The sequence below is a fragment of the Phyllobates terribilis genome, unplaced genomic scaffold (genome assembly GCF_046119375.1).
Source record: "Phyllobates terribilis strain yellow unplaced genomic scaffold, ASM4611937v1 Scaffold_10__3_contigs__length_209671492, whole genome shotgun sequence".
NCBI classification, from domain to species: Eukaryota; Metazoa; Chordata; class Amphibia; order Anura; family Dendrobatidae; genus Phyllobates; species Phyllobates terribilis.
In genome coordinates, this window is record NW_027362770.1 from 168,856,545 (window position 1) to 168,927,641 (window position 71,097).

Consider the following 71,097-nt stretch of genomic DNA (forward strand, 5'->3'; position numbering starts at 1 on the left):
TTTTAGGGGTTAAATTCTGCATCATGGGGTCATCGGTGGTGCCCCCTGCAGGCTAATTTAATTTATGGCCATATTAAGAGCTTACTAGCTCCATCTGCTGTAATGTAATACTCCCTCTGGTGGCCACACTGGTGAACTACATGCATACTAGCTCCACCGAGCATCTGCTATAATGCAATGCTCCCTCTGGTGGCCACACATAGGAGCTCCACCGAGCATTCGCTGTAATGTAATGCTCCCTCTGGTGACCATAATGATGAACTACAAAAACATTAAATTCAGTTCTTTGTTCCCCTATGACAATGGTTCCGGGGCTGAATACGATAAACGAGAAATACAAAACCCCACAAATAAAAAAATAATAATAATACACATTTATATCATCGTCGATACGGAACAAACAGAGAAAATATATTTTTATTGAATGAACTGGGAATATTTCATGATTTTCATTCACTTACAGCAAGCGAAGCAGCCGGATAAAGACAGAAACCAACATGGAGGCCGGAATGAGACAATTATAGGGAGTCCGTATACAGACCGACAGTGGGACTCCCGACCTGGACACATATGAGGCTATAATTTTCGGCTAGGGAGGTTCAGGATATACGCCCGTCTAGACCCAGCCTAATGATTTATGACCTGAACTTTTAAGAGACCGATCCCTACGACACCACAAATCAGTCTCTTAAAGGCATAGAAATTAAAATAAATAAAAAAAAAAAAACTCCTTTAAATATTTCTGCAGTTCCTATACAAATCTATGTGTCTCCATGGTAACAGACTACAAACAAAACCCTGCGTAGTCAGATCCTGTGGTTCACATTGACATCCATCTTGGTCTGATATGATGAGGGTGGTGGACCCCCGTGCTGCACTCACTGCCGGGAATGGGGAGGAAGCTGCGCAAGCGTGACTCTCACAGCTGACTTCTATGGGAGACAGAAATATTGAAATGAATGGAGGGCAGCAGCTCCAACATGATCGGTGGTGCAAGACAAGGACCTTATTTTTAAGATATCTTAAGATTCCCAAGATATCCTGTGAATGTGCGAGAAGGCAAGAACCCCCTTAAAGGGGTGGTCAGTGTTGATCAGCGCACCTTTATACAGTGCTGGCCAAAAGTATTGGCACCCCTGCAATTCTGTCAGATAATACTCAGTTTCTTCCTGAAAATGATTGCAATCACAAATTCTTTGGTCTTATTATCTTCATTTAATTTGCTTGCAAGGAAAAAACACAAAAGAGAATGAAGCAGAAATCAAATCATTGATCATTTCACACAAAACTCCAAAAATGGGCCAGACAAAAGTATTGGCACCCTCAGCCTAATACTTGGTTGCACAACCTTTAGCCAAAATAACTGCGAACAACCGCTTCCGGTAACCATCAATGAGTTTCTTACAATGCTCTGCTGGAATTGTAGACCATTCTTCTTTGGCAAACTGCTCCAGGTCCCTGATATTTGAAGGGTGCCTTCTCCAAACTGCCATTTTGAGATCTCTCCACAGGTGTTCTATGGGATTCAGGTCTGGACTCATTGCTGGCCACCTTAGAAGTCTTCAGTGCTTTCTCTCAAACCATTTTATAGTGCTTTTGGAAGTGTGTTTTGGGTCATTGTCCTGCTGGAAGACCCATGACCTCTGAGGGAGACCCAGCTTTCTCACACTGGGCCCTACATTATGCTGCAAAATTTGTTGGTAGTCTTCAGACTTCATAATGCCATGCACACGGTCAAGCAGTCCAGTGCCAGAGGCAGCAAAGCAGCCCCAAAACATCAGGGAACCTCCGCCATGTTTGACTGTAGGGACCGTGTTCTTTTCTTTGAATGCCTCTTTTTTTTCCTGTACACTCTATGTTGATGCTTTTTCCCAAAAAGCTCTACTTTTGTCTCATCTGACCAGAGAACATTCTTCCAAAACGTTTTAGGCTTTCTCAGGTAAGTTTTGGCAAACTCCAGCCTGGCTTTTTTATGTCTCGGGGTAAGAAGTGGGGTCTTCCTGGGTATCCTACCATACAGTCCCTTTTCATTCAGACGCCGACGGATAGTACGGGTTGACACTGTTGTACCCTCGGACTGCAGGGCAGCTTGAACTTGTTTGAATGTTAGTCGAGGTTCTTTATCAACCATCTGCACAATCTTGCGTTTAAATCTCTCGTCAATTTTTCTTTTCCGTCCACATCTAGGGAGGTTAGCCACAGTGCCATGGGCTTTACACTTCTTGATGACACTGCGCACGGAAGACACAGGAACATTCAGGTCTTTGGAGATGGACTTGTAGCCTTGAGATTGCTCATGCTTCCTCACAATTTGGTTTCTCAAGTCCTCAGACAGTTCTTTGGTCTTCTTTCTTTTCTCCATGCTCAATGTGATACACACAAGGACACAGGACAGAGGTTGAGTCAACTTTAATCCATGTTAACTGGCTGCAAGTGTGATTTAGTTATTGCCAACACCTGTTAGGTGCCACAGATAAGTTACAGGTGCTGTTAATTACACCAATTAGAGAAGCATCACATGATTTTTCAAAGGGTGCCAATACTTTTGTCCACCCCCTTTTTTAGGTTTGGTGTGGAATTATATCCAATTTGGCTTTAGGACAATTCTTTTTGTGTTTTTTCATTGAAGACAAATTAAATGAAGATAATACCAAAGAATTTGTGATTGAAATCATTTTCAGGAAGAAAGCGAGTATTATCTGACAGAATTGCAGGGGTGCCAATACTTTTGGCCAGCACTGTATATATTTAAAAAAAAAAAAAAAAAAAAAAAAAAAAAAAAAAAAGGATCCTCTGCCACCGCAGCTCCAGAAGTGGCAGTGGACGACACTCCCACTGACTTCTACGGGAGAGTGTAGTGAGCATGCGCAGAGAAGGAAGAGGAGCCCCCTGGTAATGTTAGGACTGATGATTCTGAAAATTGACAGGAAGTGTTATCCTATTGTGAATATTTAACAAACAGCGTAAAAATTGTCATTTTTTTTAAGATTTATTTTAATAACAAAAAAGAAGAAGATATATTTTCTGACAACAGATTCCCTTTAACGACACTTCGCCTCTTAGACACATTTATATATTTGAAGCAAACGATAGGAAAAAAAAAAAAAAGCGTAAAAAGATTGTACAAATATGGCCGCCGTATAAATCCGGACACAACGGACATCCGTTTACTGAGGTATAAAGCATGGCGGACAACGACACTATACAATTATAAGAACGGCAGAAGTCGCACATTAACCCTTCCTGGACTAAAGGCTTTTTTTTTCTTTTCGAAAGCATAAAAAAAAACAAAAAAAAAAATCCCCCACAAAATATCATCCCTTGTAGAACAGTAAACAGTGACGGCCGCAGTCCCCCTAGCTGCAAACTACATACCGCCGGCCACAGACGTAGGACATAAAAATGGCCGACAGGTTGGATTTTCACCCGTGTGTGACAGTCTGCAGCTCTACTGGCCAAAGGTACCATGATGTGCAAACGATGACCGGCTTCATGGTGCCCATACATCTCCGCTAGCTGGTGTCCAGACAATGGTTCAGCCGCCGGCTATTTCCCTACCAAACATGCATGCTCGATTGGGTTGAGCGTGCATGTGTTCTCAATGGGGAGGTAGAGATAAGCAGATACTAGACGCCTCTCTCCCCTGAGAATAAAAGGCTCGCTGGTGTTAAAATTCTTCTTTCCGAGGCCTCCCCAGCTGGTCGGCCGGTTTCGCTGAAAGCTTAGGGCTTAGGCAGGGGTATGGGCACCCGAAATCTCCGATCTACAGTCAGTTTTACAGTTTTCAAAAAGGACAACAAGTGCTCATGTAAAACAACGCCTCTTTACACTTTTCCGTTTAGTACAAACACAAAAAAAAGAAAGAAAAAAATTTTACCAAAATTTGCAAATTATAAATGCTACAATTTGTGATGCTCATTTGGGAGGAGATGGGGGGAGGGAGACAGGACACCAAGTGTTCATGTAAAACAACAGCTTTTGACACTTTTCCCAGACACCAAAAAAGAAATAGAGGAAGGAAGAAAAAAAAATAGGAAAAATTTTGCCAAAATTTGCAAATTGTAGATTGTAAATGCTATGGATTGTGATGTACAATGACAAAAAAACAAAGCATGGAAAGGTAAAACTTGGCACAACGATGGTTGTTTTTCCTCCGCCATCACATGCAAATTGAGTTTTGCAGCCGTAGGACAAGTCTTTAGGTCACTTATAGGAGGTCCGATTGACCAATCCAATGTCTCTCCATGCCGGAGGTGAAACGGTTAAAGCATCAGTGAAAGTTTGTTCATTTTGCACCAGAAAATTGTCAGTAAAAAAAAAGGTGAAATATCACAAGGTGCAATTTCCAATTTTGTAACATTCAGAGAAAATGGAAAAAAAAATATATATATATAATTTTTTTTTTTTCTTTTTTCGAACTCACGTGTTCCCCAGGCACAGAATATAGGCGTCCGAGTCTCATGAAAGCAGAAGCAGCTTGGAAATTGTGCTACATGTAGTGTACATAGGTCAAAATAGAAAAAAATAACCACAAAATAATGGACGGGACAATTACATTTTTGACCCATAGATTATAATTCAGCAAAAAAAAAAAAAAAAAAAATTTATAAAGAAATTACATTTTTGAAGAAAGGGTACGGGAAAAAAAATAACATCGATTAAAGGACCAACTAATTTATTTTCTAAACTGAAAATTAAAATTAGATAGATGGATAGATAGATGAAAGAATAATTATATATATATATATATTATTGCAGGTCAGAAAATCAGTAGGTTATTTTTTTTTTTTCCCGTACCCCTTATTCAAAAATGTAATTTCTTTTTTAATAATCCTATTTTTTTATATTATTTATTGATTTAAGATCTGTGGATTAAAAATTGAATAAAGTCAGCAAAAATAGAATTTTTGAAACAAAAAAAAAAAAAGAAAGAAAATATTTCCCCCCTCCTCAATAAAGCATGTTCAGCTATATAGTAACAGACCGGATAATTCAATTTCTGATCCAAAGATCTTAAGAAAGCAACAATAAAAAAAAAAAAAAAAAATTGAACGGCATCAGATCGACAAAAATCCATTTCCAGAAATTGCTTTCCAACCTGCCGAAAATAATCCACAATTTACAGCCCCTTCTGTTTCTCCTTTCTGCGCGTTGTGACGTCACCGTTTCAGCAATGCCTCCGGGCGTCTCTTACGGGTTTTGACATCGGTCATTGGTAGTAATTGTCACCCCGCCAGCCGAGCCGTCCGCCTGTTCCTCGATGCGGGTCTGATCTCTCGGACGATCAGGGGAATGATGAAGAGGATGGTCAGGAAAGTCTGCGAAGAACATAAAGCTTGGGTCAGTCACAGACCAGAACTAGGAAGCCATAGAGGAGCAGACTCCTGCAACCAGGTGGTTTAAAAAGACCCCTAAATCTGTTATATACCCCCTATTCTCATTCCAGACCTACAAAGAGAGTCTCTCTCTGAATGAAGAGAGCAGTGACCTCTCCTCTGTTAACGAAACCGCAACAGAATGCACTGTCAGTGCACGTTGTAAGATAAATGACAGTGCACTCTGTTGCCGTTTCGTTAATACTGATCTGAGCAAAAATGAAAAATTTGCCAGGTAGACGAAAATGGTAGGCTGCAGGGATAAAAAAAAAAAAACAAATATAGAAAGGAAATGGGATAATAAATCCTCCTCTTACCATAAGGATGAAGAAATAGAAAACCCACATCCAGCCCAGTGCGCCCTGTATCACCGACACCAGCACCTGCGGGAGAAAGAGTTAGAACCGGGGCAGTCCAACATGGACGATATGTATCCATCTATCTAGCTATATCCATGCACATCAATCCCGTCACAACGGGCCTTTTACTGTAGAGGAAACTTATAGCCACACATGATTGGGGGCTTAAGAAGACGGACCTGAGCCCATCATTAGACCACCATAACTGGCTTCTTTCTTAAAAGGGAAATTTGTCAGTAAGATCAACCTCCACCATCAAAACTGTACTTGAAATGTAAATTCATTAACTCCATTATATCTTCCATCTGTTGCTGCATTCCTGAGAAATCAGCATTTTTCTTCCTATGCCAATGCAGCAACAGATTAAAGATATAAAGGAGCCGATGGATTTATGAATCCTATATAAACGGCTTGGGGGAGGGTGATCTTACTAAGATTCCCATTCAGTAGGGGACAACCCATACAGAAGGTGAGGGCTTGTCAGTTTTGGATAACCCTTTTCCAAATGCCCCATTGATGCAAGAGAGAATGGGCCCCCTAAACTAGGGCCCCCAAAATAATCAGAGAGATATGCATAACACACACGAATTTCAACAGGTAGTCGTCCCCCCCCCACACACACACCCAATAGTGGCTGTAGCTAATAATTGTGAGAAGTCCAAAATGAATGGGTAGGGTCCAGACGCTGGGCTAAAGGGTTATGTCTGTCTTTATAGATGAATATTGTCTCTGATAGAGCAGGCAAAAACAAGCAATTTTGCAATTTATTGCTTATTAAAATTTTCATCCGTTCTTGAGATATTAATGTTTTTCTTTTGTTTACAGCTCGTTGCCTAGGAGACCGACCACCGTTTTCTAGCTTAGAAGAAAAGTGTTAATATCTCAAGAACGGCTGCAAATTTTAATAAGCAGTAAATTGCAAAATTGCTTGTTTTTACAAATACTAGCCAAAAATATCTAACAATAAAAAAGTGGGAACTGCCCTTTAAATAGTCGCCTTACTTTTTACACACTCCATAGAATTTAACTGACCGGCCTCAGTTTAACCACTATAGACAATATTCATGCACCCCAGGCCGGTAATATCAGCAGCTCATGAACCTACCTGGCCTAAAGCGGCCCCGACGCTGCCTGTACCATCCACGATGCCGGTGACAGTGGCCAGAGCCTCGCTGCTGCCTCTGACCATCTCCTGGCGCCCGAGATCCGCAGAGATTGCAGAACTGATCATGTTGGAGGGACCCCCGATGAAAAACCCTAAGAAACACATTTTCCACTATGGATTAGACCATGGTTTGGCAGTATTGCTGGTCTTCTCTTGTTCCCAACTCCCAGGGGCAGAGATTGGTAAAGGGAGGTGCCACATTTGGGACAAGCTGGCTGCGAGACCATCTAGAAAACTAAGGGCCATGGCAAAACCCAGATATTGTTTCCTGCCTTTCATACTTTTTTACATTTTTTTCCGTAGCAGTCCTTCTCCCGGTACAAAGATTCAGCTTGCTGCACTGATACAGTACCTTAAAGGGGTTGTCCAGTTGAGAATAATTCATTTTCGTCTACCCGAAAAATTTTCATTTTTGCTCAGATCAGTGTGAATGAAACGACAACAGAGCGCACTGTCAGTGCATGTTGTATGATTAATACCCGGCTTGCAAAAACCAGCGCCGCCCCCGCAAGTGACATCACTTGTGGGGGCGGCGCTGGGTTCTGCACGGGTATTAGTCTTACAACATGCACTGCCAGTGCGCTCTGTTGCAGACTCAATACTACTGATCTGAACCAGCGAAAGAGCGCACCGTCCCCCATGCGCCAGCTAAAAAGAGCACCTTCCCCCGTGCGCCAGCAAAAGAGCAAACAGTCACCCGAGGACCAGCAAAAGAGTGCACTGTCACTGTGCACATCGCATATAGAGGTCATACGTTGGATAGGGGTGATTAAAAAAAAAAAAAAAAAAAAAATTGAGCAGAATAGATCGCGGGTGTCCCGGCTTGCAGCCAGCGCCTGTCTCACCCTCTACATGCGCCCAGGGATGTACGAGAATTAGGGAACCATACCTGTGATCGCCATGAGGAGGCCGTTGATCGGCTTACTGTTCGGAGAACCTGGGAAAAGAAAAAATAAGCAATTAACTTCAAGATGACAAGACACTACAGTAAACCCCCAGCGTTCTTATGCGCAATAAGGAGTTAAACCACATCAATCCCTGATCAAGAGAGAAACCACAGAGGCGGCGGTAATAGATATTATCTACTTCCCCATCCTCTGCGAAACACGGATATCACCCAGTATAGTCTGACTGTCCCAGCGTCCTTTGCACTGGGATCACCCCCTCCCCCGACACCACAGCGACTCACGGCTGTATCCAAACAGGGAGCCCACGGCGAGCAGCAGACTGATGGCCAGGACCGGGGACCTCTTCTGCATCAGGTCGGAGATCAATCCTTGGATAGTGCCACCTGAAGGAGGAGGCAGAGCGAAACACTTTATGACCAAGCGATTCCTATGGGAGGCCGAGAATAAATAAATACTCCCTCACCTATGATTCCGCCTATGTCGTACCAGATGGACAGCTGGTCGGCCTCGGCCTCCTTCCAGTGGAAGTTAATGCTCAGGTAGAAGGGCAGCCAGAAGAAGAAGGAATAGTTGACCAACTTCAGACAGGCGTAGGCCAGAGAATACTACACAAGAGAACAGAGATTACACCTATGGAGTCAGAGCAGGCACCTCCAAACACAGCGCTCCCCTTGCCTATAGGCTATGTCTGGTATTGCAGCTAGCTCTCACTGAAGTAAATGGGGCTGAACAGCAATAGCGACTACCAAAAGGCATCCCACAAAGGTTGTCACCCTTAAATCTGACACAGGGGCTGCCGATTTTCAGTTCTGCATCGAGGAAAGCTGGGTGATGACTATTGTGGTGGCCGTAATAATTTGGCAAAGATGTTATGTCAGTCTCATAGGGAGCACAGCCAGCAATACATTCCTGTGAAAAAGCCAAACTGCTGCCACCTACTGGTCGCTGAAAGCATATGCAGGGAAAAGGAATTAGGGGTGCGTGCAGCTCTGGAGTATAATGCAGGATGTAACTCAGGATCAGTAATGTAATGTATGTACACAGTGACTGCACCAGCAGAATAGTGAGTGCAGCTCTGGAGTATAATACAGGATGTAACTCAGGATCAGTAATGTAATGTATGTACACAGTGACTGCACCAGCAGAATAGTGAGTGCAGCTCTGGAGTATAATGCAGGATGTAACTCAGGATCAGTAATGTAATGTATGTACACAGTGACTGCACCAGCACAATAGTGAGTGCAGCTCTGGAGTATAATACAGGATGTAACTCAGGATCAGTAATGTATGTACACAGTGACTGCACCAGCAGAATAGTAAGTGCAGCTCTGGAGTATAATACAGGATGTAACTCAGGATCAGTAATGTAATGTATGTACACAGTGACTGCACCAGCAGAATAGTGAGTGCAGCTCTGGAGTTGAGCACACCACTATATAAAACAAGACTGGCGCTCACCAGTAATACTCCGGGTAAGCAGCAGGCCTGTACAAAGCCGATCGCTTTGGTTTGACTGACAGCAGCGTTAGGAGCCTGAATGGAATAACTGGACTCGCTGTCGCCCTCGTCCTCATCCATGAGGGGTCGGTTGGCCTCTTCCTCCTGTGCTGCGCTCTCCTCCTCCCCAGCGTCGGGCAGACCTGTGAATATAATAGTGGACACTATGGACTTCACAGCACAGCGATACAGATTCCTATGGTTGGGGCACCATCACCAACTTACCCAGCTCTTTCGGAGAGGTCACCAGCCCGAAGAAAATAACCAACCCTCCGGCAAACTGCACCGAAGCCGTCACCAAGAAGGCATACTGGGGAGACAGACACCACCAATGAAGTTTCCGGGTCGTAGGCCCACAGCCAGCCCCTCCCAGGCGTCGTAGGCCCACAGCCAGCCCCTCCCAGGCGTCGTAGGCCCACAGCCAGCCCCTCCCAGGCGTCGTAGGCCCACAGCCAGCCCCTCCCAGGCCCACAGCCAGCCCCTCCCAGGCGTCGCAGGCCCACAGCCAGCCCTTCCCAGGCCCACAGCCAGCCCCTGACCACATATAAATTGGAGTCTACAGAGTATATAGCTGAGTACCTCGTATCCATACTGGAGTACCGATGATGCCAGGAAGGCCCCCAAAATATTCCCAACAGAAGCGCAGGCACTCCACAGTCCAAACACCACTCCTCGCCTGTCCAGGAAGAAAGAACAGAAAGCAGACGTCACCTCCTCACCTGGCACACAGCTGCATGACCCAATCAGCAATTAAAGGGGGGTCCAGCCATGCACCTACCGGGACCCCCTCTAATTTCTAAAATAAAGGGACTGAGCAGCACTGCGGCTCCTCAAGAAATCCTCCCTGTACATCGTCACTACCATACTGGCTACTGACATTATTTTACCATATAAAGTACTGAAAATAGGAAGAAAAAAAAATATTCCATGCTCTGTGGGAAAAAATAAAAAATAAAGTACAAATCGTACATTTTTTAGGGGTTTTATAACGTAAATATATGTCACGGAGGGGGTTAATATTTTAGTGCTTACATAAAAAAACCCTCAAAAAACAGAATAAAAATTTGAAACAATAATAGAAGAAAGACAGGTGTAAACCCAAAATATGAGGACAGCGGCGATACTGCTACTTAAAGGGGTTGTTCAATAAAATCAGCCATAGAATTCAGATGGGGTGTGTGGGGGGTTGTCCCTCTGTTCAGGATCTTTATCTCTGAAGGACCCATCTTGTCCTGGGTTCATTGATCTGAATGGACAGGGTGTAATACCTAGTTTCTCCAGTGGTGTCACTGCAGGGAAATTTACCACTTGCTGCCAGGTTTACCCACTGATCGCTCGCTGATTTTTCACAGCAGAGAAAATTGGAAATAAGTTATTAAAAAGATGATTAAAACAAAAGCGTACCCCGATTTCCCGAACCAGTTCCCCATGACGGCCACCACGCAGGGCCACCCTGTCGATTGCAGAAGCCCGTTAATCACCCACATGAAGCAGTAGAAGACCTTGTTGTAGAAGTGCAGCCATTCGGTGACTGTGCCGAACACGAACATCTGAAATAGCCAAAGGGGAGGGGACTGAGTCACATGGCAGGAAAGAGGCGGCCATCGTACCATTCCCTAATGAAACAGATACATTGGCCTCTACCTTGTGCTCCACCTTAAAGCAGATTTAAGCTTTCTGCGGAGACGAAGAGCCACAGATTTAGCAACGAGTTGTGAAACCTCGCGGCGAAGCGGAACCTTCTCTTTTCTACCGGAAACAGGCACCTAACAGACACCTATGGCCGCCCCACACCATAAACCCTCAGGTGTGGAGGCTTCCAAGTGTCTCATTTGGTTCAAGGGGTTGTGCAATATCAGAAAGTGTCAACTCCCTGCCAGAAACAGCGCCACTTATGTCCAGTGGCAGTAATTGGTATTCCATGTTAGTCTCATTTAAAGGGAAACAAAACTAAAAAGTTATCCAATTATTACCCAAATAAAAATTTACTAAAATCACTACTATACTTCCACTCTGAATACTGTTTTTTTTTCTGGCCAAGATACAACATCACCGCTGCAGCCAAACAGAAGTTGACAATTGGCTGCAACAGTCACCCTTCCACTAATATAGAAAGGTGGTGGGGGGCGGGGGCAGCGGTCTGGCAGGATTTTTCATTTATTTATTTATTTTTTAATATTAGTATCTTTCAATGTGAATTGAAAGCTGCGGTACCAGACATGGCCACTAAAGAAAAGTGGCGCTGTTTCTAGGTAAAGTAAATCTGCTGTTATGGGACATCTAGTGGCGAGTTCCTGGAACAGGTGATTACAGGCACAACCATTACTTACCGTTACTGCAGACGAGCACATGCCAAAAGTAAGGACATAGCGCATGTTCAACCGATCCCCGATGATCCCGCTGATAAAGAGACCCTGCAACCATAACAAAAAATATGGCACATAAAGGATCCCTCATTTAGGAGGAGGAATGAGCAGCTACACTGGAGGACCCAACACACATTGTGCAATGCTGCATATCCCCTGTGGGGGAGCTGCAGGAATACTGCCCACCTGCTACTACATTCAGAAAGGTGTAAAATTGTACATATTGCGATACTGATCCTGTGCTAATGCTTCCCAGAGCCCCCACTGGTCTCTGCACTTCCTGCCCTACCAAATGGACATGTGACTGCTGCAGGCAATCACTGGCCACAGCGGTCCAAAATATAAATACTGATACAAACGTTTAAGGGGTCGTTGTTTGTTTGTTTTTTTAAATCCTAAGAGGCCCCTTTAAGGTGTGGCATAGTAACCAAATGCTCAGGTCATCTGAGAAGAACTACAACTCCCAGCATGTCCTGGAACCAGGTGCTGGCTCAGCCTCCGAACCTCACAGATCAGACCTGTAGGACTGAGGGTCGTCTGCCCATAGACAGCAATGATCAATGACAATGTCAGGATTTCTGTTGCCTTCTACAGTTTGACCACTGGATGCCGCTATTGTTCACTTTGATAATTGTGCTATAATCCCACTCCTTACCACTGGAGGCTGGTGTGTTCAGCAATTGCCCTTTACCAAAATGGCAGGTTCTGAATCTATGGAATACATCTTGATGCCTGTTTGGGCCTACTTAAAGCCGCATGGATCTCTCACTCACTGCTTGAGTATTGTGTCTAGCTGTTAGCCTAGTTTCAGTCTCCAGCTCCTGAACATTCTTACCCAGACTGTTCTAAATTCATCTACAGATTGTTTCTTACAACTCCTTGCTAACTTCAAGAACTTCTACTACCGCTTGCTCTTCCCGCTTGTGCTCCTTCTGCCATTGGTTTCCAGCAGTATTACGCCAGTATCGTAACATAATCAAGTGGTCGGGGCGAGTTTAAAGGCACGGGACCATCCTTAGTACAGAGCGATCTACCGATCAGCCTTGGGAGATCAAAAGATCGTTTAAAAGGGGCAGCGACTTACCATTGCATACGCGAAGAGGAAGATGGTGTCCAGTAGCCCCAGGAAGATGGTGGCAGACTTGTCATTGGGAAAGAGATGATTGCCATTCCAGGTCTGAAAGAGTTAAAAAGATTTTACACCCCCACCCCAGTCTCACCGCAGGAGCCGGCGGATTATCAGTGGATCGGGGGCTCACCGTGTTGGGGTCCACATTATAGACGGAGACGTTCAGGTCGGTTGGGGTCCACTGGTTGCTGATGCTGACCTTCACGTTACTGAAAGCCTTCCTGGACGCGTGGAGCAGAGCGTAGCTGCGGAGGGAAGAGACAATCAGCCGCAGCCGGGAAACATGCCGGATTATCGGACGGCCATATACAGGTGCATCTCTCTAAATTAGAATATCATCAAAGAGTTAATTTATTTCAGCTCTTCCATACAAAAAGTGAAGCTCATATTATATAGAGTCATTACACACAGAGGGATCTATTATATAGAGTCATTACACACAGAGTGATCTATTTCAAGTGTTTATTTCTGTTAATGTTGATGATTATGGCTTACAGCCAATGAAAGCACAAAAGTCATTATCTCAGTAAATTAGAATACTTTATAACAGCTTGAAAAATGGTTTTAAAATCCGAGATGTCCTACTGAAATGTCTGTTCAGTAAATGCCCTGAATACTTGGTCGGGCTCCTTTTGCATCAATTACTGCATCAATGCGGCAATGTGGCATGGAGGCGATCAGCCTGTGGCTGCTGAGGGGTTATGGAAACCCAGGTGGCTTTGATAGCAGCCTTCAGCTCGTCTGCATTGTTGGGTCTGGTGTCTCTCATCTTCCTCTTGACAATACCCCATAGATTCTCTATAATAGATTCTCTATGGGGTTAAGGTCAGGTGAGTTTGCTGCCAATCAAGCACAGTGATACTGTTGTGTGTAAACCAGGTATTGGTACTTTTGGCCGTGTGGACAGGGGCCAAGTCCTGCTGGAGAATGACATTTCCATCTCCAAAAAGCTTGTCGGCAGAGGGAAGCATGAAGTGCTCTAAAATGTCCTGGTAGACGGCTGCGCTGACTTTGGTCTTGATAAAACACAGTGGACCTACACCAGCAGATGACATGGCTCCCCAAACCATCACTGATTGTGGAAACTTCACACTAGACCTCCAGCAGCTTGGATTGTGGCCTCTCCACTCTTCCTCCAGACTCTGGGACCTTGTGTAGTGCGTCAATGACTGCCTTCTGGACATGTGTCAAGTCAGCAGTCTTCCCCATGATTGTGGAGCCTACTGAAACAGACTAAGGGACCTTTTTAAAACACGTAGGAAGCCTTTGCAGGTGTTTTTTGTTAATTATTCTAATTTATTGAGATAATGACTTGTGTTTTCATTGGCTGTAAGCCATAATCATCAACATTAACAGAAATAAACATGTGAAATAGATCACTGTCTGTAATGACTCTATATAATAGATCACTCTGCTTGTAATGACTCTATATAATATAGGAGCTTCACTTTTTGTATTGAAGAACTGAAATAAATTAACTTTTTGATGATATTCTAATTTAGTGAGATGCACCTGTATCTATGGATGTCTCCGTTCACTGACAGCAGACTCTGATGTATCCCATTGATCTCAGCGGCCTCTGATCAGGTGATCGCATCCTGGACGTCCCGACACGTTCACCTGGAATTCAGGTCAGACCGAAAGAGTCTGGGACGCCGGCCAAGTGACGTCCTGAGATTACAGCACAGGAGAAAGGACAATGTGCTCCGCCCAGCAAAGACGTGTGCAAGAGGAAAGAGAGGATCCAATAGTGTGGAATTCTGGTAATCTGGCATCAAGTAATCCAGAAAATCCCATAATGCAGCATCTGATGCTAGAGTAAGGGAAAGTTCACATCTTACTTCTGTGCTGTGCAGTGCAGAGGTAACAGAGTCCCCTCCAGGCTGAAAACATACAGGCGCTAGAGGACCCCCAATTTGAGAAAGGCACAGGCGTCAGAGGACCCCCCCCCCCCACTCCCCCAGGTAGACAAAGGCACGGGCGCCAGAGGACCCCCCACCCCCCCCAGGTAGAGAACGGCAGGGGACCAGAGGACCCCCCACCCCTCCAGGTAGAGAACGGCACGGGCGCCAGAGGATCCCCCCACCCCCAGGTAGAGAAAGGCAAGGGCGCCAGAGGACCCCCAATTTGAGAAACACAGGCGCAACAAGAGCCCACAGGCCGAGAAGCGCATGGGCGCCAGAGGTGCGGGCAGAAGGAAGCGCAGGTGCTAGAACTCCAGGCGGAGGGAATCATTCCTGCTTGAGACGTATTAATAACTGGCCGGCTGTGTCACTATTCCTCCGGTCACTGGCGGACCCCTGAGCATGACTACTGCCCCATCGTGCACTGGGACAGGTAGGAAAACCGTATCGCCGGCTGTCACATGACCCACAGGTTCCCAGGAGGAATAACAGAGGAGCAGAACCACACACGTCCATATAAGGCAGCCTGAGTCACCCACCTGAAAAATGTGAGAAGGAAAACCGCCAGGTGGTGATGTGTGTACTGTGCACAGAGCCCTCTGCGGGGAGCCGCTCTGCGGGGTGACACCGGGAACTCCATGGCTGCGGCTCGTCCCTCACACCGGACTCCTCATCAGGGCAGTCTGCCAGAGCTGGTATTAAAGGAGCAAAAAAAAAAAAAAAAGTTATTATTAAAGTGGTCCCCTGACAGACGCCTTAAAGGGATGCCCATCCTTAGCTCCATCCACCTCCATATTATCCATGCAGTGGGTTAGTTTGGGTGTATCGCTTTAAAAACTCCCATGAATCCGCACTGAGCCCTTATAACAGTATTCACACTTGTGTCGCCTGTGTCCGCATCTATAAGCCGCCTCCTACCTGGCCGCAGCATCCCCCGCTCCTCCGGCCGCGCTCAGCTCCGCTCCTTCCTCCCAGGTTCCGCTCATCTGGCAGCAGCAGACCCGGCAGATGACGACGTCAACACAGCGAAAGCCCCATCACGTGATTCTCCTCCCAGCGCGGGGCACGCCGGGAGCTGTAGTCTTCAAATTGCAAGTGGGAGGGGTTTGAAGTCCTCACTGTATGGTAAGCGGTGGTGACCAAACTAGTAATAAACGCAAAAAAAAGAAGTCACATATTTCTATAACTAATGAGGTGAGAACCAGAGACTGAGACTACGGAACAACAGCGCCCCGGTCATGTACTGATACTGGGGAGGAGAATAATTCAGGGAAATGGAACCTTGTAGAGGGAATAAATTCTATATATTTAGATTTTAATTTATTATAATTTTTTGTTATTATTGTCTGATACAGAGCTCCACATCCTCTGTAGAGACATGTAGGAAACGGAGAATATTCTGTAAGTCTCCTGCCACCACCAGGGGGAGCTGCACTGGGCAGATATCAGTGCGGTGCAGGACCTGAGTCTGCAGGGACATTATAGGTGCGTCCTATGCAGGGTGTATGGATGTATACACTACCCACTGGGGGCTAAACACCTGCCCCAGACCACCAAGGATACTAACGTTAGCCCCTTACTCCCCTAGACCACCAAGGATACTAACGTTAGCCCCTTACTCCACCAGACCACCAGGGTTACTGACGTTAGCCCCTTACTCCCCCAGACCACCAGGGATACTAACGTTAGCCCCTTACTCCCCCAGACCACCAGGGTTACTGACGTTAGCCCCTTACTCCCCTAGACCACCAAGGATACTAACGATAGCCCCTTACTCCCCCAGACCACCAGGGTTACTGATGTTAGCCCCTTACTCCCCCAGACCACCAGGGATACTAACGTTAGCCCCTTACTCCCCTAGACCACCAAGGATACTAACGTTAGCCCCTTACTCCCCTAGACCACCAAGGATACTAACGTTAGCCCCTTACTCCACCAGACCACCAGGGTTACTGACGTTAGCCCCTTACTCCCCCAGACCACCAGGGTTACTGATGTTAGCCCCTTACTCCCCCAGACCACCAGGGATACTAACGTTAGCCCCTTACTCCCCTAGACCACCAAGGATACTAACGTTAGCCCCTTACTCCACCAGACCACCAGGGATACTAACGTTAGCCCCTTACTCCCCTAGACCACCAGGGATACTAACGTTAGCCCCTTACTCCCCCAGACCACCAAGGATACTAACTTTAGCCCCTTACTCCCCCAGACCACCAGGGTTACTGACGTTAGCCCCTTATGCCCCCAGACCACCAGGGATACTAACATTAACCCCATTATGCCCCAGACCACCAGGGACACCGACATTACCCCGCTTACTGGCCCAGACACCAGGAATAATGACATGAATTGCCTTATAAGGCTAGACCACCAAGGATACTGACATTAACCCCTTAATGCCCCAGACCACCAAGGATACTAACAAACTCTGTAATGCCCCAGACCACCAGGGACACTGACATTAGTCGCCTTATAACTGAGGACCACCAGGGATAATGACATTAACCCCTTAATGCCCCAGACGGTAGACCACTAGGGATACTAACATTAACCCCTTAATGTTCCAGACCGCAAGAGATACTAAAATTAGCCTCAATCAGGAAAAATACAGGTGATTTAGCGGAAAAAAAGGGGCTTAGATACAAAAATACAAAGCTTAGCTTTTATTAGTCGTTAAAATAACGCTCCAAAGACATTTTGGCAATAGTGCAATATAAAGATTAGGACCTATGAGTTTCCACAAAAAGTCTTCCTCGTGGTCTGGATCGCCTGTATTTTCCTGGTTCCTCTTCAGATGCTCTGACCTGATCCATGCTCCTCTGTGGCACCAAAATCGGTGATTGGTCACGGCCGATATTTAAATTTGGCGCCCAAATCAGTGATTGGTCGCGGGCAGCGTCCGCGACCAATCAGCACAGTAGTGTTTAACTTTTGCGCCAAGATCAGTGATTGGTCATGGGCCAAGACCGCGACCAATCATCGAATCGTCTTGGTGAGGACCGGCGCTGCCTGTCCGGGTACTTCCGCAGCGAGAACCCGGGACATGAGCGGGCGCTCGCAGCAGAAGTATCCCGACCCGCATCGCCGCTCCCCGGTCCTCCCTTCCGCATGGAGGTCAACGACGCCGGCGGTCGGGGTCCTTCCGCTGCTACCGGCCGGTCATCTCCCGGCTGCATCTCCGTCCCGCAGATGGGTCCGGCGGTCGAGGTCCTTCTGCTGGTACCAGCCGGGAGATGAGCGCCTCGTGCCGGTCATCTCCCGGCTGCACCGCCGCTGAGCTCCGTCCCGCAGATGAGCCGCTAACGGCCGCCATCTTTTTTCAGAAATCCCGCGGCGCTGATTGGCCGCTGCCGGATTTCCTGGACAGACAGACAGACGGGATAAGACAATTATATATATAGATGAGTGAAGAAACATAACTTAAAAAAACAACTTAGAATTTTCAGCGCTCCATATGTAAATTACCTGCGAAGAGTCATTTGGGCGGAGCTACGATCCAGAAGAGTCTGACAACAATTCCCTAAACCCTCTCATAAAGGCCAGATTGATGCCCCCTATCCCATACAAAGTCTTGATAGCAAAGTTGGTGTGATCCTGAACTCTTCTCTGGGGGAGTGTCTTCATGAGGACCACACCCTTTTGGATAACAAGACTATATTTCCATTCTAGGAAGAAGGGGCCATATCTCAGGAATGGAGGTGAGCAGGAATCAAGCTGAACAGTTTTGGCCACCACCAATACTAGGAACACCTGATCGGGGGGGGGCTGCTTGATGTCACACACCCACCGATTAGGCATTGATGGTCTATCCTAAGGATTGGCAATCAATGATAAAGTCCCGGTCAACCCCTTTAACAATACAAACAGTATACATTATTAAATAGTTCTCTTCGACCTGATGAGGCTGTTTTACTTACTCCAAAAATCCATATCAGAATCACTTTTTAAATACTGATATTAGGATGAGCTAAAGTCGGACTTATAAAACGCTAAATTTAACTTAAGGGGGATAATAAAAAAAAAAAAAAAAAAAAAAAATGGATTATACAATCATTCTATCCTGGATTTTTTTTTTCCTCAAAGCAAGAACACCAGCCTCATCCGGTCTAAGATATTTATTTAATAATCTAGACCGTTTTCAAATATGAAATCTGGTGTTTGATTCCCTTTAAAGGTTACTTGATGATTATTATTGCAGCTATGGCTCTAGAAAGGTGTGGGGAGAATGATTTTGATCTGATGAGGCTGTTGTGCTTACTCCAAAAATTAATATCCGAATCACTTTTAAAATACTGATATTAGGATGAGCTAAAGTCGGACTTATAAAACGCCTGGATTTTTTTTTTTCAAAGCAAGAATACCAGACTCATCAGGTCTAAGATATTTAAAATAATCAAAAAAAAAATAAATAAAAAAAATAAATATGAAATCTGGTGATTGTGCCCCTTTAAAGGTTACTTGATTATTATTATTGCAGCTTCGGCTCTAGAAAGGGGACGGGATGATTTTGCCTCTGTTAGAATAGACTCCTCTATAATACCAACTATAGCCACATGGCGGCGATATAGAACTTGATGGGCAGAATGATCAGCGCTCTCTGTATACTTGCTGCTTGCAGCGCCACCTCTGTCCATAGGTTGTGGGCGGTATTGCACCTCCATTGGATTAACCAGCTGGACAGGGGACCAATTTTTTTTTATTTTAAAGGGAAATATTAAAATGTAATTGTCCCCTATAAGAACGTAGAAATGAGATGTGGAACAGAGGCGGCAGCGAGAGAGGAGGCCGGCGTCCACTGTATCCCATTATACTAATGACAATGGGGTCATTGTGATCCCAGCTGTGTATTGTAACCGTGTCACTCAGTACGGGACGGCCAGCACAAAGCCAGACGCCTGGATCCGGTATCAGGTTTTTTTTTTTTCCAGCTCCTGTGCCAACGAGAGGTTAATTTCCTCCAGTCTCACCAATCCTCCACCTCTTGCACAAAACCAAAGGACATAATAAGGTTGTTTGTCTCCTTGGGTGCTGTGCGCTTCCTTATTGCTGCTGCTTCTCAGACTACATCTCCCACAATGCACCGCGGCGGAGGCAGCAGGCTTACCTGCTCATCCAGGTGAGGGGCAGACACAGGAAGGTGTGTGACAGGTGAGCAGGTCCTGGCAGTCGAGGCGACAGGTGAGAGATCTTATCGTGCTCTAGAATAAAAAGACAAAAGACGGCGGAATTCTGAGCAGATTCCGAATGTCCTTTGTGTCCAGAAACTTCTGTATCCGAGACGGAGAATAAGAATTATAATATTCTGGGGCAAAGACGCTAGAAAGGAAGATCTGCCCTGTACAGATGTGCTGCCGGCAATGTGCTAGTCTATGGGGGCAGAAAGGAGATTCTTCCGGTTTTGTGTTTTCCTTCCTTCCAAGAGCCATAACTTTTTAATTTTATTCTCCCATCCTGGTGTGTATGTCCCCCATACTGGTGTATATATATATCTTCCATCCTGGGACCCATCTTGGTATATACATCTCCCATCGTGGTGTGTATGTCCCCCATACTGGTATATATATCTTCCAACCTGGGACCCATCTTGGTATATATATCTCCCATCCTGGTGTGTATGTCCCCCATACTGGTGTATATATATATCTTCCATCCTGGGACCCATCTTGGTATATACATCTCCCATCGTGGTGTGTATGTCCCCCATACTGGTATATATATCTTCCATCCTGGGACCCATCTTGGTATATATATCTCCCATCCTGGTGTGTATGTCCCCCATACTGGTATATATATCTTCCATCCTGGGACCCATCTTGGTATATACATCTCCCATCGTGGTGTGTATGTCCCCCATACTGGTATATATATCTTCCATCCTGGGACCCATCTTGGTATATACATCTCCCATCGTGGTGTGTATGTCCCCCATACTGGTATATATATCTTCCATCCTGGGACCCATCTTGGTATATATATCTCCCATCCTGGTGTGTATGTCCCCCATACTGGTATATATATCTTCCATCCTGGGACCCATCTTGGTATATACATCTCCCATCGTGGTGTGTATGTCCCCCATACTGGTATATATATCTTCCAACCTGGGACCCATCTTGGTATATATATCTCACATCCTGGTATATGTCCCTTATCCTGGGCCCCATCCTGCTATATATATCCCCCATCCTGGTATATATATGTCCCCTGTTCTGTATAAACCATTATACTCCCCTTCCCTCAGCTCCCTCACCATGCGGCGTCCTCTTCTGAAGCCGGCAGCTGACTTAAGCATGCAAGCGACGGGAGCGCGTGATGTCACTGCCATGCGCCCCCAGTCATGTGCACGCTGACATCAGCTGCTGACCTCTGATTGGCCGGCAGTGTGTATTGCAGCACACAGACTCGACGGGTCTCTGCGCCGCAATACACTTCAACTCAATGTACGTCCACGGGCCCCTCACCAGCACATGCCCGATCGTGGTCATATCCTCTGTGACCACGGTCGTTATGCCCCCGGTGAAAATCATGGATTCGTGTTTGCAGACCAGATTCGGCCATACATGTCAAAGGGGCTCAGCGAAACACGGATACAAATCGGATAAAAAGTGACCTTCCAGGGTATTTTTATTTGCTTTTATTGGCTTGGAAAAACAGAAGCAACTAGGATGACACCTGAGGAATAAAATTGTTCCGTTTCTCTAGGATGGTAACACTTCCATGAAAGTGTGAATGACGCCTTAACTTGCCATAAACACACACTGGGCATTGTTTCTCAATGGCAACCAATCAGAGCGCAGCTTTCATTTCATAAACTGCTGAGGTAAAATGAAAGCTGTGCTGTGATTGGTTGCTATGGGCAATCAAGAGGTTTTTCTGCTGGACAGCTTTCACAAATATGCCCCAAAAATGCAAAATTTGAAACCACCCTAAAAGCATTCCCTCAATGAGTTTTTTATTTTGCAGTATTTAGGCACCAATTAAGTAAATTATGTTACTTGGTGTTCTTTCTTTCATTGCGTTTCTTTATTTTTTACATGCATTTTTAACGCTGTGTTTTTTGTCATTTCATATTTTTAAATAAAGCTGCTTTATTTTTGATACTTCCTGGTATCCTGGGGTCACATGACTGCCATTCCCGGCGCCGACAGCCGAGAATCCCCACAGTGCGCGATGTGAGAATTTACAAGTCTGCAGTCACATAGACTGACTGCAGACTTGTCATTTTAGGATGGACAACCCCTTTAAGATACTGCATTGCATGAGGAAAATATGCAGCGTCAAATACTCATCATGGGAACTTAAAGGGGTATTCCCATGTCCAAGATCCTATCCTAATATGTAGTAGGTGTAATAATATTCACAAATACCTCCAATTAGAAATGTAGTATAGTTCTTCTGGTTAGCTACGTTGCTTACTCCATGTGCAGGGCATTGCTGTAACTTAAATATCCATGGTTACGACCATTAATGGGTAACTAACTGTCACTATGTCAGTGATTGTAACTATGGATACCTAAGCTACTGCAATGCCCTGCACATGGGGTAAGTGGCATAGCTAATTAGAAGAACTATACTACATTTCTAATTGCAGGGATTTGTTAATATTATTACACCTACTACATCTTGGGATAGGATATTGGAGATGGGAATACCCCTTTATCCTAATGAAGTATTTTATGGAAAATGATCCTCTACTTCCTCGGTAGAACTAAAAGTCTCATCATGGTCTGTTATTACCAGTAATTCTTGTTCTTCCACTTCAGAGAACCATATATTGACTATATATACAGCTGACATTTGTCTCGGTATGTGAACTTTACAGATAGACCTGTATGGTGAGAAGCATTTATGGAAATTCTGCTTATGGCGACTCGACATCTATGAAAATGCCGACCCTAGATTGAGAGGCGCTTGTGAGATGTCATACAGAAATGTGACGGGACGACATTTGGTGTCGTTTGTAGGACACACAAAAATGCTCCCCAAAAATTAGCTGCCAAGTGCTCCACCAAATATCATCTATCATAGGTTTCCCGCCATGTAATTACAGTCACAGGTGCCTTTAAATGTAAAGCGGGCCAATCAGAACCAAGGTTTCTTATTCCAAACTGCTGTTAAAAAATGAAACGTGGGCTGTGATTGGTTGCTGTGGGCAAATACTTTGCCTAAAGCAATTCAAATACACAAGGCCTAATCATGTTTTTCCGGCCTGTCTTGCTCTTGCGTAGATTGATGGCAGCCAATTTATGTAATGGAGACTTGTATTAAGTAACTGTCAGATGAATCACACACTGACTATACAGATGAGAATGGGTGACAATCAATATGGCTGCCATGATGGACAATCTGAAATTCTGCTCCAGATTCAGATCCAAAAATGCTGCCGACAGTCCTGAATTTCCTGCTCGGAAAGTCTAGTGGGGGAGGGGTTTAGAAGAAAAAAAAAAACATTCCCGAATTATGTGGTTTGAGCCTTTTCTTGGCTGCTCCTCGGGGGCGGGACTTGTCTATTTTTTTTTTATCTATGTTGGTAATTATGAAGCTAACATGCAATATGGATCTTAAGGAGGTCGAATTTCCATTAAGCCATTTGTGTTCTCGGTCTTTCCTTTACCCCAGATTTGCAGTATGTCTCGTGGCCCCTAATTTGCATATCCTCAGACTTCTCTTGAGATATCGCCCACGCCCACGAGCAGCATGCCTGGATCCGAATGTGCAGAGGACGATCCTTTTGATTTTTTATTTAAAATTATTTTGATTGGTGACTCCAATGTGGGCAAGACTTGTGTGGTTCAGAGGTTCCAGTCTGGAGTCTTCAGCGACAAGCACCAGAACACTATCGGGGTGGACTTTACGGTCAAATCACTGAACATCGAAGGCAAAAAAGTCAAGGTAATAATTTCTACAGCTTGTTTCTCTTCTAGACAGAATATTCATGTAGATCTTCCATGACATGTTCTTGCTACTTCAGTCATCAAACAAGCCTGTGCAGCATAAAGAAGCAGTCTACTTGTCACGGGTTTGTCAGGTGTGACAGACACTCGTCCTGGATCCATCTGTAGAAGGTCATTGGGCTTGGCTCTGCAGGAACTTTCTTGATCTTTTCATCTCTGTAGTGTAGTGGTATCCTTGTCCCTCTAGGACCTAGCAGTGACCTCCACCTTCTGCTGCTAATTGACGCACCCTTGCTGGATGTTTAAATACCTTCAGTCTCTCCAGAGAGTCACTGGTGATAGCTCTATTTTCCTCTGTCCTGTCCTGAAGTACTAGTAGTCAGCTAGTGTCTTCTTGGAGTTCCCTTTGAGGATAGTTGGAGTGATCTCTCTGGTATCTTCTCAAGCTAAGCGTATTTCCTTGTCTGTTTACCTGTTTGTCTTTAGTTGCAGTGGGGGCTGAACAGTGCTCACCCTGTCCCCTCCCTAACTAGGGCCTATCGCTAGGGGCAGTCAGCGATTAGGTTTCCTGCTCGGCGATAGGTGCAGAACCTATTTAGAGACGTGAGAGCAGTCAGGGTGTTGTCAGATCCGCCTAGGGTCTCCACTCCCCCTTTCCCTAGTGTTTGGGCTTCCTCCCCCTCTTCCTGTCGTTGTGCACTTAGTCTTTCTCTCACCTTGCGTGATGCTACTATAGAGCAGTCAGAACTTACTGTGAATACTCGTCTTTGTAACTAATACTATAATTATTAATGATTGCCCATCTCTCTTAGGTACAAGTTTGGGACACAGCTGGCCAGGAGAGATTTCGGACCATCACGCAGAGTTATTACCGTAGTGCACATGGAGCCATTATTGCCTATGACATCACCCAACGCCAGACATTCGACTCTGTTCCCCATTGGATCCATGAAGTGGAAAAATATGGAGCTGCCAACCTTATGATGATGCTAATCGGTAGGTCTACTGTGTAAAATTAATACACTGAGCTACGATTTTTTTTTTTTTAAAGGGGTTTTTGGCATTGACAACATTTTTACAGCCCTCCATCAATCCAGGCACATCTAATTTTACAACAAAAAGCTGTTTTTCCTGTTTTTGTGTTTAATTAAATTAGTGATATGTGCAAAGTAAACTGTACTAATCCTAACTGCCATTCTCAGGTGAGGACAACAAGACATTATGTTTTAAACTGGGGAAAATCACAAAAATAAATGTGTTTCACATACTGCTGGACCTGCTTTTTTTTTTCCTCACAAAAAAAATGCAGCAAAACCCTATACCTGCGTTTATGCACTTACCTATTGCTTTATATGGGTGAAAAAACGCTGCAAAAACACTGAAAGTGACATGCTGCAGTTTTTAAAAAACGCAGCAGTTTTCCAATTCACTCAGGAAAAAAAACTAATGTGTGTGCATGAGATTTCTGAAGTCTCATAGCTTTTGGCGATACTGTATAACGCAGCTTTTTAATTAGCAAAAAAAAAAGCAGCAAAAACGCAACTTGTGAACATAGACTTAGAGAGCTTTCCAAGACTCCTGAATGGGAAATTTGCTTAATTTATAGGTGGTATTCGGCATATGGTAGCAGAACATCTCTCACTCTTTATCTTATCTGTGTTTGAAGGCAACAAATCCGACATGGTGGAGAAAAGGCAGATCCTGTTTGAAGAGGCTTGTACTTTGGCCGAGAAGCATGGACTGCTGGCGGTCTTAGAAACCTCAGCAAAAGAGTCCCGTAACATTGAAGAAGTTTTCCTCCTGATGACCAAGGTGCTAATTGACCGCAATACTCCTCACTTTCACAAGGAGAGTCCACGGAACAGCTTTGTGCTGGACTCTCGGCCTATTCTGGACACAAAGGAGCCAGATAAAAACAACAACTGTCTTTGCGGGTAGACATGAAGAAGTGGACATTTGAAGCTTGCACTGGATGAGCTACGTTCACTAAGGCCACTGGAGCATGAAGCAAGATGGATGGTTTAGAGAAAGCTCCCAAGGACGTGGTTGGACCTTTCCCATTTGATGGTGTCTAACTCCTTCCCTACAGAAGGTGTCTACTTGCAACTCAAGTCTTCTTCTACAAGGGTTATGGAGACTCAAACCCAGGCTAACCTACCCCTAGAAGAGACGTTTTAAGAAGAAGGTCCTCTATCTATAGCGTCAAAGGAACCCCCTCTCGAAAATCAAGACCTCTTCTTCTGTAGGATAAGCCTGAAGACCAACATATTGATGTCGTCTTGCCCTGGTCGCCCACAAGGCACTGACAGTGGTCTACTGTAGACTTTAAGATGTTATCTGAGATTCTTTTAGGAGGAAACCTAGTTTACTGTTCTGTAATATTTTATACTTGTCTACTATAACTAAAAAATAGCTGAGACAGGAGGTGGCACAACCATGGTCACATCTCGGAAACACATAGTAGTATTCCTTTATTTGGGCATTTGATAATATACCTCCAGGGTATGTTCAGTTTTTTTTTTTTTACTTGGATTTTTCCTGGCTGAAAATTCTCGTTTAAAGAATAAATAGTTTTATAAATCAATTTTGTGTTTTTTTTTGCTTTTTTTTTAAGCAAATTTTGTGCACAAGAAGAATTTTTTTTTTTACCTCAATTGATTCAGAGACCACATTTTGGAGCATTTTTGTTTTAAGCAGAAATGGCTCAAATTGATTTTTTTTTCCCCCCATGTGGAAAAAAAAAAAAATCAGCACCTAATGTACAACAGCAAATGAATAAAAAAAAGTTAGTTCAAAGAGTATTTGGAGCGTTTTTTTCCATGTGGAATTTTGGAGAGGAATCTGCTCCAAATGCACGTAAAAAAAACAGTGATTGCATTTCATATATGTTCAGCTTGTGGATTTTTCTGGCTGAAAAATGAACATCCCAAAAACCACATGGGGGGGGGGGGGGGGGGGGGCTTTTTTTTGGGTGTAGTTTTTTCATTTCAATGGGTGCAGCTTTTTTTTTCCCAAGCAAAAACACCTCAATTATTGACATGTTGCTTCATTTTAGATTAAAGAGGTATTCCCATCTCCAAGATCCTATTCCAATATGTATTAGGTGTAATATTAGCAAATGCCTCCAATTAGAAATGTAGTATAGTTCTTCTGATTTGCTATGTCGCTTACCCGATGTGTAGGGTATTGCAGCTGCTTAGGTATCCATGGTTACGACCACTGATATAGCAAGTTAGTTGTCATACCCATGGATACAGTTTCCTCCCACATTCCAAAGACCTACTGATAGAGAATATAGATTGTGAGCCCCAATGAGGACAGTGCCCATAATGTCTGTAAAGCGCTGTGGAATTAATGGCGCTATATAAGTGAGTAAAATAAATAAATACCTAAGCTACTGCAATGCCCTGCACATGAGGTAAGCAACGTAGCTAATCAGAATAACACTACTACATTTCTAATTGGACGTATTTGCTAATATGATTCTTACACCTAGTACCTATTTGTAGAGGATCTTGGAGATGGGAATTCACCTTTAAGAATTTTTTTTTTTTTGCCATAGTTTAGAAAAACTGATCTACTTCAAAAACTGTTTGAATGAGCGACTTATTACTGTAATGTGCATGGGGCTGTTTTTTTCCACATGAAAAAAAAAAAACAACCTTAAACATGTCAGATATTCTTTGGTATGGGTCAATTTAAAAATCCACAGAAAAAAAAGTAGCATGTCACCAAACGTGACACTGAAGTCAATAGTGTGCAAAAAAAATAGTGTGCAAAAAAAAAAAAAAAAAAAACTTGTAAAAAGAACAAACTAGCGCCTTGTAAAATGGATTTTGACTTGGATTTCTCTTGAAAACCCATCAGATTTTTCCATCAAAGAAAAAAAAAAAAAATTCTTGTGAACTTAAGCTTAGACTGTATTGCCATATGGAACGAGTTGTACGCTGTATGGCAAAGTGTGCATGTATGGGCTGACCGCAAACAAAGTGACTGTCTCGTAAACACGATTCTATCCGATCATGCTAATTGTATGTATGACACACGTCACAGAAATTGTATATGAATTTATAGATGGATGCCAGTGTGCTACGTACGGGATAAACTGGTTTGACAACATTGAGGTCATTCCATAGGTTCTACGGTCACCTACATAGTAAGGTTTATAACCCTGCCCACTCGGTGTTATGGAAAAGAGGCCCACCGTATGAAAAATGACCCTCCTCCCTGAAACAAGAGACAATATATGACCCATTTAATAATGGTGTTCGGTGTTATCAGGGTGGAGATAAGGTGCACAGTATAAACAGAAAATATAGCACACGATTTGTATCCTTTATTGCCCCTGCCTGACACTGAGCTGAACAAAGGTCGCCTCGTCTCATGGCGCAGTGACAGGTGCGGCAGCCTTTGATGAACAGACATTACAGCCATCTACTTATCACCATGTAGTGAACACAAGGGAAGCAATTCAATAATGTCAGGGTTTCACAGAGACGACACCGGAAAGATCACACAATATCTCACCGCTGCCATCACTCTGTCAGGATTTTGTCAGGGATTCGCAAGCACACAATCCAGACTACTCACTGCGCAGCTATCGGCAAGCGAGCAGAAAGCGTATGGCGTCACACCTCCGGATTCCAACGCATGGAATATGTGTACACGCCCCGTACGGTTACTGCCAGCTTCACGATAGCCCAATTATTATTATTCGCTGCAACCACCGGCCGAGTTTGAAATATAATACAGGCCTGGTCGGACGCCTGCGTTCTGGTAGCGTATGGCTTCAGGGGAGGGAACAATTACAGAGCAAAAGAAACAGAACTATTAAATTTTATATTTAATCCAAAAGGGAGGCAGTGTTTAGGAAAACAATACAAGATTCTACAAAAGGGGACAATTACAGTACAGAATATAGTTACAAAATAAAACAGGATTAAAGAAGACTTACCATAGAGATCGCTGAGACGATTCAGTATAGGTGGAGGGAAGCACACCACTTCTGGCCGTTGTCGAACGGGACCCGTGCTACATATAAATATGTACTTTCAACATGAGTCCTGATCCTTCCTTCGTGGATTCTTTTATGTCTAAGGGGAGACCTGCCCACACATCCCCCGTGATGACATCACGGGGACTGGTCTTCAGCCTTCATATTTTTATTAGATATGTTTTTTTTGCGGTAACTTATCGTGGGTTGATCGTAGAGGCCCGAAAGGGATACCATATTTTCCATTATGATTTTACCTTTCTCCAGAGACCACACACGGTATAGCTGTTGTCAGCTATTTTGTTACTTCTGCGCCACAGCTCCCCGAAGGGGCTTACAGTGATGGGAAAATATCCATATTGTTCCCTAGCTGACCCTGTCTCTAAAACATAGGTCCCATTATTATCGGAATTATGGAATTTACAATATTCAATATTGTGTCGGTGCCCAAAAGTCTGCCAGACCTCTGTTAAATTCCCTTTGACGTCCTGGGAATAGAACTTCCTCAGCTACATGTGAATTGTTGCAAGCTAGTGTCTAATTATCCCCAGCCTCGTCCAGGGGGAAATACCCTCGCGTTTTAATTGGGTTGTAGCACCTCTTGGCTGGCATTTGTTTACAAGTCACTACTGCTGTGTGTCTCAATTTGCATAGGAGCAGATGGTCTAAGTGTTAGCTCTTGGTCCTTTGTCAATTACTATAGGGGGGGGGGATGAGGGGTTTGGGAGAAATTGTTAATACTTAATACCTCCATGACATCTCTCCCTCTTTGAGGTGGTGTAGGGACCGATTTACAGATCATCCCTTAAGCCCACTTCCTGACCCACCCTTCCTGCTGGTCCGACAAGCAGTGGACCCAACTCGCCCACTACTCTGACCGACTGGGGATCCAGCTTTCCGATCACCCTGACCGGTTCGGGATACACTTTTCCCACACCTCTGACAGGCTATGGGTACCTTCCTCCCATACTCCTGACAGACAGGGGGACACACACCTTTATTTTGCCCGGTTGTGGGGCCTACCTTAGGAGCCGTGCTCACTATGGGGGAGCTATGACCGGCCGTGTCACAGTTCGTCGTGACATTGTTCGGCGGCACGGGACCACTTTCCCTATGATCCCCGTGTTCCCTCCCCCACCCTTGCTCATCACCTCCGGAGCCATGCTAGTCATGGGGCAGCTACCACTGACCATGTCACTATCTGGCGTGACATTGTTCACCTGCACGGGACAACCTACTTCCTGGTGACGTGGCTGAGTTCCCCTTTACCACAGCAGACACTTTTATTATACCTCACATTGACATTATTGACAGTGGCATTATATGGCATATCAGATCTGGGAGGGTTGTCAGGAATTTATTGGGCAACCAACCGTCCCAGATCCATTCCCAACAGCACATTAGTGGGGAGATTTTTCGACACCCCCACTTCCCTCAACCCCCTCCCTGCACCCCAGTCCAGGAAAAGTCGGGCCATTGGTATGGGACGGCGCGCACCCCCAAACCCAATGACAGTCAGGGTGTTCCCAGGAATGAGTTCCTCTGGTAACACGAACTCAGGGAGGATGACGGTACGTTCTGCGCCAGTGTCCTTAAGGCCAACAGTAACGGTGTTGCCCACAGTAACCAGTTGTAAATTCTCACGGGCCCGGCCAACCACCCCACCCACAAAAAGAATGGCTGCAGTGGGCCCTGGGGCCTCAGGTGGGGTGTTCATCTTCTGCCTCTCCGGGGAGACAAGGCTGACGTGACCCGTTTGGTCACAAATATAACACTTATGGGAGTCAAATGCAGGCCATTTGCCAGAAGATGGAGTAGAACCCACTGAGGGCCGGCTGGAACACTGGGGGTGGTCGTCGGCTTACCCCCTTATAGCTGGCGGCTCCTGACTTCTGCACCTCTGGTGTGCGCTTGGCCACATAGGCATCTGCGATCTGGGCTGATTTGGTGGATTCTTTTAGGCTCCCGGTCATGCACACACTGTCGCACTTCCACTGTGTAAAGACGAAGAAACTGATCATTCACCATCAGATCCTTCACGTCCTCAAAGGTGGTGATGGACAGTCCTCGGACCCACTGCTCAAAGTTGGTTCTGAGCCCATGCACCACATCACTATCATGTGGTCCACATTGGAGGGCTCTGAACTTTTTCCGGTAAACCTCCGGAGTCAGCTGGTACTTTTATCAGGGCCTGTTTGACCGCCTCATAATCTCCATCTTGGGCTCGAGGGAGAGAGGCAAACACCTCCAGAGCTCTTCCTCTGAGCCCTGGAGTTAAATACCTGGCCCACTGGGCTTCAGGCAGCTGATACTATCTGCAGGCTTTTTCAAACCCTCGCAGAAATATGTCCAAGTCTCCGTCTTTCTCCATTACAGGAAAATGGTCAGTACGGCGTTTAAATCAATTAGCACTGTTGGTACTTACGGGTCTGTGTGGGAGATGGCTCCTTTTGAATTTGGGCTTGCTCCAGCTGGTACAGTCGCTCCTGCTCAGCGGCCTCTTGGTCAGCTTGGGCCTGTCGCTCAGCAGCCTCAGCCCGAGCCTGTTGCTTCTCTCGGTCAGCTTGGGCTCGTTGCTCCGCAGCCTCTCGGTCAGATTGGGCCCGTTGCTCTGCTCGCTCTTGGAATTTCAGGATCAGCTTCAGTCGTCCGTCACGATCACCTGCGGCAAGCTGCTCCAAGGCTATCTGCAGGTGGGGGTCCACACTACCCTGGCTGCGGGTCTGGCTGGTAATCACAGGTGAGACCCCTGCAGCAGAGCCATCCGGGATTTGGCTGGCCGCCCCATCATCAGGGCTTTGCTGTCAGACTGGCTCTGCGGCACGCATTGCAACAGTTCAGCAATCATTTGGGCCTTTTTTCTGCCCGTGGGGTCAATCTGTCTTAGCTCATAGAGGGCAGTGAGAGTGACCTTCAACTGCTGGGTATACCATGGCTCTCCATGCGTAGCCATCATTGCCAAATAAAAGATTGGACAGAAAAACAAGAGAAGGGGGGGCATGCAACTGCTACGCGTAATGTCCCAGATAAAGAATATTAGAACAGTCTGTTTTCTTAAAACGCTGCACAGAATTCTCGCAAGAACCATGCAAGTTTTCAGTGACAGGAATGATTGCTCAGTCCAGCCACTGATGTTCTGTAATATACCACCGCCCCGTTTCACAGAGATGACACCGGAGAGATCACACAATATCTCACCGCTGCAGTCATTCTGTCAGGATTTCGTGAGCACACGATCCAGACTACTCACTGCGCAGCTATCGGCAAGCGAGCAGAAAGCGTATGGCGTCACACCTCCGGATTCTAATGCATGGAATATGTGTACACGCCCCGTACGGTTACTGCCGACTTCACGTTAGCCCAATTATTATTCACTAGCACCACCGACCGAGTTTGAAATAGAGTACAGGGCCGGCCGGACGCCTGAGTTCTGGTAGCGTATGGCTTCGGGGGAGGGAACGATTACAGAGCAAAAGAAACAGAACTATTACATTTTATATTTAATCCAAAAGGGAGGCAGTGTTTAGGAAAAACAAGATTTTACAAAAGGGGACAATTACAGTACAGAATATACAGTTACACAAAATAAAACAGGATTAAAGAAAACTTACTATAGAGATCGCTGAGACGATTCAGTATAGGTGGAGGGAAGCACTCTTGCCGTTGTCGAACCGGACCCGTGCTACATATATATACATCCAACATGAGTCCTGATCCACCCGCCGTGGATTCTTTTAGGTCTAAGGGGAGACCTGCCCACACAGCCCTTGTGATGATATCACAAGGGCTGATTTCCAGCTTTCATATTTTTATTTGATATCTGTTTCTTGTGATTAACTTATCGTGGGCTGATCGTAGAGGCCCGAAAGTGATACCATATTTTCTGTTATGATTTTACCTTTCTCCAGAGACCACACACAGTATAGCTGCCGTCTGCTATTTTGTTCCTTTTGCGCCACAGCTCCCCGGAGGGGCTTACAGCGACGGGAAAATATCCATAATGTTCCCTAGCTGTCACTAAAAATATAGGTCGCATTATTATCGGAATTATGGAATTTACAATATTCAATATTTTGCGTCTGTGCCCAAAATTCTGCCAGACCTCTGTTAAATTCCCTTTGACGTCCTGGGAATAGAACTTCCTCAGCTACATGTAAATTGTTGCAAGCTAGTGTCTAATTATCCCATGCTGCAACCAGGGTGAAATACCCTTGAGTTTTAATTGGGTTATAGCACATCTTGGTTTACAAGTCACTACTGCTGTGTGTGTGTGTGAATTTGCATAGGAGCAGATGGTCCAAGTGTTAGCTCTTGGTCCTTTGACAGTTACTATAGGGGAGGGGGAATGAGGGGTTTGGGAGAAATTGTTAATACTTTTCTTAATATCTCCATGACATAACTTAAAGGGTGTTAATACTTTTAAAACAATTTTTTTTACCTTCTATGGATCAGAAATTCTAAAGGAGTCTTGATGAAATATTATGAAGTTGTGTCTCCATGGTAACAGACTACAAAGGAACCTTGTGTAGTCTGATCCTGTAGTCACAGTGCCTTCCTACCATTTGCCCTCTCTTCTTACGGTCTATGGATAAGAGAGTAGCAAACAACAAGAACAGACTACAAGGGGTGTTATCTGTAACCAAGGAGGCGCATAGGAGCTGTATACACGAAACAGTGGGCGACTTGCTTCAAGTTTTATTTCAGATCCCCAGAGTAAGAAAATGTGTTGAATAAGTCTACACAATATTAAAGGGTTATTTTTTTTTACCTTTGCAAAATTATCACATTTCCTCAGGTGATCACTGGTGGTGACCAACTTAAGGAGTGAATGGTTTACCAATCCAAATGTCAAACACATTTGCGTTAGAAACACCCACATCTAGGTCCGCCAACGATACGATCATTTTTCACCAGTACCCAACATGTCAGCCAAATTACAATGGGTCGTGTGTAGTGCTTTTCTTCTGGGGGGGGGGGGGGGGGCACTGTAGGGAAATCTAACAGTTGCTGCCAGTTCCATTACAGCAGTCAGACACCCCTAATATCAAAAGACTATAGCCGGTCAGGGCATACTGGGAGCTGTAATTTCCCAGCAGCTTGAGAGGCACGGCTCACAGACAATTGACCTGATTGGTTAACAATTATGTGCCCCCGTTAAATTGGAGGCTTTCTTACATAAGACAGCTTGTGCCACTTAGTGCTGCAAACTTGTTTGACTGGATAACAATCCAATGGGACATTTCCGCTTCTTGAGCCTGGCACTAGGCCACCTACCTCCGGGCTGGTCATAAACCTGACATCATATAGGATTAGCAAAATTCCAATAAACTTAGACGCTTGTCACCTGCTATGATTAGGGAATGAGTCTACAGCATGTAAGTCTTCGGGAACTACAACACCCAGGATGGTGGGGAGTTTGTTTCCTAACAGCTGAAGATCACAGCTTTCATGCTTTACACTAATGTAGTCTATCGACAAAGCAGGACTGTAAAGCTGTGGATGGTGCTAGTAGGGACCAAGCCACAAAAAGGACCAATAATGAAAGTGCTAATACACTTATAACAGGCATCTCCAGCAGCACTCACTGCAAGTGGTGCCGACGACACTGCAACCTGGCAGGCACCCGTCCACGCAACATCATTAGCCCCTCATGATTGCAGCAGTGAGCAAATTGCAAAGAAACACTAAAGGGGCTATCGGGAACTTTATTTTTTCCTATGGGGCCAAGCTCATATTGGCAGGTAGCTGCTAACTGCCTGCCTCTTCTGTCGTGGGACGCTATCTCCCAGCGGCAATTTTCCTGCTTCCCATGACATCTCTTCCAGTCTGCTTTCTCGATGGGGCATCACTGCTGCCATCATGTTGAATGACAACCAGCTCCCCACTGCCTAACTGCGGGGAGCTGGCTATCAACATGTCATCTGTGATGCCCTGTCAACACAGCAGACCGGAAGAGAAGGAACTGCTGTCGATGTCACAGGAAGCAGGAAAATCACAGCAAGGAGCGGGTCCGTGACCACTCTAAGCTGGGGGAAAACCATCGTATGGCAAAACATAGGGGGGGTCCCAGATAACCCAATTTAAAATAATAAAAAATAAAAATAAACGCTCGCTTCACTCTACTCTCCTTCGGACAATATCCGGATGAAGCGAGCGCTCCTCACTTCCTTCGGATGGCAATTACTCCCATAAGAGAAGAGAGTGAAGTCAATCGCTGAGTGGCCACGGGATTGCATGACATAAAAGTGTCACAGGAGCCCCAGTGTCGGCACTGGAGGGGAGTACAGGCGTTATTACTTTACTGGGAGGAAACATAGGGATTCAGAAGTGGTTGTCAGTCATGAACAACCCTTTTAAGCACATAGACAGTTTACAAGAGGTCAGCTTAACACTTCTGCCCCTCTGCTCTAGCTACTGTTAGGTGGCTAAGTGCTAGGACCACACATTGATCAGAACTTCTAATATGTCTGTCTCTATGCAAAGTCAAGTTAATAAACCCAAAAACTAAACTTTCCAAACAATTTTGATACAACAAATTCATTTTACATATTCAGCACTGATGCAGAACTAGGGACGTCCACGATTTCAAACTGATCCTACTAACTTAGGCTTCGATTCATCATTGCCTACGTGACCATTTTCTTTGTAAGTCATTTTATGTGCGCTCGTCTATTATCTTAGTAGTTTTCCGCTCTGTGGGCAGAGTATAGCAATTCTAGATGTTTTAGCCTTGATTCGTCAATTGCGTCTTTCTTTTTTAAAAGGAACAAGATTTGCCGCAACTGCACTCCGGTCCATGACCGTGGTGCAATTTTTTATTTTTATTTTTAGTCCATTTGGTGCAATTTTTGAAACTTAGGACAAGTTTTGACTTTGCACAAAACTCATGAATCACTTGCACAGTTTTGATGAATTTGGTGCCAAAAAATGGCAACTAATACAACAAGACAAAAAAAGAGGGATTTTTGGTACTCACCGTAAAAATCTCTTTCTTGGAGCCTTCATTGGGGGACACAGGACCATGGGTGTATGCTGCTGTTGCTAGGAGGTTGAAACTAGGCAAAAAAAAAGGAAAATAGCTCCTCCTCCGCAGTATGCACCCACCTACAGGCACCAAGCTCACCAGTTAGTGGCTAGAGCAGTAGGAGAAGCATAAAATAACCAACAATGCAATGCCCAACGGGACACAACAGTGAAAACTAAATGAGATATCCAACAGGGCCAACTGGACATATGTCCAAAAACAGGGAGGGTGCCGTGTCCCCCAATGAAGGCTCCAAGAAAGAGATTTTACGAGGAGTACCAAAAATCCCTCTTTCGCTATCGCTTCATTGGGGGACACAGGACCATGGGACGTCCCAAAGCAGTCCCCTGGGTGGGAGAACACTAGATAGTCACAGACTAGGTCAGACTGCGGCAACTGCCGCCTGCAGGACCTTCCGTCTAAGACTGGCATCAGCCGAAGAATAAGTGTGGACCTTGTAAAACCTTGAAAAGGTGTGAAGAGAAGACCACGTTGCGGCCTTACAGATTTGAGAGGCCGAAGCCTGATGGCGGACCGCCCAAGAGGCCCCCACCGCCCTGGTGGAGTGAGCCCTTACTCCGGGAGGGGGAGGTTTGCCCGAGATGCGATGTGCCTCCAAGATGGTCGAACGTATCCAACGGGCGATGGTTGACTTGGAAGCAGGGAGACCCTTGCGATGCCCCTCAGGGATGACAAAAAGGGCATCAGAGCGCCGAAGGGAGGGCGTTCTGGAAAGGTACACACGTAGAGCTCTGACCAGGTCCAGTTTGTGCAGTCATTTCTCCCGTGGATGCACTGGAGCAGGGCAAAAGGAAGGCAAAAACAATGTCCTCATTAATGTGAAAAGCGGAAACCACCTTTGGCAAAAAGGAAGGCACCGGCCTGAGCACTACTTTGTCTTGATGGAATACCAGAAAAGGCGACCGACAAGAGAGGGCTGCGAGTTCTGCGACCCTTCTAATAGAGGTAACAGCCACCAGAAAAGCCACCTTCCAGGAAAGGAGAGAGGCTGGAATGTCCTGAATGGGTTCAAACGGAGGCTGTTGTAGGACGCTTAGGACCATATTAAGGTCCCATGGTTCCACTGGAGGGCGATAGGGGGGCACCAGGTGGGCCACCCCTTGTAGAAACGTCCTGACCCGAGGACGGCTAGCTAAGTTACGTTGGAATACAATGGACAAGGCCGAAACTTGGCCCTTGAGAGTGCTAAGAAAGAGTCCCGCCTCTAGGCCAGACTGAAGAAAAGTAAAAATGACTGGCAAAGAAAAAGACATAGGAGTCAGCTGATCCTGTTCGCAGTGACGAAAAAAGGCTCTCCAAGTTCTGTGGTATATGCGCGAGGTAGCGGGTTTTCTGGCGTTAATTAGGGTCTGAATGACATTGTCAGTAAAGCCCGCCATCTTCAACACCGCGGCCTCAACGGCCATACCATTAAATTCAGAGAACAAGAACTCTGATGAAGAATAGGACCCTGAGAGAGGAGGTCCGGACGGTCTGGTAGTCTCCAGGGGGAGTCGACAAGCAGATTTACCAGATCTGCATACCAGACGCGTCTGGGCCAATCTGGGGCTACTAGGAGAACTGGTACTCCCTCTGTCTTGACCTTTTTAATGACTCCAGGGATGAAAGGTAGAGGTGGAAAGAGATAGGGCAGTTGGAACTGTGACCATGATATCACTAGCGCGTCCTGGGCGATTGCTAGCGGATTGAGGAACTGAGCTACAAAGGACGGAACCTTGTGGTTTAACCGGGACGCCATGAGGTCGACGTCCGGCGTGCCCCACCGTAAGCAGATTTGGTGAAACACCATCGGGATGGAGAGACCATTCTCCTGAGACGAGGCCCTGCCGACTGAGGAAGTTGGCAGCCCAATTGTCGACCCCTGGAATGTGGACTGCTGAGATTGCCGGGACCGTCTTCTCGGCCCAAAGTAGCACTCTTGCCACCTCTTTTAAAACGGGCTTGCTGCGCATTCCTCCCTGATGGTTTATGTATGCCATGGCCGTGGCATTGTCCGATTGTACACGGACTGGGAACCCTGCCAGGATCTTCTGCCAGTGACGAACGCCAGGTAAATCGCCCTCATCTCCAGAATGTTGATGGGAAGGGAGACTTCGTGGGGACTCCACCGACCCTGGACCGTGTGTTGTAGAAAAACTGCCCCCCAACCGATGAGACTGGCATCGGTCGTGACCACCTGCCAGCAAAGCGGAAGGAATTATCTCCCGGGTCTGAAGGAAGAAGGGCGGGACCACCAGGTTAGCGACCGTCTTACTTGACGAGGTAACTTGATGCGTCGATCTAGAGATGACGGATTCTTGTCCCAAGCTGAGACAAGGGCTAGACGAAGAGACCGGGTATGGAACTGCCTCCATGGCTGCTACCATCTTTCCCAGGACACTCATGCATAGGCGAAGGGAGTGTGGACTTGGGTCGGAGAGGATGTGGATTCCTTGTCATAGAGAGTTTCTTTTCCCTCGGAAGGAGGACCCGGGCAAGGGTCGTGTCGAACTGCATCCCTAGGAAGGTTAAGCGTTGGGATGGAACCAGGGAGGATTTGTCTGTGTTAATCAGCTAGCCTAACCGGGAGAGTGTGTTCAAGGTGATCTGGAGACTGAACGTGGGGCCTTTGATTAACAGGTCGTCGAGGTAGGGGAGGATTACAATTCCCCTTTTTCGAAGGATGGCCATAACTGTCGCTATCACCTTCGGAAAAATCCTCGGGGCTATGGCGAGGCCGAAGGGGAGGGCAGTGAACTGGTAATGCACGTTCTTGAAGGAAAAGCAAAGGAACTTCTGATGTGACGCGCAGATTGGGATGTGAAGGTATGCATCCTGAATGTCCACTGAACATAGATATTCCCCGGCCTCCATCGAGGCGATTACCGACCTGAGGGACTCCATCCTGAACTGTCGGATGCATACATGTCGGTTTAGCTGTTTGAGGTCCAGAATCGGACGCAGTGAGCCATACTTTTTTGGGACAACGAAGAGATTTGAGTAAAATACGAAAACCTTTCCTGAACGGGAACCGGGACTATGACTCCTGAGCGCAGAAGAGAAGTGATGGCTTGGAGGAAACCGGGAAGCAGAGATGGTTGTGGGGGGCGGGACCTGAGAAAGCGTGATCGTGGGCTGGAGTCGAACTCTATTTTGTAGCCGGAAGTCACAATTTCTTTGACCCAGGCATCTTCTATTGCCAGGAGCCAAGAATTTGTGAACAGAAGGAGACGGCCACCCACCCAGGTGGGAGAGACCCGTCATGCTGAGGAAAACCTGTTGGATCGTGATCCAGAGGACTTGGAGGAGCGACTCTTTGGGTGCCAGTTAGGCGTGGGCCTAAAGGAGGGCTTACGACTGTCCCGCTGTGCTGGAGTACGGTCCTGTGAGAGGAGGGGGTTCGGTTGAGCGAACTGACGAAAGGACCGGAACTGAAGGGGGAGTCTCCTAGGAAAAGGGCGTTTGGGCTGGGGGAGAGAGGTGCTCTTACCCCCAGTAGCATTAGAGATGATCTGGTCTAGCTTGGATCCAAACAGCCAGGAACCTTGAAAAGGAAGATTAGTTAGAGATCTTTTGGAAGCCGGGTCGGCGTTCCAGGCTTTAACGGAAGCGTCACTATGCTCCTCGGCCCTGGTTGGTCAAATAGGAGGGGGCGTATAGCCGTCGGAGCGGGACCGCCCACCGGACACGCCCCCCGATGGAGAAAAGCGCGGCAGATTCGCCGCGAATAATGAAGAGGGAGGGAGTGGCCCAGGGAAGGACTGATAAGCGCCATGTTTGGTGAGGGGGGGGAGGAGGAAGGCAGGCAACGCCGGGGGACCGGGACCTACAGCTGAAAGACAGGGAAGTACCTGTCTTAGCGAGTACGGGAATCGTCACTTCTTCTCTCCTTCTGAGGATGGTCTCAGGATGCCTTCCTGGATAGGGGAGGGGATCCTGGCTTTTCCTCCTTCCTGCACTGTCCGGTCCTGGACAGTGCAGGAGACGGTGTCAACCCCAGAAAACTGGGGGAAGGTCACCCGCAGGGACCACAGTCTCCCTCCCAGGCCGCTCCGAGGAGGGGGCTAGGGTGGGGGTAACAGGCTAGGACTGGCCACCGAAATCACCCCGAGACACCCTAAGGTGACAGGGGATAAGTCCTGCCCAGCGGGTCCAAGAGTGGGCGATGTGGGGGTAGCAACATTGCTCTCTCGGTCGCTAGTGGGTTAACAGGGGACGCAGTGTGCCCTGTTAGCCAGAAGAGCTGTATCTGAAAGAGAAAAAACAAGGATTAATAAACACAACAAGGTTGGATCGGTGAAGATCCAGGTCTACCTCCTACAGACACGAAGCTTAAACTGGTGAGCTTGGTGCCTGTAGGCGGGTGTATACTGCGGAGGAGGAGCTATTTTCATTTTTTTGCCTAGTGTCAACCTCCTAGCGTCAGCAGCATACACCCATGGTCCTGTGTCCCCCAATGAAGCGATAGAGAAAGGAAAGTGCTTTACAAAAAACGGTAAGAGGTGAATTGGGGCCTCAGTACTTCCCACTACGACTCCATTTACATTCAGGAAGGAGATCAAATGGAACAGATAGATCTGCAGACGCAATGGTATCCTGACTACACAGGGTGTTTTTGTAGTCTGTAACCATAGAAACATAAATTTTTTAAAAAGGCAACTAAACAAGCAAGTTTGGCTGATGTAGAGGGGAAATCGGAGAGAAGGCCGATAAACTTATTGCCATCTTATGGTGGATAGTGAAAACTTGGAACAAAAATCACTTGCAACTCTAATGGATCAGCGCCCTCTACTGGTGCAGTGCTATGGAGCTTGCCTGGAGGTACAAAATCCATATAGAACCAAGCGCAGACTGGTTTATATTTTATACTTTTGTGTATTGTTTTTTTTTTATTCATTTCACTTTTTTTATACCTTGAAACAGAGAAACAAACACTCTGGGGGAGGAAAAAGGAGAGGGGAAAAAAGACAGACATTAGGATAAAAATTATTACAACAGCACCTGGAATTGATAGGCCTGCCTAGGAGAAACACAGGCACTGCCACAACACCACAGGAAATAGCTACTGTCTGGAGCTGCCCAGACAGTCCAAACTCCTTATTTTGTGACTGGCGCTATAGGTCCAGGTCATAAAAATCGTCCAGATCCTCATGGAACAAGTCCCACTCGTCCTCCGAGTCTGTTAGGTCTTCGTCGGCGCCCGCTGCCAACAGCATAAGAAGCATTTCGCCGAGTTCAAAGGTCATTACTTCGTCATCGAAAGGGTCGCTGCCCTCGCGCTCCTCGAAGTCCCAAAATCTGTTCCTACGCTGGGCCTAGAAATATGGAGATATTTACAAAAAAAAAAATTATTATTTTTTAAATATATATCAAAAAAGTGAGAAGTAGTGTAAACTTTAAACTTAAGGATTATAATAATTTTATTAGCATGTTCATATGCTGAAATACTCTGTGCAGCTGTGAGAACCTGTTTTAAAACAATCTTGGCGTGCAAGCCACAACTTATTCCTGTGCAGCCCCTTCATCACAAGTGAGGTGGTCACTGCCTCCTACAAGATCAGCACACTACTCCTCCGCTGCCACCTTGATAACTCTGTTATGGATTGTTCCTTTTCAGTTTCTCTCAAAATTAATTGACTGCTGGAGCCACAGGACAGGTGATAACTACATGACAAATTGAGGTCCAGCTATATGGACACCCAGAAATTGGTGCAATGGAAACCTCTTAGAACCCGAAACCTGTCCAGGTTTATAAAACTGGGTGTAAACAAGGTTTCATTTCACTGACCTATATATTTAAGAAATGGCTTATACTGCGTTATTAAGCAGACAACTGATTACAAAAGGAAAACACGGTTAATATGAATCTATTGTATCCGGCACCGAAGCTCAGCTCCATTGGAGCTGAAGGAGTCTGACATGCACTACCAGACACAACCTATAGATAGGGGTGGCACCATATTTACTTATTTATTTTTTTGAAGATGTACTGACTCCGAAAGTAACAAGTAGTGAACACTTACTCTGTATCTACTAGTCATCGCTCCTTTCGGTCGAGGCTGTGGGTCTTCTATACGGCCATCGGGGTATGCGTGTTTGTAGAAACAGTTGCCACCGAATGGGCAGGTGCCACGTCCCTCATCAAAATACCGACAAGATTTGTTGCTAGAGGAGAAACAGAATAAAATTAATGAGGTGTGTGTATGTGTATATATATATATACACACACACACACACACACACACACACACTAGATGGTGGCCCGATTCTAATGCATCGGGTATTCTAGAATATGTATGCGGCCGACAGAACGCAAGCAGCAGAGCGGTGTTTAAATTTGGCGCAAAAAAAAAAAAAAAAAAAAAATAAATCGCTGATTGGTCACGGCTGGAGTCTGCGACCAATCATCACAGTAGTGTTTAAATGTGGCGGCAAGATCGGTGATTGGTCACGGCCGCTATTTAAATGTGGCGCCCAAATCGGTGATTGGTCGCGGCCGCTGCCCGCGACCAATCAGCAGAGCGGTGTTTAACTTTAGCGCCAAGATCACTGATTGGTCGCGCTCTCCGCACGCGACCAATCAGCAAATCTTATTGGTGAGGACCGGGGAGCGCCGCTGCCTGTGCGGCTACTTCTGCTGCGAGAAGCCAGGAGATGAGCGACTGCTCGCAGCAGAAGTATTCCGACCCGCAGCGCCGCTCCCCGGTCCTCCCTTCACACCCTAGCCGCTGATGTCCCCACAGTATCCGCATTGTGTTACTAAGGTCCGGACATTGTGTTAAAAATCGATGATTGGTCGCGGGCAGCACCGCGACCAATCACCGATTTGGGCGCCAAATTTAAATATCGGACGCGACAAATCACAGATCTTGGCTCCACATTTAAACACCGCTGTACTGATTTAAATAGCGTCGGCAACCAATCAGCACAGCGGCGTTTAAATTTGCCGCCCATCTCGCTGATTGGTCGCGGTGCCCGGCCGCGACCAATCAGCGTCGTATTAGTGTGGGCCCTGGAGCGGCGCTGCTTGTGCGGTTCCGTATTAGCAAGGACCGGGGAGAGGCGCTGCCTGTGCGGCTCCTTCTGCTGCGAGAAGCCGGGAGATGAGCGGCTACTCGCAGCAGAAGCATCCCGACCGGCGGCGCCGCTCCCCGGTCCTCCGTTCACACTTGCTGTCAGGAGATCAGCGGGCCAAGCCGCTGATCTTCCGACGTTAACCGCATGGAGGTCAGCGGCGCCGGTCGGGGTAGTTGTGCTGCTAGCGCCGCTCATCTCCCCGCTGCATCGCCGCTGACCTCCGACCGCCAGATGAGCCGCTAACGGCCACCATCTTTTTTCAGAAATCCCGCGGCGCTGATTGGCCGCTGCCAGACCAATGAGCGACGCGGGATTTCCAGGACAGATAGACGGGATAAGACAATTGTATGTATGTATGTATGTATGTATGTATACACACACATTTATTGTGTGTTATATTATCAAAACACACTCAAAAGGAGTGGTTCTGCAGGTAGGGACAACAGACCAACCATGTTGGTTGTGCTTTCACACTCATGGTAGCATGAGACGAACTCTACAACCCACAGAAGTTGCACAGGTAGTGCAGCTCATCCAGGATGGCACATCAATGCGAGCTGTGGCAAGAAGGTTTGCTGTGTCTGTCAGCGTAGTGTCCAGAGGCTGGAGGCGCTACCAGGAGACAGGCCAGTACACCAGGAGACGAGGAGGGGGCCATAGGAGGGCAACAACCCAGCAGCAGGACCGCTACCTCCGCCTTTGTGCAAGGAGGAACAGGAGCACTGCCAGAGCCCTGCAAAATGACCTCCAGCAGACCACAAATGTGCATGTGTCTGCACAAACTGTTAGAAACCGACTCCATGAGGGTGGTATGAGGGCCCGACGTCCACAGATGGGGGTTGTGCTCACAGCCCAACACCGTGCAGGAAGCTTGGCATTTGCCACAGAACACCAAGATTGGCAAAGTCTCCACTGGCACCCCGTGCTCTTCACAGATGAAAGCAGGTTCACACTGAGCACATGTGACAGAGTCTGGAGACGCTGTGGAGAGCGATCTGCTGCCTGTAACATCCTTCAGCATGACCGGTTTGGCAGTGGGTCAGTAATGGTGTTCGGTGGCATTTTTTTTGGAGGGCCGCACAGCCCTTCATGTGCTCGCCAGAGGTAGCCTGACTGCCATTAGGTACCGAGATGAGATCCTCAGACCCCTTGTGAGACCATATGCTGGTGCTGTTGGCCCTGGGTTCCTCCTAATGCAGGACAATGCCAGACCTCATGTGGCTGGTGTGTGTCAGCAGTTCCTGCAAGATGAAGGCATTGAAGCTATGGACTGGCCCGCCCGTTCCCCAGACCTGAATCCGATTGAGCACATCTGGGACATCATGTCTCGCTCCATCCACCAACGTCACGTTGCACCACAGACTGTCCAGGAGTTGGCGGATGCTTTAGTTCAGGTCTGGGAGGAGATCCCACAGGAGACCATCCGCAACCTCATCAGGAGCATGCCCAGGCGTTGTAGGGAGGTCATACAGGCACGTGGAGGCCACACACAATACTCAGCCTCATTTTGACTTGTTTTAAGGACATTACATCAAAGTTGGATCAGCCTGTAGTGTGTTTCTCCACTTTAATTTTGGGGGTGACTCCAAATCCAGGCCTCCATTGGTTAATAAATTTGATTTCCATTGATGATTTGTGCGCTTTTGTTGTCAGCACATTCAATTTTGTACAGAACAAAGAATTCAATGAGAATATTTCATTCATTCAGATCTAGGATGCGTTATTTGAGTGTTCCCTTTATTTTTTTTGAGATGTATGTATGTATGTATGTATGTGTGTATGTATGTATACACACCAAGTCCCCATTAAAAGGGGACTATTTGTCTAGTCCTAGGATATGCAGTTTCCAAGAAAAATAAATAAATCTGACCTCGGGAACCCCTGCCGATCCTCAAACATTTTTTTTTCTTGCATAGCAGCATCCTGGACCCCAACTGTATGGAGGGAGGAACTACTGCACCGATCCATACAAATCTATAGGACTGGCCGCACAGACATAGCCGGAAGCGCCTCAGCAGCACTAAAAAACCTCTCTGCCTTTTATTCGCAGGGTGGACGAGGGTCACAGAGATCAGACCCACCATGAATTATGAAGTCATGGAATAACCTAGCAATATACTGTCATGTAGTAATCTGCAGATACTACCTCATGGCCTCTTTGTACTTCTGGATCAGCTTCTGCTTGTCCTCTTTCTCCTCCACCCAGTATTCGCTTGGAATGACGAAATTTGAGGTGATGCGGCATTCAGGACACGATCTGTGAACATGCAAAACAGGATAATATCAGTCAGTAATTCCTCATTACTGTAAATCTAAAGCCATCAGTCTGGGCAAACAGGACCCCACCCGGTCAGACGTTTACAGGATGCAAGATTTAAAAGGGACGATTCCAGCTCCGGTCACCCGAGGTGGCAGGATCTCCCAACGTGTAGCCGGATTAATAGGACAGGTCAGGTTAGGTTAATGCGATTGCTTGTTCTTCTTAATGGCGGAGAGGAATTATTTCAGCGGAAGTTTCCCTTCTAATTGGCTTTTCTTGACAAGTCACATTACGTTGCAAGTTGATCTGAGCAGATTCTTCTGTGGAGGAGTTTACAAATGTCTAAAAGGGTGTTAATAATGGGGAGGTTGAAGTTGCGTGTTCCTGTGGATCGGTGACTAAATTTATACTGTGGGAGGTAAAAATCAATGGGGTCCACCAGGACCAGATTGGGTATGCAACACTGGCCCAATGATTCACATCCAAAAGGTACTGCCTAGGAGAAGGTGGTCAGAAATTGAAAAGCCCAGCATACTTGTAAAGAGTGAATACAGAAGTGCAGCAATTGCAGCGCTGTCTTAGAGGGCTATTCGGCCTTTGAGTACAAGTGTGCAGTCACACAATGTGACTGTAGACTTATGAATCCTCACAGAACCCGCACTGACGATTCTCTGGTGCCGGGAGCGGGCAGGCGTGCGAGCAAGTATTTGCATACATGCGGTCACGTGCCGACTAGACGTGTGTGGTCTTGCTAAAGTCTAGTCAGAATGTGGCTGGTAGTATGAAATTCGCATACTTGTGGTCACATGACCGTCCGCTCACAGCGCTGACACTGAAGAATCCTCACAGTGCTGGACAAACGCTTTAGTTTAGGGCATAATGAGGCCCCAATTACGATGGCATTTTTTTAAAAAGAGGGATATAGCAAATATATAAGTGTCATATTATACATGACCAGGAATAATAAGACTAAGCCAAAAGGACAAAGGCTACTGTACATGACTTCTAGTCGTTCCTTCAATCACCAGCCATATAGGTAATGCACCCTCACTTAATGATCTTGCTCTCGAACTGCTTGGCGCTCCTCCACCGGCGGATGCACTTGAGGCAGTACGAGTGACTGCAGTTGGACAGGATACCGAAACGTCTCTCGCTTGGGTTTGTTTTCTCGTAAACCACCTCCATGCAAATCCCACACACGATGTCTTTACTGCGCTGGATGGCAAATGACAGTTCCATGTCTTTCTCGTGAGCTTCAATGCAAGACTGAAAAGGGAGAGAACACACAAGAAAAAAAACAAAAAAAAAAAAAAAACTCATCGATTGTTTTTGCAGGAGATAAGCAGCATTAGGTGCATGGAACTCGCTTATTTCTGTAAGCACACAGGACGAAACACAATCAGCTTGTTTACCTTAATATGTTGCGACCTTTGTGAAGTGTCCGTGGGATGAAGCACCTGTAGACCGCACATATCACAGGGGTCTCCGTGCAGATACACGCAGTTTTCCCCGTAGCGACACTCCCCCATCGTGGCGTATGGACAAAGCTGCTTCTTCAGCTCCGGGTCGGCCGGTTGCTCCTTGTTTTCCTCTTGTGGTGCAGTTTCCTGAGTGCCAGGGTCCTGGCCGGACGGTGCTGCAGGTAAAATACACAATCAGTCGGATCTCACTAAAGATGCCTCAGACTAAACCTGATCTCAATAGTCAGCAAAAGCTGTGGATTTCGACCATTTCGGCTGACCGTCATTTGGGAATTCTACACGAAACGTCGCGACGGACAATTGTTTGCAATATGGTGGCAGAAACAGGACGGCCCGGCTAATATTTTGGCCAATAGTAGCCTGAAGAGGCCCCCCAAACATCACGCCATGTAACATGAAGATCAAAACAGAAAACTAATCTGCAAGGCCGACCCCACGTTCCTCACATTTTTTTTTAATGTATTTCAGCCCACATTATTCCAGAAGGGTCAATTCTGAAAGATGAAGACAACTTTTTTTTCTTTTTTTTTTTTTTTTTTAAATTAAAGAAAAGAGTAAAAAAAATGAATTAATTCTCCAGGGCCTGAGTGAAAACCAACATGATTACCTCTCTGTTTTTTTTTACCAAGCTTTCCTAGAACCCTGAGTGGCACAACAAGTGTCTAGTAAAGATGGACCCTATTGGAATGTAAAGACTAACAAAAACTAAATAAAAAGCCTAATGATAAAAACTGAGTCCTTGTATAAAGCGTTAGTCACCAAAATGTCTTATATCCTACTTATGGAGTGTTTGGTACCTTGAAGAGACCCCAAGATGGAGCCTCTATCTGTTTATTCAGTTCTGCAACGATGGGGGAGGGGTAAGTGGTTATAACTATGACACCGAGACACCAGGGAAACGAATGCGAGTCCACGGTCTCCTCCCTGGGGGGGTTTTCACATACCCAGCAATAGACATGGTCCCACCTCCTCACTGCTCCCAGGACGACTCGCTCATTCTACTTTCAATGAGTAAAGTCACACCTTGCACCTCTCTCGTCACCTTTCGTTCAGACCTCAATCTAAACTTCTATAGCTAAATTAAAAGGGTTGTCAGGTCTAGAAATGGAGCTCTGGAGGACCCCAGAAGGTTTGCGTGTGATACATGGATAGTTTTTTCATACACCTCATTAGAAAGCAATTGGTGTATGGACAACATACTTTATTTTACCAAAGTTGGCGTTGCTAGAAACCAAATATCTTCTGCCATGTTTCCTCACAGATTACAATCACTTTTTTAGGGTTACCGTTCTCCTTTTTAAAGCAATGCATAGGATTAGGTAATGCCATCACTTTATGGCGAAGGTGTGACCTCCGGCCAGTCAGTTGGGCAGGAAGCACTGAAAGGGATGCAGTATTCCTTCCCCTCTTGTTTTTAGGATTGATGGAACTTCCAGAGAAACTCCACCGATCATAAAGTTAGAGGTTTTCTTCTTTAACAAAAGTGGCCCCCCCACTACTTTTATTAATGTAAAACAAACGACAGACAGTACTCGAAGGCCCCAGGTACAGTGCTTCTCCAGTCTGCGTATTAACTGAAGTGCCCATCGCCGCTGCAGCCGATTACTGAGCTCCGTCGACAGTGATGTGCACTGTAGTAGCGTCGTCCCCGTAGAGCCACCACTTTTGTTAAAGGTGTAATACCAGTTTACAGCACATCCTAGCGATAAGCCATTACTTTATAAGATAACATTTGAGGATTTTCTGCAAACTCCAGGACAAATCCATTGCTGTATCCCATTAAGCTAATATTTTACGAGGCATGATTCTTTATGGTCCCCCTGCACCTTTCATTGCCTGCTCTCATCCGATTGGGTCCTAAGCTTCTGCATGGAGCCATAATATTCTTAAGAGACCCAGGTGATAAATATGAAATGTTTGCCACATGTAAATGTGCCCTCTTACATTTCATTTTGGTCTAAGCTATCCCAATAAATTAAAAACAACTAATGGGGGTAAAATAAAGAAAGTTCCCTCCCCAGCAATTACCCCGTCCGCAGTAGAGTTGCCCCGGCACAAACTCCACGGCATTGACCCAGTCTTCAGCTTGGGAGACCCCAGCTGCCACCTCGCTAGCTGCCTTCTTACTGTTAATGTTGCTGCTGGTTTCCGGGAGGGATTCTAGTAGACTGCTCCTCACCCCAGAGGCGTCTCCGATTACTTCTTGCTTTAGTGGTTTTGTATGTTCATATCTATAAAAAAATAGAGAATACAGAACAGGGGTGAGAAAGATTTAATCTCACTTGAGCCTTTATGGCTGACGAGGACAGAAGCGCTCGATCAGCAGTGTCCCCCACCTGCAGTGGGCTCCGTAAGCGCAGCACCCGTGTTGATAGTATCTGCAGATCATAGCTGAGTGGCTGGTGGACAGATCGTGGGAATAGCGGCAGTTGTTTCCTTCTTTGCAGAGTCCGTGAATGAAATATCTGCAACGACAAGTCCAACAACAGACAATAAAATACCAAACATAGCACTTAGGCCTTTAAAAAAGGACCTGCCATTTTCCCTTAACCTGGCCTAAATGCCGCTGTTCTCCTCAATCCGGCGAGGTTTTTCTTTTCTTCCTGCGCTTCTTCATTCCCGAGATATGGCCTCATCTTCTCTGTATGTGAATCAAATCTTTGTTTGCCAATTGGGAGTGGTCCTCAATTCTTCTCTGAAGAGGTCTTCTTGAGGACTACACCCACTTGACTAACAAGACTGGACTGAAATACAAGGAAGAAAAGGGGCCATATCTCAGGAACAAAGAGGCTCAGGAAGTAAAGAAAGACATCGCCGGAATCATAACAGAAAAATGTTTACCTGGGGTAAATGCTGGTATTTTCATGGCAAGAGACATGTCCTCTTTACGACTGTCATATTGAGAAGTATTGTTAATAGCTATCTTTTGAACACCACTGACTCCATGGTGCTGTACATGAGAAGGGGGTGACATACTAAACACAAATATAAATTACAATGAATAAACTAACAATGACAGACAGGTACAGAAGGAAGAGGGCCCTGCCCTTGTGGACTTCCATTATACAGGAGAATGGGGAAAGAGACAGTAGGTTGGAGGGGGATCTTCGTTGCAGCAACTTCAGTGGTGGTGAGGTGGCACCGGGGTCAGTGGAGGCTCTAAGCTTTCTTTAAGATCTCGTTTTCAAGTTCTTCCTGAAAGTTCCAAACCTGGCGGATAATTGGACATGTTGGAGGCAGAGAATTCCAGAGTAGGCAGTTAGGTGAGGAACGCATAAGTGTGGAGGAGAGAAGGAGGTCTTGAAAGGACCGGAGATTAGTTTCGAGATATACGGAGGAGGACTAATTTGTAGGTACGTGTTAGCAGTTTGAACTGGGTACATTGGGGAATTGTGAGCCAGTGAAGGAATTTGCAGACACGAGAGATGGATTAGTCGGGCGGCAGAGCTAAGGACGGACTGGAAAGGTGCAAGAGTGTTAGCAGGGAGGCCACGGAGGATATTGCAGTAATCAAGGCAGGGGATGATAAGGGCATGCACTAATATTTTAGTACTTTCATGGTTGAGGAAAGGACGGATCCTGGAAATATTTTTGAGCTGGAAAGAGCTTGGATGTGCTGTTTGAAGGACAGGGCAGAGTTGAGGGTTACTCCGAGACAGCGGACATGCGAAAGTGTGGTATCATTTATTGTGATGGAAAGATCAGGTAGGGGAGTTAGGCAAGATTGAGGAAAGCTTAGGAAGAATAATAAGAAGGAGAATAAGGCTGATAGACACTGGGATTCTGGACAGCAGTGGTGATGTCTGGGCCAGAGAGGTAGCTCCAAGTATCATCAGTGTATAGATGGTACTGGAAGCCATAGGACTTTGAGTTACCCCAGGCCAAAAAAGGTGTAGATTGAGAAGAGTAGGAGTCCTAGAATAGAGCCTTGAGAGATGCCAACAGAGAGACAGCTGGAAGAGACGGTAGCATGGGAGACACTAAATGTGCGGTTGGAGAGGTATGAGGAGATCCAAGAGAGGGTGAGGTCTCTGACACCAAGAGAAGAAAGGATTTATAGTAGGAGGGAGTGGTTGACTGTGCATAGAGAATTGTCTGTTAGCTTTGGCTGCAAGTTGTTACTAATTTTGGTCAGGGCAGTTTCGGTGGAATAGTAGAGATTGAAGCCAGATTTTAGGTCATCAAAAAGGGAGTTAGATGAGAGATGGGAGGAAAGTTCAGCATGGACATGCTGTCCGAGGAGTTTGGAGGCAAATGGGATCAGCGATATGGGGCCATAGCTGGAGCTAGAGGTCGGGTCGAGGGATGGCTTTTTCAGGACAGATGTGATTGTGGCATGTTTGAAAGGAGAAGGGGAGGTACCAGAGTTTAGCGATAGGTTGAAAAGCTGGGCTAGGGCTGGGATAAGCGTGGTGGTGAGGTTGGAGAGGAGGTGCGATTTGGAGTGGAGATCAGCGAGTTCTCCTTCAGTGATTGTGTCGAGGAAGTTTATGGAGGAGGGACAGTGGTTATACATAGGGGTTGTGGTGAATGGACAATAAAGACTTTTCTTGTTTGGCCAATCAGTGAATGTGAATAGCGGTATCAGAGCGCCAATAACAGGGCAAAAATTAATTTAAATGACTGATTTATTATTACACACAAAGCGTTTCGGTGGACAAGGCCACCTTGTCCACCGAAACGCGCTGTGTGTAATAATAGATCAGTCATTTTAATTAATTTTTGCCCTGTTATTGGCGCTCTGATACCGCTATTCACATTCACTGATTGTCTTTCTCCCCCTGCTGGGGTGCGGTAGAGCTGCCTTTATTTACTTGTTCAACCACCTGTGGGATGAAGTTAACTAAGAGTTACTACCCTGGTTTCCAAGCTGCGCTGCCCTAACCCCCCGGAACGCTGCCGGGACTGTTGGTGAAGCTGGGCGTCCATCTTGGCAGTATGCGCAACTGACCTGATCACGTGACCCACCACCGTGAAATCGGGATCTGTGAACACCGCTAAAAGCAGATGACAGCCACCAACAGAGCGGAGCTTTACACTGGGGTTGTGCAGAGGTGCACAATTCCATAAGGTTAGTAGCCATTCCCACACCCCTCTACAAATTGCATTACTGAGTCACCCATTGCGCCCTGTTCTCTCTTTTTTTTTTTACATTTTCTTGTTTGGCCGACCTTATTTTTGAAATGTGGCGAAGCTATCTGCAGAAATGAGGGAGGTTGGAGGGGGCAGAGGAGGGCGGAGTTGGGAGTTAAAAGTTTTGAATAACTGTTTGGGGTTGTGGGATGAAGATACAAGAGTTGTGAAGTAGGCCTGTTTAGCAGAGGTGAAGGCCGATTTGAATGTGAAAGTTGCCGTTTTGAATGCGGTGAAGTCTTCTTGCGAGTGGGTTTCCTTCCAGCACAGCTCCGCAACCCTGGACACTTGCTGAAGCTTTTTAGTGAGGTTATTGTGCCAGGGTTGTCTATTGATTCGTTGAACTCTGACATGCATGCAATAGTCAGAGCATGTGAATATTTAGGTAGCGAGGTTTCTGTGAGAGTGTGCTAGTTTCTGAACATGGGGGGGCAGGTGAGGAGGACAACGATGAGAAAGTGAGATGTTGGTCAGATAGGGAGAAGAAGTGAGGTTAGCTAGGGAGCAGTGGCAGGTAAAGATCTAATGCATCTCTGTCTGTGTGGGTGGCTGCAGAGGACCACTGGGTAAGACCAAGGAATGAAGATAGTGACAAGAGTTTGAAGGCTGCTGACTGGCAGGTGTCAGTGAGGATGTTGAAGTCACCCATGATGATGGTGGGGCTCATAGCTGTCTTGAAGCTCCGTGCATTAGTACCAGATCTAGCCAACAGCTATGAAGAGCAGGAATCCAGATGGTGACTTTTGTGAGAAGCCCTGCACAGAGGAGCAGATCTGAATGCACCTATACTGGCGGGGAAGAAAGAGGAGGCTATAGGATGATACTGCCAGTTAGAAGGGGTGCTTGAAACTGGATACGACAATGCGGTAAGTATGCTTGATGCCAGAAAATTAAGTGGGGTTAGAGTAGGCACAAGGTCTTGGTGTGCTTTTTGTAGGGAAGCTTAGTTTTTATGCAGGTTCCCCGTGACACTAATGTGGGGGAGGGGAAAGCCGAATGTGGCTTGCGACCATCTGAGTGGAATGTGGGTGTTACTGTAAGAAAGGTTTGGGGACCAAAGCCTTAGACTAATGGCGGCCAAACCCGCAGATGTTGGTTGTCTTGGTCCTCAAGCCCCCGACAGACCATATCAGAAGATAAATATCGGGAATGTCCGATTTCAGACTACTGATCCATTTTATAAACCACCACTAGAGTCTGAGCGCTCGGCAGACAGGGCACTCCAGTGTACAGAGGGAGATATCGATGGCTGTCGTCTTTCAGCCAGCAGCTTGCTTATAGGGCCCCTTATGGGACGTACTAAAGAATTATAAAAAGGAATAAACAAAAAGAATGAACATAACTTATTGGTCCAAAACTACTGTTGCATATTATTATTGCATAGGTGAGGAAACGTGGGAATTTCTGGTAAAGAGGAAAAGAAAAAACAGCTTCAAAAATAGCAAAATTTATTGAAATGAATCCACGCAGTTAAAAAAAAGTTCATGTCATATCGGGAAATCTCACATAAAAAAAAAAAAAAAAAGGCAACGCATTTCAAATACAATCCTGTGTTTGTCAAAGCTGACAAAGAACACAGGATTGTATTTGAAACGCGTTACTTTTTTTTTTTTTTTTATGCGAGATTCCCCGATATGACATGAACTTTTTTTTTTTTTTTTTTAAACTGCGTGGATTCATTTCAATAAATTTTGCTATTTTTGAAGCGTTTTTTTCTTTTCCTTTTTTCTACTTAAACACGTGAGGCCGCACGTTTCCTTGCTTCCCTGCACCAAGAGCCTACAGCAATCAGGTGAGCTGATTACTCTTTTTCCTTTTGTGTCACTTTAAAGGGGAATTTCTGGTGCCTCAATAATAATTCCATTACCTGTGCAATACGAAGAAAATCCTGAAAACGTGATGAGTTGGGGCCATGAGGACTGGAGATTGGGAAACACTGGACTAATGGATACCCATTCATATAAAAAGAGCAAGACACACACTGCTGATCTACTATGGTCCTGTTCCAGATCATCAAGATTCTGGGATGACCAGCACCATATACGAGATTTCAATTGATCTGACCCGTTATGTCTAACTACTTAGATACGAGGACGATATTACGACCTCTAAACCAATAAAACGAGCAAAAGCCAGAATATTGCCCGTGGCTAGAAAGCTCATAGCCCACTTGTCTATATGGAATGTGTGTTCAATCCCCTATTACCAAAATATCAAACAGAAAAACAGGTGTAACTAACAAATTAAAGCAGGACTCTTAATGCTATGGAATGGAAACATGGAAATATCAGATTGGAATTGCATCTCTAGAAAATACGTTAAAACGAAGATACTTAGCGCATAAATTGGCCAATTCATGTATGCCCAAAAGCCAACGCCGAGCAGATCCTTTTTGCTAGGAACCTAAACTAAAATACGATACCGCTCCTGGGCTGAAAGCCTACAATTATATGGGTAGGTAGGATCGAGCTGTGATTAAAAACGCCATATGCTGATGAGTGGAGTGCTCGGTCAGAAAACCTGTGTATAAAAATATCAAAAGACTGATCGTCACTTCCAAACAGAAAAACAGGTGTGAACGGGTTCAAGATAAGAGTAGCTACCTCCATATATAACTAACAAATTTATATGGTTTTTCACAACCTGTGTTGCTCTGCAGCTATTGCTAAACTACAGCCTTCATCATCCCAAGCTGTCAAAGCCAGGGCTGTGGAGTTGGTAAGCTAAACCTCCGACGCCTCAATTTCTCTGACTCCCGACTGACTCACTACTGAGCATGTAACATAAAGTGCAGCACAAAATCATCTTAACTAAAAGCCTAGATAAGGAATAGAAAATTTCATAACTTTCCCAAATGCTCATAAAAACATTTACAGTACTGAACTACTGTACCAGATTTATTATACAATTTTAGGAGTCGGTCCGACTCCACAGCCCTGACTCCAAGCATGATGGAAATTGTAGTTTTGCAACATATACAGGGCCACTTTGACAGGTGGCCCTGCAGTGGAATTTAAATAAGGAGGCTCATACAAGTTGTGATCACAGAAGCTGGGGAGAAGGTGGCGCATGATCAGCAAAATAGCGCCAGTGGCTGCGCATGCGCAGATTTGGATTAGAGATAAGCGGTGTTCGACTCGAACTGTTCGCCAATCTCAAATTCGAGCTGTTTTGGGCGGTGTTCGAGTCGTTCGACGAACGCGAACGATCTGCAAAAAATTTGGCTGTTCGAGGTTATGTTCGATAACTGTTCGTGCACCAAAAGCGTAACTGGATTTTTTTCACATCATGCAGGGATTGTCTGCCACTCACTGTAATGCCACAGCCTTGGTGGTTGTGGTATTACAGTGGTTGCCCAAATCGATGGGAACAGTGCTCACAGTGAAACATGAAAAGCCGGCAATTCAGCAGCGGCATACACCGGTACCCGACAATTTAGAACAGAAAGAATAGAGCATTAGGCTATGTGCCCACGCTGTGGAAATGAAGCAGAAATTTTGTGCTTCATTTCTGCATGTCCTCTCCCGGATAAACGCATGCGGAATTCCGCACGCGTTTATCGCACAATTTCCACATGGGGAATTGCCTTGCGTTTTTTACTGCACTGCAAAGGCAATTCCGCTTGCGGAAATGCAAAATTAATGAACATGCTGCGGATTTTTCCCCGCAGCAAAAACGCTGCGGAAAAATCCGCAGCACGGGCATGAACTTGTGTAATCACATTGGGGACCATGGGGGGCGGATAACATAGCGTTTCACAAGCGTTTACGCTGCGGAATATCCGCTTGAAAAACGCTACGTGGGCACATACCCTCACACATCGATTAGATAGATAGAAACATGTCAGTCACATATATAAGAAGTACAGTGACAGTGTTGGTTACTGTACTTGTCATATAGTGTTAAAGGATTTATTAAAAAAAATAATAGTGTTTTCATGCACTGTCTCTTTAAAAAAATAAACCAACATCATCCTTACCTTTCCATGGTTCCCAGGATGGCTCCAGCTCTGCTACATTCACATGACAGGCTGGATCGCAGCCGAAAGCTGCCATCCAGCTTGCCATGCCGAAGACACTGAGAAGCGCAGGAATGCTTGCTCTCCTCAGTGTCTGGCTGTGACGGCATAAAGATGAGCCGAGGTCATGTCCAATGAACTCAGCTCACCTCATGCACGTCACTGACAGCGTGGGAGAATTTTCCTGCGCTCACGGCAAGCCCAAGAGAATTTTCCCACGCTGTCAGTGACGTGCATGAGGTGAGCTGAGTTCATTGGACATGAACTTGACTCATCTGGATGCCGTCACAGCCAGACACTGAGGAGCGCAAGCATGCCTGCGCTTCTCAGTGTCTGCGACATGGCAAGCTGAGGCGATGCTATGGATGCGCCATTTCTGGGGCGGCTGACAGCTGGGGTTTCTAGCCTGGGAGGGGGCCAATATTCATGGCACCCTTCCTGGGCTATTAATATCAGCCCCAGCTGTCTGCCTAGCCTTTGCTAGCTATTAAAATAGGGGGGACCCCACGTCATTTTTTTGGAGGGTCCCCCATTTTACTAGCTAATAAAGGCTAGGTATTCAGCTGGGGGCTGATATTAGTAGCCCGGGAAGCTCCGTGGGTATTACCCCCTTCCCAGGCTTCAAACATCTGGCCCAGCCGCTTGCTTAACCTCCGCTAGAGACTAAAATTACGGGGAACCCCACGCCAATTTTTTTTTTAATAAATCCTTTATTTTAACACTAAATGACAAGTACAGTAATCAATACTGTCACTTTACTTATTATATATGTGACTAACATTTTCTATCTATCTAATCTATGTGTGATGCTCTATTCTTTCTATTCTAAATTGTCGGGTACCGCTGCTGAATTGCAGGCCGGCTTTTTTAAAGAGAGTCTTCTGAGCAGTTTGTCAGCTTTTGGACACCTTCGAAGGTGTTTTCTATGTGTTTTTATTTGCCCGCCATTGGTTTTAAACGGTGTTCGACAGTGCTCTAAGGTGTTCGACGAACAGTTCCACGAACATCCCGGTGTTTGACGAACCGAACACTACGGGGGTAGCTCAACACTAATTGGGATCTCGGCTCAATGACGAGCTGAGCTCTCGATCTGAGCATGCACCGCCATTTTCCTGGAGACCGCCACCGGCTTCCTGCAGTGGCAACCCTGGTAAACTACATTTGGACTATAAGACGCACCCCCATTTTTTTCCCAAACTTGGGGGAAAAAAAAAATGCGTCTTAAGCCCATATTCATTCCCCGCCTAACAAGCACAGGAGATATAACATACACCTGTTATATGGGATGTGTTCATTCCCTTATCTACACATATTCCATGTTCATTCCTTATCTAAGATGCACAAGAAATCTATTATACCACTCCATATTTTCTGACCAATAAATTAGGTTCATTCATTCATTCCTTTTCTTAATTCTTTTTAGTACATCCCACCCTTTATACTCAAAGATCAAACACTGATCTGTAGAAAACATTTCTATTACAGAAACATCATAAAGTCTAAACCGATAAATCACATCTAACGCTTCTTAAAGGGACAGTAAACCCACACAACCCTAATCCCATAAAATCATCCTCTATTACATACAGATTATAAACTATTCCCAATCTCATATCAGAATAATCCAGACTAAACCTGGGCACAACTCCTTCACAATCCAGATATCACAAAAAGGGATAAAACATTTCTACACCACAAATCGCTCAGCTAATACCCACATTACTCCAAATTACAGTTTTAACTGGCTCCCATACAATCTACCGGATTATCAGATGTCAGATTAGTGGAATCACTAATATAGGCGCATTACTGACAGTAATCAAATAAAACCCCCCCAAAAAAAACTTGCCCCCACTACCCTCTCCTTACTACTAGACATGTTAATTTGCCCCATAAAATAAACATAAGACCCCAAATCACTATCCACAATGGACCCCCTGACGTTAAAATGACCAAACCATCTCCCTATATCTTCTATAACACCCCCAGCCCTGAATTTGCTGTGTGCCCCCCAGAGACCCCACTAAACCTCCTCGCAGAGGTGTCCTCACATAACCTACTCTCCCCCCTCCACTGAGCAGCCATCTTGCCCTCGCCGGCGTCACTGACCTGCAAGTCACCTGTCGTGTCCAGCCACCCACGGGGGGATTGTCCGGGAACGCGGGGAGCGGGCTCTTCCCTGCTGCAGCGGCTGATGTGAGAGGAACAGGCGCCGCCGCAGCTGCCTCCGCCATTCCTGTTTATCCCCCCTTTCCTTCACGACGCCGGAACTTCCGGGAACACATGTTTCCGGCAGAGGGCGGAGCTTTACGACGCTAAAACTTCCGGTTAGAAAAAAAAACAAACAACAAAAACAAAACCAGGGTTGGGACACGCCTACTAATCACTCACGTCTTAGCCAATGAGAAGCGGGACTAGAATTAGCCACGCCCACAGCATGCTCCTGTGTCGTCATGGCTACAGAAGTGACGGCGGAAGATAGACGACAGATAGGACGCCAATACGCACCTCAGTTTTTCGTTCATTCACATGAAGTGCGTTTTTTTCCTCCCATTTTTTTTGGCGTATAAAACATTATATTTTCTACCTTTACTTCAATGGCAATTTTGGCACTTTTTTTGAGCCCTTAATGGACATAATGAGGTTATTTATTTTCATGAGGCAAAAAAAAATGCACAATATACACGAAAAGTGTATTATTTTATATATTTTAATGAAGAGGAAGCGTATTTGGAGCAGAACATTGGCTTTGCCTCGAAAATCGTCTTAAAAACTGTCGTGTGAACTTGTTCCCTTCTTGACAGGGTCAATTTTCATTTTTTCGCTTCCATTTCATCCTCCCCTTCTTCCGAGAGCCATTATTTCTTTTATTTTCTCCTCAACATAGCCTCGAAAATGGCTTCAAAACTATCATGTGAACTTATTTCCATCTTGACGGGGTCAATTTTCGCTTCCATTTCCTCCTCCCCTTCTTGCGAGAGCCATAACTTTTATTTTTCCCTCTTCGTAGCCTCGAGATTCTGCTTCAAAACTATTGTGAACTTATTCCCTTCCTGTCTGGGTCAATTTTCACCTCCATTTCATTCTTCCAAGAGCCTTTATTTTTTATTTTTCCCTCGACATAGCCTCGAAAATCGCTTCAAAACTATCATGTGAACTTATTCCCTTCCAGATGGGGTAAATTTTCACTTTTCTGCTTCCATTTCTTTCTAGAGCCATAACTTTTATCTTTTAACGTGGAGTTTCGAGGCTATCATGTGAACTTATTCCCTTCTTGACAGGGTTAATTTTCTTTTTTTCGCTTCTGTTTCATCCTCCCCTTCTTCCGAGAGCCATTATTTTTTTATTTTTCCCTTGACGTGGCCTCAAAAATGGCTTCACAACTATCATGTGAACTTATTTCCATCTTGACGCTTCCACTTTTCGCTTCCTTTTCCTCCTCCCCTTCTTGCGAGAGCCATAGCTTTTATTTTTCCTTCGTCATAGCCTCGAAATTCTGCTTCAAAACTATCGTGAACTTATTTAGTTCCTGTCTGAGTCAATTTTCACTTTTTCACCTCCATTTCATCCTCCCTTTCTTCCAAGAGTCGTTATTTTTTTATTTTCTCCTCGACATAGCCTCAAAAATTGCTTCAAAACTATCATGTGAACTTATTCCCTTCTTGACAGGGTATATTTTCATTAATTTCCCTCCGTTTCATCCTCCCCTTCTTCCTATAGCCATTAATTTTTTATTTTCCCCTCGACATAGCTTTGAAAATCGCTTCAAAACTATCATGTGAACTTATTCCCTTCCAGATGGGGTAAATTTTCACTTTTTTGCTTCCATTTCTTCCTAGAGCCATAATTTTATCTTTCGACTTAGTTTTGACTTGGAGTTTCGAGGCTATCATGTGAACTTATTTCCTTTTTGACAGGGTCAGTTTTCGTTTTTTCGCTTCTGTTTCATCCTCCCCTTCTTCCGAGAGCCATTATTTTTTTATTTTTCCCTTGACGTAGCCTTAAAAATGGCTTCACAACTATCATGTGGACTTATTTCCATCTTGACGCTTCCACTTTTCGCTTCCATTTCCTCCTCCCCTTCTTGCAAGAGCCATAACTTTTATTTTTCCCTCGTCATAGCCTCGAAATTCTGCTTCAAAACTATCGTGAACTTATTTAGTTCCTGTCTGAGTCAATTTTCACTTTTTCACCTCCATTTCATCCTCCCCTTCTTCCAAGAGCCGTTATTTTTTTATTTTCTCCTCGACATAGCCTCGAAAATTGCTTCAAAACTATCATGTGAACTTATTCCCTTCTTGACAGGGTAAATTTTCGCTAATTTCCCTCCTTTTCATCCTCCCCTTCTTCCTATAGCCATTAATTTTTTATTTATTTTTCCCTCGACATAGCTTTGAAAATCGCTTCAAAACTATCATGTGAACTTATTCCCTTCCAGATGGGGTAAATTTTCACTTTTTTGCTTTCCATTTCTTCCTAGAGCCATAACTTTTATCTTTCGACTTAGTTTTGACATGGAGTTTTGAGGCTATCATGTGAACTTATTCCCTTCTTGATAGAGTCAATTTTCTTTTTTTCGCTTCTGTTTCATCCTCCCCTTCTTCCAAGAGCTATTATTTTTTTATTTTTCCCTCGACGTAGCCTCGAAAATGGCTTCACAACTATCATGTGAACTTATTTACATCTTGACGCTTCCTTTTTTCGCTTCCATTTCCCCCACCCCTTGTTGCGAGAGCCATAACTTTTATTTTTCCCTCGTCATAGCCTCGAAATTCCACTTCAAAACTATCGTGAACTTATTCCCTTCTTGTCTAGGTCAATTTTCACTTTTTTGTCCCCCATTTCATCCTCCCCCTTCTTGGTGATGTTATTTTTTTTATCTTCCCCTCGGCATACTGTAGCCTTGAAAATGGCTACAAAACTATCATGTAAACTTATTCTCTTCTTGACAGGGTAAATTTTCGTTATTTCGCATCCATTTCATCCTCCCCTTATTGCAAGAGCCATTATTTTTTTGTTTTCCCTCGACATAGCCTCGAAAATCCACTTCTGAACTATCATGTGAAATTATTCCCCTCCTAACGGGTCAATTTTATTTTTATTCGCCTCTATTTCAATCTCCCCTTCTTTCTAGAGCCATAACGTTTATGTTTCCCTTGACATAGTTTTGACGTGGATTTTTGAGGCTATGTCAAGGGAAACATAAACGTTATGGCTCTAGAAAGAAGGGGAGATTGAAATAGAGGCGAATAAAAATAAAATTGACCCGTTAGGAGGGGATTAATTTCACATGATAGTTCTGAAGTGGATTTTCGAGGCTATGTCGAGGGAAAACAAAAAAATAATGGCTAACGGAACAAGGGGAGGATGAAACGGAGGGAAATTAACGAAAATTTACCCTGTCAAGAAGGACATAAGTTCACATGATAGTTTTGAAGCAATTTTCGAGGCTATGTCGAGGAGAAAATAAAAAAATAACGGCTCTTGGAAGAAGGGGAGGATGAAATGGAGGTGAAAAAGTGAAAATTGACCCAGAGAGGAACGCAATAAGTTCACGATAGTTTTGAAGTGGAATTTCGAGGCTACGAAGAGGGAAAAATAAATGTTATGGCTCTCGCTAGAAGGGGAGGAGGAAATGGAAGCGAAAATTGACCCTGTCAAGATGGAAATAAGTTCACATGATAATTGTGAAGCCATTTTCCAGGCTATGTCAAGGGAAAAATAAAAAAATAATGAGTCTTGGAAAAAGGGGAGGATGAAAAGGAAGCAATGAAAATTAACCCCGTCAAGGGAATAAGTTCACATGATAGCCTCAAAAATCCACGTCAAAACTATCATGTGAACTTATTCCCTTCTTGACGGGGTTAATTTTCATTGCTTCCTTTTCATCCTCCCCTTTTTCCAAGACTCATTATTTTTTTATTTTTCCCTTGACATAGCCTGGAAAATGGCTTCACAATTATCATGTGAACTTATTTCCATCTTGACAGGGTCAATCTTCGCTTCCATTTCCTCCTCCCCTTCTAGCGAGAGTCATAACTTTTATTTTTCCCTCTTCGTAGCCTCGAAATTCCACTTCAAAACTATCGTGAACTTATTCCGTTCCTCTCTGGGTCAATTTTCACTTTTTCACCTCCATTTCATCCTCCCCTTCTTCCAAGAGCCGTTATTTTTTTATTTTCTCCTCGACATAGCCTCGAAAATTGCTTCAAAACTATCATGTGAACTTATGTCCTTCTTGACAGGGTAAATTTTCGTTAATTTCCCTCCGTTTCATCCTCCCCTTGTTCCGATAGCCATTAATTTTTTATTTTTCACTCGACATAGCTTCGAAAATCGCTTCAAAACTATCGTGAGCTTATTCCCTTCCAGATGGGGTAAATTTTCACTTTTTTGCTTCCATTTCTTCCTAGAGCCATAACTTTTATCTTTCGACTTAGTTTTGATGTGGAGTTTCGAGGCTATCATGTGAACTTATTCCCTTCTTGACAGGGTCAATTTTCATTTTTTCGCTTCTGGTTCATCCTCCCCTTCTTCCGAGAGCCATTATTTTTTTATTTTTCCCTTGGCGTAGCCTTAAAAATGGCTTCACAACTATCATGTGAACTTATTTCCATCTTGATGCTTCCACTTTTCGCTTCCATTTCCTCCTCCCCTTCTTGCGACAGCCATAACTTTTATTTTTCCCTCGTCATAGCCTCAAAATTCCACTTCAAAACTTTCGTGAACTTATTCCCTTCCTGTCTGGGTCAATTTTCACTTTTTCACCTCCATTTCATCCTCCCCTTCTTCGAAGAGCCATTATTTTTTTATTTTCTCCTCGACATAGCCTCGAAAATTTCTTCAAAACTATCATGTGAACTTATTCCCTTCTTGACAGGGTAAATTTTCGTTAATTTCCCTCCGTTTCATCCTCCCCTTCTTCCTATAGCCATTAATTTTTTATTTTTCCCTCGTCATAGCTTTGAAAATCGCTTCAAAACTATCATGTGAACTTATTCCCTTCCAGATGGGGTAAATTTTCACTTTTTTGCTTCCATTTCTTCCTAGAGCCATAACTTTTATCTTTCGACTTAGTTTTGACGTGGAGTTTTGAGGCTATCTTGTGAACTTATTCCCTTCCTGTCTGGGTCAATTTTCACTTTTTCACCCCCGTTTCATCCTCCCCCTTCTTGGAGCCGTTATTTTTTTTATCTTCCCCTCGGCATACTGTAGCCTCGAAAATGGCTACAAAACTATCATGTAAACTTATTCTCTTCTTGACAGGGTACATTTTCGTTATTTCGCATCCGTTTCATCCTCCCCTTATTGCAAGAGCCATTATTTTTTTGTTTTCCCTCGACATAGCCTCAAAAATCCACTTCAGAACTATCATGTGAAATTATTCCCCTCCTAACGGGTCAATTTTGTTTTTTTTCGCCTCTATTTCATTCTCCCCTTCTTTCTAGAGCCATAACGTTTATTTTTCCCTCGACATATCCTCGAAAATCCGTGTTAAAACTATCTTGTGAACCTATTCTCTTCCCGATGGGGTAAATTTTCGTTTTTTTCACCTCCGTTTTATTCTCAACTTCTTCCAAGGACCATTTTTTTTATTTTTCTCTCAACATAGCCTTGAAATTCTGCTTCAAAACTATCAAGTGAACTTATTCCCTTCCTGATGGGGTAAATTTTCATTATTTCTCCTCCGTTTCATCCTCCTCTTCTTGCAAGAGCCATTATTTTTTTATTTTTCCCTCGACATAGCTTTGAAAATCGCTTCAAAACTATCATGTGAACTTATTCCCTTCCAGATGGGGTTAATTTTCACTTTTTTGCTTCCTTTTCTTCCTTCCTTTCTTCCGAGAGCCATAACTTTTATTTTTCGACATAGCCTCGAAAATCCACATCAAAACTTATTCCCTTCTTGACGGGGTTAATTTTCTTTTTTTTTGCTTCCGTTTCATCCTCCCCTTCTTCCAAGAGTCATTATTTTTTTAATTTTTCTCTCGACATAGCCTCGAAAATGGCTTCACAATTATCATGTGAACTTATTTCCATCTTGACAGGGTCAATTTTCGCTTCCATTTCCTCCTCCCCTTCTTGCGAGAGCCATAACTTTTATTTTTCCCTCGTCATAGCCTTGAAATTCCGCTTCAAAACTATCGTGAACTTATTCCCTTCCTGTCTGGGTCAATTTTGACTTTTTCACCTCCATTTCATCCTCCCCTTTTTCCAAGAGCCGTTATTTTTTTATTTTCTCCTCGACATAGCCTCGAAAATTGCTTCAAAACTATCATGTGAACTTATTCCCTTCTTGACGGGGTAAATTTTCGTTTTTTCGCTTCCGCTTCATCCTCCCCTTCTTCCAAGAGCCATTATTTTTTTATTTTTCCCTCGACATAGCCTCGAAAATGGCTTCACAACTATCATGTGAACTTATTTCCATCTTGACGCTTCCATTTCCTCCTCCCCTTCTTGCGAGAGCCATAACTTTTATTTTTCCCTCGTCATAGCCTCAAAATTCCGCTTCAAAACTATCGTGAACTTATTCCCTTCCTGTCTGGGTCAATTTTCACTTTTTCGCCCCCGTTTCATCTTCCCCTTTCTTGGAGCCGTTATTTTTTTTTATCTTCCCTTCGACATACTGTAGCCTTGAAAATGGCTACAAAACTATCATGTAAACTTATTCTCTTCTTGACAGGGTAAATTTTTGGTATTTCGCATCCGTTTCATCCTCCCCTTATTGCAAGAGCCATTACTTTTTTTCCCCTCAATATAGCCTCGAAAATCCACTTCAGAACTATCATGTGAAATTATTCCCCTCCTAACGGGTCAATTTTAGTTTTTTTCGCCTCTATTTCATTCTCACCTTCTTTCTAGAGCCATAACGTTTATTTTTCACTCGACATAGCCTCGAAAATCCGTGTTAAAACTGTTGCGTGAACTTATTCCTTTCCTGATGGGGTAAATTTTCATTATTTCTCCTCCATTTTATCCTCCTCTTCTTGCAAGAGCCATTATTTTTTTTATTTTTCCCTCTACATAGTCTCTAAATTCCTCTTCAAAACTATCGTGCCAACTTATTCCTTTCTTGATGGGGTTCATTTTTGTTTTTTTGCCTCCGTTTCATCTTCCCCTTCTTCCAAGAGACATTATTTTTTATTTTTCCCTCAGCATAGCCTTGAAAATCGCTTCAAAATTACCATGTGAAGTTATTCCCTTCTTGACGGGATCATTTTTTGCTTCCGCTTCTTCCTCAAGCTATAACTTTTATTTTTCCCTCGACATAACATCGAAAATCCACGTCAAAATTATCATGTGAACTTATTCCCTACCTGACAAGGTCAATTGTTGTCTTTTCGCCTAGAAAGTCTATGTGGCCTCATAAGGTATATTAGGGGGTATCAGCATGTTTAATTTTTTTTAGGGAGGAGAGATGACTGAAAAAAACCCAATTCTGGTGTTTTGCGTTTTTTCTCTTCATGGCATCTACCATATGGGTTTGTTTATTTTATATTTTGATAGATTAAACTTTTATGGATGAGATGATAAATATGTTTTTTTTATTTCATTACTTTTAATTGGGGAGAAGAGGGGTGATTCAAACTTTTATATTGTTTTTATTTTATTTTTTTAATATTTTTTAAACATTTTTAATTTTTCACTTTATTTTTTCAGATTTCTTAGAGGACTTGAACCTAAAATCTTCTGATAGGAAAGTTCTGCAGTATAAAGTGAAAACCTAGAAAGATATAAGTAACATAGTCCAAAAGATGTGGACTAAGGCTATGTTCTCATGATCAGTATTAGGGTATGTGCACACGATGCAGAAATGCTCAGGATTTTTTCCTGAGCGTTTCTGCATCTCTCTGGCAGGAAAAAACGCATGCGGATTGTACATGCGGTTTCCTGCCAGGGACATGCGGAAATGAAGCGGTCTTCACTTTCATTTCCGCATGCGGGTTGACAAGCGCTTCCCAAGCGATTTTAGCATCACTTGGAAAGTGCTTGTCAACTTCACACCATATAAATCCATGCAACCGGCATGGATTTATATAGTGTGTGAATGTTAAAAAATAAAAAATAAATCTATACTTTACCCTCTGATGGCCCCGGTGTCCTGCTTCATCGGTCCCGGCTGCCGGCAGTGAAGACTTTAGGACCTTCCGACGTCAGCGTCACGTGACCCGTCACATGACTCTGACGTCAGCGAAGGTCCTTCATTCAACCGCGAAGTGCCCGGGAAGCCAGGAGGACGCTGCGCGGGCCGTCAGAAGGTGAGAATATATATATTTTTTATTTTATTCTTTTTTTTTAATGGTACCTGGGTCTGGATGAGAGTCCTCTCCTCCACACCCGGGTACCATCCGCACATTAGACCGCATGAAAAGCGCATCAACATATACAGTGATGCGGATTCCATGCGGTCTAATGCAAGTCAATGGCGGCAAAAGAGCAGCGTTTCCGCAAAATTAATTGACATGCTGCGGATTTTTGACCGCAGCGTTTACGCTGCGGAAAAATCCGCATCATGGGCACAGCACATGCGGATTTCCATTGGGGAACATTGCTGCCCTTCTACCATGCGTTTTTCATGCGTTTCCGCAACTGCAAAAACGCCGCAGAAACGCATGAAAAACGCATCGTGTGAACTCAGCCTTAGGTGAGTTTTTGACTTTCCAGAATTTCCGCACCATATCTGCACCTATTTATGTAAATTAGGTTATTTGCGTTTTTGTGTGCATTTTTTAACGTGTTTTTATCACATTTTTTACGCTGTTTTTTGTCTCTGTTCTTGTGTCATGTTTTAAATGAAGCTGCTTTGTTTTTTTAAAACTCCCTATATTTGACATTCTTAGGTGCAGATTACATGCGTTTTTGATGTGTTTCCGCCGGTGTAATGCCCAAAAAACGCATGTGGCTTTTTTACCTAAAGCGTTCCTGCATCTAATGCAGGTCTGTCAAAATCAAACACATAGAGGGCCAAAATGCAAAACTAGGAAAAAGTCGCAGGCCACCAGTATACAGTATATTGGGCCCCACACAGTCCTCCATACAGAATAATGGGCCCCACATAGTCCTCCAAACAGTATGATGGCCCCACATAGCTTTCTATATGGTATAATTGGCCTCACAAAGTCCTACATACAGTGTAGTGGGCCCCACAAAGTCCAGAATACAGAATAATGGGCCCACATAGTCCTCCATGCAGAATAGTGGCCCCACATAGGGGTGGTGGTTCTGGTGTCACAGTCCAAATATAATCACCCTGCGGGCCAGATTTAGCACACGGGCCAGAGTTTGACATGTATGATCTAATGCAAGTCTATGGAGAAATTCCGCACAGATAACTCAGCATACCCGAGAGAGAAATTGACATGCTGTGGATTGGAAAAACGCACAGCTGGTAAGTTAAGTCAGCATAAAAAAGAAGCACAATGGACATGAGATTTCTATAATGCTGTTTGGAGTGCATTTTTTATTTGCTCCAGATAATATTGACCATACCCTCACTAAGGATTTTGGAGTCAGATTTTGAAAGTAGAATTATGTCGAGGTGTTTGGAAGTAGTTTCATAGACTAGGATAATTTCAAAATACCTGGAATTAGTTTCATAAAAGGGATCTAGATTCTGAGATTGGGATCATCCAAGGTACTTGGAATTATTCTCAGGGAAATCCAAACAGTAAATATGTGTCAAATACCATTATAATACTGTTACCGTCTGTAACGGGTCTGGGAGGCGGAACCTCTGGGCTACTATACAAGGGAGCGGTCCTTGTAAGGGAGCGGGTGGCGACCAGGCAGGCAGTCACAGCAGGTGACCGGGACAGTCTCTGGGTGTACGGGCAGGAGGTCACGGCAAGTGATCAGGGCAGTCTCTGGAAGAACGGGCTGGAGGTCACGGCAAGTGACCGGGGCAGTCTCTGGAAGAACGGGCTGGAGGTCACGGCAAGTGATCAGGGCAGTCTCTGGGTAAAGGGTAGGTACGACCTGTGATGGCTGAACCTCCAGGTAGGCTAGCAAGGCAGATGGAGGATGTGTGCTCCCGGGTGAGCAAGCGAGAGTCTCTGGAATAGCAGGTGGTCACAGCACGTGACGGCGGAGCCTCCAGGTAGGCAAGCAGGCAGGTAGCGGAGAAGCGCTCCCAGGTGAGCGGGCAAGAGTCTGGAATAGCTGGTGGTCACAGCACGTGACAGCGGAGCCTCCGGGCAGGCAAGCAGGCAGGTAGCGGAGAAGCGCTCCCAGGTGAGCGGGCAAGCTGGTCCATAGACAGACTGACCGGAGTTGTAAGGCAGACCGTCGGACCTCAGGCAGGCAGGCAGGTAACAGGAAATCAGGCAGGATTAGGACAGCAAGCTGGCAGGAATCTGGCAGGTAACTGGCAGGTAACTGGCAAGGGACCTGAGGGCTGAAGCAGAGTAGAACGGTGCAACAACATTGCTCGGGCACCTCCATTTTGGAGGAGGTGCCTTATATATGGTAAAGTCCTCCGGCCATTGGCCGGGGACTCCTTAGGACGGCGCGCGCGGCCCCTTTAAGAGGGAGGGAGGGCGCGCGCGCGTGCCCTAAGCACAGTGGCCGGGAAGGAGCGCGCGCTGCCAGCAGAGCGGGAGAGGGACGCCGGGCACGGAGCAGAGCGGTGAGGGGAACAGCGTCCCTGCCTAGCAGAGGGCAGGGACGCCGGCACTACAGTACCCCCCCCTTTAGGCCCCCCCTTTTTTAGGCCAGATAGAAATTTAGCTAGGATGAGAGGGGCATGGATGTTCTCCCGGGGCTCCCACGTTCTCTCCTCAGGACCAAACCCCTTCCAATCTACCAGAAAAAAGGTCTTTCCTCTTACCCTTTTGGTGGCAAGAATGTTCTCTACCTCAAACTCGTCCTCAGCAGAAACCGGAGCAGGAGGCGTACCTGTAGACTTGGAAAAAGAGTTAAGCACCACGGGTTTGAGGAGAGATACATGGAAGGAGTTAGGGATCCGTAAGTTGGCCGGGAGTTTCAATTTATAGGCCACCGGGTTGATCTGACTGATGACCTCCAGAGGGCCGATGAACCGAGGTCTTAACTTGTAAGAAGGTATCTTGAGTCGAACATATTTAGATGAGAGCCAGACTTTATCTCCTGGACGAAATTGTGGAGGATCCAGGCGTTTTTTGTCAGCGTGTCTTTTCATACGCTCGGATGACAGAAGGAGTGCGGACCGGGTACTCTCCCATATGGAGGAAAATTTGCTAACGAGAGATTCCGCAGCCGGGTTGTCCACAGAGGTGGAGACAGGAAAAGGAATCCGAGGATGCTGACCAAAGACTACAAAAAACGGGGATTTGGAGGAGGATTCGCTCTCGTGATTATTATAAGAGAACTCGGCCCATGGTAGGAGATCCACCCAGTCAGAATGGTGGGCATTAACGAAGTGCCGGAGGTAACTGGTCAGGTTCTGATTGATCCGCTCCACTTGACCATTGGACTGTGGGTGGTAAGCGGAAGAGAAGTCCAGGGTGACGTCTAGTAGTTTACAAGTGGCTCTCCAGAAACGTGAGGTGAACTGTACCCCACGATCCGACACGATGTGGAGGGGCAGGCCATGAAGACGGAAGATGTGGCGGATAAAGTCTTTAGCCAGCTCGGGTGCAGATGGAAGGCCTGGCAGGGGAATAAAGTGAGCCATCTTGGAAAAGTGGTCAGCGACCACCCAAATGACCGTACAACCGGCAGAGACGGGGAGATCAGTTATAAAGTCCATTGCTATATGCTGCCAGGGGGCAGCAGGTACAGGAAGCGGAAGGAGGCGTCCGGCTGGCAGATGTCTCGGGACTTTGTTGCGGGCGCAGGACACACAGGCAGAAACAAAGTCTATTATGTCCTTGTGCAGGGTAGGCCACCAATAGTGCCGGGCAATAAGCTGGAGGGTCTTTTTCTGACCGGCGTGGCCAGCTAGTTTAGACGAATGGCCCCAGTGTAGGATCCTCTCCCGATCAGGTACTGAAACATACATCTTACCGGGAGGGAGACGATTTAGACTCACGGGAGCCACCTGCATTACTCTGGCGGGATCGATGATATGTTTAGGTTCTTCCTCGAGATCGGACACCAGAAAGGATCGGGACAAGGCGTCTGCTTTGACGTTTTTGTCAGCCGGGCGAAAATGAAGAACAAAATCAAAGCGAGCAAAAAACAAGGACCACCGGGCTTGGCGCGGGTTAAGTCTCTGGGCATGCTGGAGGTAAGCCAAGTTCTTGTGGTCAGTGTAAATTATTACCGGATGAAGAGCCCCCTCGAGTAGGTAACGCCACTCCTCCAACGCCAGCTTGATGGCCAATAACTCTCGGTCTCCTATGGAATAGTTGCGCTCAGAAGAGGAGAAGAGTTTGGAGAAGAAGCCACAAGTTACCATTCTCCCGGAAGATGATTTTTGAGTAAGTACCGCTCCGGCTCCAGAGGAGGAGGCGTCAACTTCCAGGAAGAACTGCTTGTTGCCGTCCGGGCGATGCAGCACCGGGGCGGAAGAGAAGGCCTGTTTTAGGGAAAGAAAGGCCTCCTCTGCTTCGGGCGACCACTCTTTGGGATTAGTACCCTTACGGGTGAGCGCGGAAATTGGGGCAGTCCGGGAAGAGAAGTGCGGGATGAAGAGGCGGTAATAGTTGGCGAAGCCCAGGAACCGTTGAATAGCCTTCAACCCCTCTGGTCGGGGCCATTTCTCGATGGCAGACAGTTTCTCAGGATCCATTTGTAGGCCGGTCTGAGAGATAATGTAGCCCAGAAACGGAAGCGAGGTCTGCTCAAAGAGGCACTTCTCATATTTAGCGTAGAGATGGTTCTGCCTGAGCCTGAGCAGGACCTGACGAACATCCCTCCGGTGAGTCTGGAGATCCGGAGAGAAGACCAAGATGTCGTCCAGGTACACCACTACGCAGGAGTAGAGAAGGTCCCGGAAGATGTCATTGACCAACTCTTGAAAGACGGCAGGAGCGTTACAGAGGCCAAAGGGCATTACCAGATATTCATAGTGGCCGTCCCGGATGTTGAATGCCGTCTTCCATTCATCCCCCTGACGGATACGAACCAGGTTGTACGCCCCACGGAGGTCCAGTTTGGTGAAGATTCTAGCCCCCCTCAGATGATCAAATAACTCCGGAATGAGCGGAAGGGGGTACTTATTCTTCACCGTGATCTGGTTAAGGCCTCTATAGTCTATACAGGGACGGAGAGAGCCGTCCTTCTTTTTGACGAAAAAGAAGCCTGCTCCCGCCGGGGAGGTAGATTTCCGGATGAATCCCCTGGCCAGATTCTCCTCAATATATTCGGACATCGACCGGGTCTCAGCAGCGGATAATGGATAAATACGCCCACGGGGAGGAGAAGTACCAGGTAACAGGTCGATAGGGCAGTCGTATGGTCTATGAGGGGGTAGTGTCTCTGCCTCCTTTTTATTAAAGACATCAGCATAAGACCAATAAGGAATCGGAAGTCCAGGTAGATTAGCTGGGGTAGGAGAAGGACGGACGGGATGAACGGGAACCAGACAGGT

The 71,097-nt window shown here is 45.5% G+C and overlaps 3 protein-coding genes across 5 annotated transcripts; 1 reads left to right on the top strand and 2 right to left on the bottom strand.

Moving 5' to 3' along the window:
* Positions 1-3,804: 3,804 nt before the first annotated feature.
* Positions 3,805-15,777, bottom strand: SLC37A3 (solute carrier family 37 member 3). The gene is made up of 15 exons (XM_073650108.1): positions 15,622-15,777; positions 15,243-15,395; positions 12,930-13,044; positions 12,755-12,847; positions 11,635-11,718; positions 10,709-10,854; positions 9,884-9,980; positions 9,530-9,614; positions 9,266-9,447; positions 8,271-8,412; positions 8,089-8,190; positions 7,789-7,836; positions 6,840-6,991; positions 5,693-5,758; positions 3,805-5,318 (listed from the first exon to the last, which is right to left on the bottom strand). The coding sequence occupies exons 2-15, from the start codon at positions 15,341-15,343 to the stop codon at positions 5,226-5,228; spliced, it is 1,506 nt and encodes a 501-aa protein (XP_073506209.1). The 5' UTR covers positions 15,344-15,395; positions 15,622-15,777; the 3' UTR covers positions 3,805-5,225.
* A 3,853-nt stretch (positions 15,778-19,630) lies between these two features.
* On the top strand, positions 19,631-26,480 carry RAB19 (RAB19, member RAS oncogene family). 2 transcript variants are annotated; one of them, XM_073650110.1, is made up of 4 exons: positions 19,631-19,854; positions 23,326-23,598; positions 24,413-24,596; positions 25,267-26,480. In XM_073650110.1, the coding sequence occupies exons 2-4, from the start codon at positions 23,404-23,406 to the stop codon at positions 25,536-25,538; spliced, it is 651 nt and encodes a 216-aa protein (XP_073506211.1). In that variant the 5' UTR covers positions 19,631-19,854; positions 23,326-23,403; the 3' UTR covers positions 25,539-26,480. The 2 variants fall into 2 exon arrangements, with proteins under 2 accessions (XP_073506211.1, XP_073506210.1); XM_073650109.1 differs by having other exon boundaries at positions 19,638-19,884.
* Positions 26,481-32,080: 5,600 nt separating this feature from the next.
* On the bottom strand, positions 32,081-57,910 carry MKRN1 (makorin ring finger protein 1). Of its 2 annotated transcripts, none has more exons than XM_073650112.1 (8): positions 57,696-57,910; positions 48,772-48,900; positions 48,563-48,666; positions 46,367-46,590; positions 46,006-46,220; positions 44,841-44,951; positions 41,641-41,782; positions 32,081-40,932 (listed from the first exon to the last, which is right to left on the bottom strand). In XM_073650112.1, exons 1-8 carry the CDS (start codon positions 57,818-57,820, stop codon positions 40,732-40,734), a joined length of 1,251 nt encoding a protein of 416 aa, XP_073506213.1. In that variant the 5' UTR covers positions 57,821-57,910; the 3' UTR covers positions 32,081-40,731. The 2 variants fall into 2 exon arrangements, with proteins under 2 accessions (XP_073506213.1, XP_073506212.1); XM_073650111.1 differs by having other exon boundaries at positions 48,464-48,666.
* Positions 57,911-71,097: the final 13,187 nt, after the last annotated feature.

Excerpts from the sequence above, each read along its gene's own strand:
- SLC37A3 (XM_073650108.1), bottom strand. The coding sequence starts at position 15,343 with ATGGAGTTCCCGGTGTCACCCCGCAGAGCGGCTCCCCGCAGAGGGCTC. Across the intron at positions 6,992-7,788 it reads CCTCCTCATGGCGATCACAG|GGTTTTTCATCGGGGGTCCC; the intron begins GTATGGTTCCCT and ends TGTGTTTCTTAG. Across the intron at positions 5,319-5,692 it reads TCTATTTCTTCATCCTTATG|ACTTTCCTGACCATCCTCTT; the intron begins GTAAGAGGAGGA and ends TGTTCTTCGCAG.
- RAB19 (XM_073650110.1), top strand. The coding sequence starts at position 23,404 with ATGCCTGGATCCGAATGTGCAGAGGACGATCCTTTTGATTTTTTATTT. Across the intron at positions 23,599-24,412 it reads TCGAAGGCAAAAAAGTCAAG|GTACAAGTTTGGGACACAGC; the intron begins GTAATAATTTCT and ends CATCTCTCTTAG. Across the intron at positions 24,597-25,266 it reads CCTTATGATGATGCTAATCG|GCAACAAATCCGACATGGTG; the intron begins GTAGGTCTACTG and ends CTGTGTTTGAAG.
- MKRN1 (XM_073650111.1), bottom strand. The coding sequence starts at position 57,820 with ATGGCGGAGGCAGCTGCGGCGGCGCCTGTTCCTCTCACATCAGCCGCT. Across the intron at positions 48,667-48,771 it reads GCTTACGGAGCCCACTGCAG|ATATGAACATACAAAACCAC; the intron begins GTGGGGGACACT and ends ATTTTTTTATAG. Across the intron at positions 40,933-41,640 it reads CGATGACTAGTAGATACAGA|GCCCAGCGTAGGAACAGATT; the intron begins GTAAGTGTTCAC and ends CCATATTTCTAG.